The sequence below is a fragment of the Rattus norvegicus genome, chromosome 13, assembly GCF_021556685.1.
Source record: "Rattus norvegicus strain SHRSP/BbbUtx chromosome 13, alternate assembly SHRSP_T2T, whole genome shotgun sequence".
Lineage (NCBI taxonomy): Eukaryota > Metazoa > Chordata > Mammalia > Rodentia > Muridae > Rattus > Rattus norvegicus.
The window spans coordinates 92,110,810-92,182,898 of record NC_141546.1 but is presented as its reverse complement, the minus strand read 5'-3'; the positions used below and the strand labels follow the sequence as shown (position 1 = coordinate 92,182,898).

The following is a 72,089-nucleotide window of genomic DNA, read 5'->3' as shown; positions in this document are numbered from 1 at the left end:
AGGACTGATACATACCAGGGCAATTTTCCTCAGGTGAGGGCTAGAGTTGAGGGGCCGAAGAGCTCAGACCAGAGTTTTCTTCTGCCTGGCTTGGTTGATGACAAAGGGTATTAGTAACGAAGCACACACATGAGGAGCTGCTCAGAGTGGGGCATAGAGGAATATGGAGTTTTCATGCCCTCTCCAGGACCATCACCCTCCATCAGATCCAAATTCAAACCAGAGTGTTCTTGCCATGTGGAAATGTCCCAGGATCCTAGACTCCAGAGACTGGGTGTCTCCCAAGGAGTTGATCACTTTGGAATGTTACTGATCAGCAGACACTGATAGGCAAAGTGAAGTAAACAACCCCCCTAGTAACAGTGTCCCCATGGTTCTGGGTACCACTTGGTAGCCTCTATACCACTTCAATCTCGCTATCACAGTGGGTTTGCGATGCCTTTAAATGTTTTATCTAAGTAATTGCACTTGCAGGTATTGAATGAGACAGTAGTTGAAGGACCTGACAGGTTTCATCTGGAGCATCCAGTCACTTTTCTCAGTGGCATAATAACCTTCACACCCCAGAAAGGCAGATGGCAGAAAAGGCTTCAATAAACAGGTGCTGAACAAAAGACCATGCCACAACACTTCCATGACGGGGAGACCTTGATCAAGGAAGAGCTGACTGCTTGTAGAGGCTGAGGCTGAGGAGACACACAGACAGCTTGGAAGCCTGGACTGAGGCATGCTGTCCCCTGCCTGGATATTCTCACTCATTCCTATTGGATAAGGTAGCAATGACCAATTTCTGCTCATTTTCTTATGACTACAATAGTCTGCTTTCTGTTGTAACTGAATGACACAGGTTGGATGATTTATAAAGAATACAGGTATGTTTAGTTTGTGAGTCTGTGAGGCTGTGCTTCAGGAAGGCTGTCTTGTCTATGAACTTGGTTCTCTCAGACAAGATGAGCATGTTGACTTGGGTACATGTCCCTTTTATCTCTCATAAAGCCACAGCACCATCATAGGGCTCCCACCCTCATGACCTCACAAAGATCCAACCTCTGTCACATATAATGTTGGGGATTAATTCTTAACATGACACCTCTCATCAAGGAAGCTTCTCTTTAGAACAGATGAGGCCCATTAGGGAGAGCCACAAAGCCCCTAAAAATGCAGATGTAGAACTTGGTCCTGACTCCTGACCCGAGGGATCGTTTCAGAAGAGATGGTAGAAAGGTGGTGAGAACCAGAGGCACAGGAAGTTCGCTGTGTCTCTCAGGAGTTGGCTCAGAAAAGCTACACCATGCTTGGGGAAGGCTTTCTTCTTGATGAGCCCTCTTTTCTTATCATATCATAAAGTTTCACCAACATGGCTGCTTAAGCAAACAAAAAAAAGACAACATCAACAGACGCTAATGTGAAAAGGATGAGCTCAGCCCTATACAAAGAACCTATAGGTAACTAAGAAAAGAGAAGTCATGTCCCCCAGGGTAGATGACATTGATCAATTATGTTTTGACTGATTATTTAATAACATTCAGTTATTTAATTCTGAGACTGAGGGATCATTTCAACCCTGAAAACATAAACATGCAAGTAACATTGTATGGACTGAACAGGTTATATTTATATATTTAAACATACACACACATATATATATTATACACACACACACACACACACACACATATGCCATACATATATACAGACAGAAAGACAGACACACCACCACCACCACCACCAACAACAACAATTAAAGAAAAGGGTCATGACTTTGAGAGACAGCAAGGGAGGAGTTGGAGAGAGAAAGTGAGAAAATAATGTAACTATAATCTCAGAAGACAAATTTCAAGAAGTATTTTAAAAGAATCAAATGTTGTGACTATAGCAAGAACCAAAATTGAGACCTCATGTTAAAGGAACATGGAGAACTTTGCCTCTGGATAACAAGTATCAACCTACAATTGGTGTAAATTCTGGGATCCCTCCAGAAGAGATTGTTTTTTCCTCCACTAAGGACAGACACATCACCTGCTCCTGACAGTATTATCCATCATGCGGCCTTTGTATAGCTTTGTGCTGTTCACAGAGCTCTTGCATGGGTGTGACCTTCTTTGATTCCTCCCACAACTTCATGGCCATGGCTATCACTTTGTATGTATTTGTGCAAAAACCAGGAACAGAACAACCTTGTCCTCTTCATGAACACATGGCCTGTGAGATACAGAGCTAAGGACAGCCATCTAGTATTTCCCCTAAGAGATCAACACCAGGGATGGATGGAAAGTCCTGGAGAATGCAGTGTCCTGGAATCTTACAGTCTTACATCGCTGAAACATAATGCCACTCATCCGTGGCAAGAACGTTAACTCCCCATCTTCTTCAGAAGAAAAGAACAGAGGTATTTGGAATAGGAACAGAAGGCTGGGGTTGAGGCTGAGTGATCAAGCACCTGCCTCCCAGGCTGAAAGCCCTGGGTTCCATCCCCAGCACCACGATAAAAACATTCTAAAAATTACAATAATTAAAGATAAGCTGGGGGTATGGCCATCTCTACTCTAGTCAGTAATCAAGACTGAGGGCAAAAGATCTGAGAGGGTGGGTGTGGGACCCACTAAGAAAGAAGAAGTCCTATGAAACTCCAAAACCACACACAACTACTTCATCAGAGTCAAGAAATGGCCCTTATGCTGTGGTCATCCTCCTTAGCCCAAGGGATAGGGTTTCTGTTTTGAGTTTTCTTGACTTTGCTCACAGGTGCTTGAGTTGACCACCCCATCCCCAGTGTCATGGAGGGATGGGGACTAGAGAGAGGTGCTCAGTGAAGCGACTCGACCCTGGTAGCTGAAGGTAAGTTGGCAGGGCTCCTCATGGCCTGAGCTGCTGAGGTAACATGCATGACTGCTCCCGGCAGCGGCCCAGACTCCGAGCAGGGTTTGGCGCCCACAGCCTGGTCTGTTCACAGTCGGGCTTCTAGTTCCGGCTTTTGCTGAAAGCTGTTACTTTTTTTCAGAGTCTTCTCTGCTCATGGTGTCTTTATTGTTCTATAGGAGAGATGAGGCTGAATGTCCCAGGGTCTCTGCTTCCCAACATCCAGTTATGAACTCATCCATAAATCAGTGGAGATCACTCACATGCTTAGGGACTGCTGCTCCCTGACTGTAAGCTCTGCCCATGCTAGGTTCTGTAAATACAGGACACACACCCCTCCCCCACAAGGAGTGCTGAGATTTATCTAGGTCAAAGCAAGTGATGGGCAAAGAATAAAGAAACAAAGTTCTGAGAACCACTGTACCCCTGAGACAAAGACAGCTTTTTGGGCCTGTGGTCTGCATGCCTCTCAGGATAGCTGTGAATGAAGCCAAACTCATAAACATAATTAAAACTTTATGAGTTGGTTTTTGATACAATTTTTTTCCACTTTTTATTAGCATACAAGGTATTGGATATCTTTGTGGTGTTTTTGAACCAGACGATTTTTCTTTTGTAATCTAACTGTGCAATTCTCAAACACAAACCTTGTAAATGAGCACACCACATCGAACTGTTGAAAGGGTAGATCCCTGCAGAGTTAGAATGTCTCCCAAAGGCCATGTGAAAAGGCTCTGGTCACCAGCTTTTGACCCTGTTGGGATAGAATGACACCTTAGGATTTGGAAGGAAGTTAGGTTATTGGGAGCATGTTGTTAGAGTGGATATTGGGACCTCAGCTCCTCTTCTCTCTGTTTCGTGAAGTCATGAGTATGTCTTCTTTGTCATGGACCCCCACCACAAGGTACTGTGTCCTCATAGCCCCAAAGTCACAGAGCCAAGCAACCACAATCTAAAGCCAAAAATTGAAATAAACTTTCCCTCCTGTCTTTAAGTTTCTATTGCTGTGAAGAGACATCATAACCATGGCAATCTGTACAAGGAGAAAACATTTAATTGGGGCTGGCTTACAGTTCAGAGGTTCAGTCCGTTATCCTCATGGTGGGAATCATGGCAGCATCCAGGCAGACATGGTGCTAGAGATGTAGCTGAGAGTTCTACATCTGGATCTTCAGGCAGCAGGAAGAGAGAATCAGCCTCTGGGCCTGGCTTGAGTTTCTGAAACCTCAAAGCCCACATCCCCAGTGACACACTTCCCTCAACCAAGCCATACCTCTTCCAATAAGGCTGTACCTCCAATAATGCGCCTCCCTATGTGTCTACGGGGGCCATTTTCATTCAGACCACCACACCCCATTATAATTTGTTTGTTGCTAGTAATTTGCCACAGTGATGTTATGTAAATGAATGCAATGCCCCATGAGGTGACTTTGTATTTTGTGTCCAGGGAGGTGACACGTGTAACAAACTGGAAGGGGTTTGGTTCCTTAATGTCTAATGACATTTGCTCCAGACTCTCTTGATCTTGCAGTCCCCCTAAGGACCTCACGGAGTAAGGGAGGCCAGCAATCTGCCCAGTAAGGAGACAGACAGGGGAAAGCCTGCGAGATGGGCACCATCATCTCTACTCTGTGCATACAGCAGCGTGAGGCCTGAACAGGAAGGGCAGCCCACAGCTGGCCTCACAGCGAGACACCTGGTAAGTGTTTGAACTCGGTAGCAAAGAGTCTCCAAAAATAGACAGGAAGGGAAGGTATGGCCAGCTGTTGCACTTGACGCCCTATTCCGGGATGCCCCGAGGACTTGGGGAAAGTGACTCAGCAGAGCTACTCTGTAGAGAGACTCAGAAGGAAAAGCAGTGTCAAGGATTGGCTATGCGGAGTCTGTCTGCCTTTCTCCATGCATTTATGGAGTGCTCACAGAGAAGCAAAGCTTTGCATGCTGTCCCTGTGTGGGGAGTGACTTGGGTCTGTCACAGCCTGCACTGGCAGGGTAAGAACTAAAAGAAAGGAGATGGAAACAGGGTAGGGGACCTGTTTGAGATTCACTGCCTCTGAGAGGAGGGACTTGTGGACTAGAGGTGGGGTATGTTCCAATTGAGGATGCACATTGGGAGGCTTTACTGTTAGCTGGAAAAAAGGCAGCAGGATACATCTTACTCATAACTGACTGCATTTTTTTTTGTCTTGAGGGGAAACCCCAGGAACATATAGACTACCTTTCTTGTTTTACAGATGAGCAACCAGAAACATAAAGAAGTAGGAAGACAAAGAAGAGGAGAAGGAAAATGACAAAGAGGGGGAGGAGCAGAAGAAGCAGGATCAGCTAGAGGAGATGGAGCAGAGAGGGGGAGCAGCTGGAGGAGAAGGAGTAACTGGAAAAGGAGGAGCAGCTGGAGGAAGACAAGGAGCTGGAGGAGAAGAAGCAGCTAGAGGAGGAACAGCTAGAGGGGGATCAGGAGGAAGAGAAGAAGGAGCAGGAGGAGGAGCAAGAGGAGCTGGAGGAAGAGGAGCACTTGGGGAGGTGCAGGAGGAGTGGGAGCATCTGGAGGGGGAGAAGCATCTGGAGGAAGAGCAGGAAGAGGAAACCAATAGATCCAGAGCCACAGAGGTAATTAAAGATAGAGCGGGGTCTTGGCTGCTAACTTTTTTCTTCCTATCAAGAGCTGTTTCCACCATATGGTATTCATGAGGTACTGACAGAGGTCAGCGAACTCTTCCTATAAAGGGCCAGATAGACTCAGTAGGCCACACAGCCTGTTGTAACCCATCATAGCCACTGACAGCTCACAGACAAACGTGCATGGCTGTATTCCAGTAAAATGGTATTTGTGAAAGCAGGTGGCAGCCCTCGTTGGTCCACAAGCCATGGCTTGCTGACTCTGGTCTTGGTATTTTTCTTTCAAACATACCTCTGTGTTAGAGCCAGTGGTTGGTATTTTGTCATCCTCCTAACATCAGGGCATCGGAGCAACTAAGGCTCTGGGCTGTGCCCTTCAGAGAGTGAACAGAAGGAGAATGGCAACAGTGTAAATCAGAACAGAAAGAAGTCACCCAAAGAGGACTTGGAGAGGAAAGAAGGGGAGGGGAAGGAATGGGAAGTGAAGAGACCAGAAACAACGCCACCTTTCCAGTGCTGTAACAATCCTCCATGTAGGCTGCTGATACCTCTAGGATGGCTGACTGGGTAAAAGTGTGTGGCAAACCTGATGCACTAAGTTCAACCCTCGGACCCACACTGAAAAAGAGAACTCACTCTCTCAAGTTGTCTTCTGAAACCCACATGTGCACGGTGGCATGAACACACACTCCTTCCCTCTCTCCCCAACTCTCTCTCACATACTAAATAAACGAACAAATAAATGAATGAATGAATAAGATAAAAAGGGAAAAGACTGGTGTGGCCAGTGGTGGTGCGTGTAAACTTTCCAATCTCCACAGTCGACTTCTTCCTAATTTTGAGGGCATCCAGATCATAGCTATTCTAGAACTAAAGTAGTTAGTCACAAGAACTCCCTCCCCAGAGCCTCCCCTTTACCTACTCAGAGGAAAACAGGTATATTTAACCTCAGTTTGCTGCTTAATCCTGTATGTCTGTGTAGCAAGTCAGCAGGAGATGTGGGCAATGAAGGTTCCTGAAGGACAGAGATGGAGGGAGAATTAATAGGAGTCCCCAAAGCCCTTTGCTCAGACAATGCACAATGATGTAAAGAGAAAGGACTTCAAGTCATTCATGGTAGTAGTGCACACCTGGAATCCTAGTACTAGTGAGGCTGAGAGAGGAAGATCATGGGTTGAGGCCAGCCTAGGCTACACACTGTCTCAAGAAACAAAAACCAACAAACACAAACACAAAACCAGCTTAAAGGAACTTAATACCAGTACCGATGGGTTTGCATGGCTTTTCAGGTTAGAATCTAAAGACCTCATCATGATAGAGCTTCAAAGCAGCCACTTCCTTTTAAAGAGGTATTTTAGGTTTGGATTATGTTTAAATGTGTGAGCATGTGCACGAGTTCAGGTGTCCTCCGATCTCCGGGGTTATAGGCATTTGTGAGGTATTCACTGTGCCTGCTGGACTTCTGTCCTCTGTGAAAGGAGCATACACTCTAGCACTGAGCCATTTCTCCAACTTCAAGAGGCCGAGTTCATCAGTGGCATGGTTTTGTCTGTAGACTTTGTGTCTTTCTGGTAGGAGATGCCTCTTCTCTTTCCAAAGAGGCATGGCTTTCAAGATGCCTAAGCCCCAGATTGCCCAATGAAAATACTTCTCAGTCTCGTGATTTTGGGATCACCTGGAAATATATGCAAGAAGAAATAAAGAGCCATGAAGGATATTCTTTAGTGTCCCTTCCAACTCTGAGGTGAGGGTCTCTTCCACCTTTTATTACTCCACCTTGGACAGAAGTGGACATTCTTGGAACCTAGAACTTGCCACAGTTCCCCTTGGGCCTTTCACTACACTCAGGGGCAGGGAGACAAGAGGTAAAAACAACTGACAACAGACACTTTTAATATGCCCAATTAGATGACCCGAATGTAACTTAGAAATAGGTTCAAGACAATTTGCCAGGGTCCCTTTGAGAGCTCAATGTGGCAGGGGTAAGGGATTGGAGGTGTAATTTAGAATGCTACACAAGTGTGTGTCACTGGTCTTGGTGCTGACTTTCTGTGATTCAGTTGGCTTGCTCCAGGTCCCAATTTCAAACACCTAATGCTGTTGCTAGGGAACTTCTGGTACTCACAGTGTCTGGACCCTGCCTTCTTCCTTTTGGGATGGTTTTGACTACTCCTAGAGACAATTGAAATGGTTGCTCATCCCCATGACGTTATCTTAACTTAATTTGGATTCTGTGAAGTGGATTTTGATTGCTAGGAGGCTGATGCTTTTTCGTCTGAGTGGAAAGAATATGGAAACATTTCTGCCTTGCCCTTCACATTTGATTGATACTTTTCACTTTGAAAGCTAATTATAACCGATGTGAAAGAAAAATGGGATTTAGAAATATGGGCTCTTTTCATGAATTTTCACTCTGAAAATTCGGGTCATCTGTTTCGTTTTCTCATACCTCAGTTTACTCACCAGCCAGGAGGCTTGCTGTGGATGTCAGTAATCTTCTCGTGGCTGTGACAAAATACCTGGGGAGATAAACTAAGAGAAGAAAGGTTTATTGGTTCAATACTCCAGGACTCTCAGTCTATTACTCTTGGTGCTGTTTCCCTTGGGCATGGCAGATGGTATCGGGGAGGCAGAGAGGGAACACAGGGATGGAGTTGGGGGGAGGGACAGGGCGTGGATGGGGATGAACAGACACCGAAAGGGGTATGACCTAATGCCTTCCCACTGAGTCCTACCTCCCAAAATGTGTCTTTCCAACAGCTCCAGGGCTGGTGACACATGTCTTTTGGGAGCATCTCATACATAATTCACACATTCATCCTCTAGCTATGGTGTATTCCTTCTGACCTCCAAACACAGCAAGTTATGGGTCTGACTTGCTATCACCCATATTGGTCTAACAGGATCCCAGTCTGTTAAAGACCCCTTTGCTCAAAGCAGGAATGTTCGTGCCATTCCTGGCAAGTGGCAGTCAGCCCCATGTATACTATTCCTAGGACTGTAGACATCTATAGTCAAAGTATTCATTTCATCTCTAGATCCAGGTTGCTGTTGGAATCTTCCTCCCTCTCTCAGCCATCCTCCCATGCCCTCCACCTGCGTGCCCCAGCCACGCTGCCTGAAGCAGAGCGAGGCAGACGGACTCTTTGTGCCATCATGACTCTTCAGGTCTGATTGCTCCTCTATAGGCATTCTTTGCAAGTTGTTCGAGGTACGCAGAGGAAGACTGTCTCGAGAAGGGCAGACGCACCGTTGCATTTGTGGTGGTCCCTCCTGCTATTGGCAAGCTCTCAGTTAAACAAACAAAGATGTGTTCCAGTGAAGTGGGAAACCTGTAGGGTGCACTTGTTCAAAACATTAGGTTTCTGAGATGGAGGTAACCCCATTTCGGATTCACACATCACTACACCCTGCCTGGATGATGATTCTTCTCTCATCTGGAGTGTTTACACAGCTAATGAGATCACTGCATTTTAAAAGTCTGCCCAGGAAGCAAAGGGCCCGAGTCTGTTTAAGATTTCAATAGAGATCCTTTGGCTCCATTTGCAGACATTAACACTTGATATCAAGAATCTAGTTAGGAAGGGTTTCTTGCTGTGTGACTCTTTCTCTCAGTGACTGAAAGAAACACTATTCATTTACTTGCTCAACTCGTGTTTGTTGAGCGGCTATTGTACGTCATGAACTGCTGTAGACATTTATGCTATGTAACAGAGGAAAAAGAAAAGAGAGAAAAGGACACAAAGCCCCTGCTCTTATAATGCCGACATTCTGGGAAGGCAATCTTCTCGGAATGTGTAGCTTGACATTATAACAAGTAAATTACACTGTCGGTTGATGACGTGGCTGAGACGTATCTCAGAGGTAGAGCACTTTGCTTGGTGTATGAAGAAAGGCTCTGGGTTCATCTCTAGCACCAGAAAAAAAGATTAAAAGTAAGGAAGTAGGCAGATCACAGAGGCTGACATGATCAGAGCCTGCAGGTCTGCATTAGCTCCTACATGCTATGATTGTGTGGCTTTGGGGTTTTGTGGAGCTCCTGGCAGTGGGAGTTGGAGGGTGTCTCTGACTCTCTTGCTTGTTCTTGGGACCCCTTTCTCCCTAGTGGGCTCCTTGCTTACCCTTGATGTAAAGCTTTGTGTCTGCTCTCACTGTATCCTGAGATACTATGTTCTGTTGATGTCTCTGGGAGGCCTGCCATTTGGGGCGAAAGATGCGGGGTAGGGAGAGGAGAATAGATCTAGGGGAGATGTGGTGGAACCGGGAAGGGTGGAAGGAGGAGAAGCTGTGGTCAGGGTGTGTTGTATAAGAGAAGAAAAATTAAAAAAAATAGAACAAGAGAGAGCAGGCTGAGCAAGCTATGGGGAGCAAGCCAGGAAGCAGCACCCCGCATGGCCTGTGTATCAACTGTCCTCACTCTCTTTGGTGATGAACAGTGATATGGAAGTGTGAGACAAATGACTGCCCACTGTCAATAAATAAGTAAAAGGTGGTAAGCTCTTTTTAAAGCTTTTAAAGTCATATGTGTGCAGGTGTGCATGTGTACGTGTATCTGTCTGTCAGTCTGTCAGTCTGTCTGTCTGTGTGCTTGTGTGTCTCTGTGTCTGTGCATGTCTCTCTGTGTGTATGTGGTGTGTGTGTGTGTGTGTGTGTGTGTGTGTGTGTGTGTGTGTGTGCCTGTGTGTGGTGCACAAACCCATGCACATACATGTAGGGGTCAGAGGAGGAGGTTGGGTCTCTAACTCAGTTGTTTTAGGTCTTATTCACTCCAGTCAGGGTCTCTTACTGAATCTGGAGCTTATAAGTGCTGGGATAGACTGGTTGGGCAACAAACATGGATGATCCCTGCCTCTCCTTTTGCCTGTCCCCCAGTTCTGGGGTTAACGATGAATGCAGACACATCTGGCTTTTAACACGGGAGCTAGGGGCTGGGACTCAGGTCCTCATGCTTATGCAGGAAGTGCTGTCACCACCGAGCCATCTCTTCAGTCCCCAAATTGTGAGATCTTTAAAGAAGAAAACAACTGAGTCAGTTAGGGGCAGGCATACTGGGATGTAACTAGGGTACATGGCTCGATGGCTGAAGGTGATTTGGAAATGGAGCTTCTAAGACCTGGGCATCAGGGCATCCTGACTTGGTACTGCATCCTTCACAGACCAGAGAGCATTGTAGCTGGCAGTGCTGGGAACTTGGATAAAAAGAAATCACCTGAAGGAAAAGATTGAGGAGAGGGAGGGTGAACTGCACGACTAGGGGTAGGGTGTCCAGATGGTCAATGTGTGTCAGAATGTGACAGTTCAACCAAGGGATACACCAGAAATGACCAGATGGTCAGGAAGAGTCCAAGAGAAACCAAAATACAAAATGGTTGCCTTAAGTATTCTAACAGCCATAGAGGGATCATGATGGGATAGACGCCTTTATCTGATTGTTATTATCGCTGTTATTATTTGGAAGGTTGGTTTGTTTGAGACAGGAACTTTTTCTACAGAGTCCTGGAACTTGTCTCAGTCTCCCAAGTGCTGGGCTTACAGGCATGGGTCACAACATCCAGCAAGGAAGATTGCCTTTACTTACTCTGTGTGTGTGTGTGTGTGTGTGTGTGTGTGTGTGTGTGTGTGTGTGTGTGTGTACATGCATAGATGTAGAAACCAGAGGCTGATGTGTCTTTCTCAGACTCCCTTTAAAATGAATGTGATTTGGTCATGGTGCACCTACTGCTTTGGGTTGGGGATTTGATCCTGGTGGGAATTTGGGTGAGTGATGTTTCTGCTCAGTTAAGAATATATGGTATCCATTGGAGGGGGCAGGAGGAGAGGAGAGGAGAGGAGTGGAGAGGAGAGGGAGAGAGGGAGAGAGGGAGAGAGGGAGGAAGAGCGAGATCGAGAGAGAGAGGGGGGGGGATGTGTGAAACTCTAGAAGATGGAGGCAAAACCTCAGGGTCAAATCATAGCCCGAATGATTTGCCTACGGCGGGAATCATAGCGTTGACACAATATAACACCTCATCAGCACAGAAAGCAAGAAAAGACCTGCCAGGACATCCAAAGACAAGAAAAGGGTCAGGAAAGGGTTCTTACCTCTGTGGATTTTACTTGAGGGTGTAGTTAGCATATCTGTCATGGGTTCTATATTCTGTACTGATCTGAGAGCAAACTAAGCCAGGGAGGCAAGCGAAGGAGATGCTCTCACTACATTCTCCGACTGAGCCTAGAAGGAGGCTGGCACCTTCTCTCAGTTTGTGTTGCAGTTCAATATGTCAGGAAGTGTATGCCTCAGGCCTAAATCCTAAGGAAGCTAATGGCGTGCTGTTTTGAATCTGAAATGTCCCTGTAGGCACAGGTGTCAGTTCCTTGTCCTCTAGTTGCTGGTTGTGCTATTTTAGTAGGCCATAGAACCTTTCGGGGGTATGGGGGGCTGGCTGTTGGAAGCAGGCCACTGAGAATAAGCCTTGGAAGGCTGTATCTACGTCTGGTTCCAGTTGCTCATCTCTTCCCGATCTGCTGGGATGCGGGAGCTGCACAGAGGCACTGCCCTGAACCCTGCCCTGCTTTCCCCAGCACAAGGGGCTGAAACCTCAGAAATCGTGAGCCAAGATAGTCTCCTCCCTTCTGTCGTTTCTGCCCTGTGTTTTGGTCAACAGCAGCTAATACGCTTGAGTAATGGACAGGATGTCGATTCCAAAACTTTCCTGATGGAGGACAGAGCCTTTGTCAGCAGACACCAACCTCTCAAGGATTCAAATCTACTGAAAGAGGGCTCAACCATCAGGGGCACACGCACGGACCTGGAAACGCCTTATCTTTGAGTCCTAGAGGCCACCCTATGCTAGGTTTCCATTGTGGACTGTGGGCTGACTGGATGGCTCCTCTGACACAGGCGGCTTTCTGGGGACCCACATGAGTTCTGGGTGCCTAACTGTGAGGAGATTATAGAGGAACCAGAGAGCTGGTGGGATGTAGTTCCTGGAGAAGCAGAACTGAATGAGTAGGATCCCCACCGCCTCTGTGTGATACTTTTAACTCTTGAGGGTTTATGGTTCAGACACCAGCCTCAGACACAGGTGTTTGGGAATCTATAAAAATGGATGAGAATTGAACACTTTATTGGCCTCCAAAGAAAACTATTAAATTGAATTAATAAAATTTCAATTTGTGGAAATGGCATCCTAATGACTGATTTAATTGCTAAGCTTAGTACAATTGTCCTTTAGTGTCCATGGGGGACCTGCTCCAGGACAATACTCCCACATCTAAATCAGACATTCCTGTGCTGTACAAAATGGTACCACATTTATGTATAAACATACAAAACCCTCAAATAATCTAAATCATCTCTAGATGACTTTATACACGCAGTGTAGAGCAAAATTGCTAATGTTTTTCTGCATTGCTTAAGGGATAATATAAAATAAATAAATTAAAGCCTATATGTGTTCATTATAGACACCCCCCCTTCAGTATTTCCCTCCCAACACAGCATGCAAAACTTCCAGATACGGACAACCGGCTGTTAATTAAATGACACATTTGAAACCAACAAAATCTATAGTTTTCTTTCTTTTTTTTTCCACAAGAATTCCTAAGCAGGCTCAAGAACTGCCAGGAAGCTGCCGCCAGTCATCATTTAAATTACTTGTAGCCAAAACATTTCCAAAGCAAAAAAAAAAATTATCATTTTAAAATGTATTTTTGCGGCAAAAGAAAAAAAATACTCATTAGATTGGATATGAGATGAGGGGTTAGGTCCGGAATTGAGAAGTTGTCAGCAAGGTTCTGACAAGCACCCACCCATTCTGGGCAGCCAGGCAGGCAAAAATGAAGCAGTAGCCCCACTGTGGAGACCCAGGTGAGGAAAGCCTTATGGTTCTATCTTCCTGTGGGCACTCCTGCCTCCGCCTCTGCCAATCACTCCGTGGCCTCCTTCATTTACTTCTGAAACTTTTCTGGAACAAATTCTCCCACAGCAATCCTTTCCAGAATGCCACAGTAGCAAGAGTTCTCAAAGACTTTGATTGATGGGGTTTTGAAACATGCTCTCCTTTTGGTAATATTTATATTTGATCCCTTTTGGACCAACTGCACATAACTAGAGCTTATCACGTTGCGGAAATTACGGGAGGACTCGAAGGCACAGGAGTCCGCCGAGCCCCGGGAGAACAAAGATTAATACCTATCTGTGCCTTGCGGCCCCTGACCTCTGCTATCTGTAAATAATGTTTAGAAAGGATGGGGCACATCATGATCTATGATATGGTGGCGGCCATTCCAGTTGTTCTGTCTTCAGATGTGATTTATCATTCTCTATGGTGACACAAATCATGGCCCTAACTTGATGTGCTGGCATGCCGGATCCCCGAGTTTGCATCCTAACATTTTAAACCTGAGTTAGACTTCACCGCCTGCTTCAATTCAGAAATAGGCTGCAAAAAAAACACACTTTGCGAGCATTTTGGTTCCGCCGCTGGCTGGGAGCAGCAGTTCCTTTCCAGCCCTGAGAAGGGCCAATGAGAAGGCATATGAATAGTGAAATGATTGATTTTTTTAATTTAATTTTTTCCATATTTCTTTTACGGGTCTGAAGAGATGATTTAGCAGTTAAAAGTGCTGCCTGCTCTTTCAGAGGACCTGGGTTTTATTAGCACCCATGGTGGGTGGCTCACGACTGCATGTAACTCCAGCCCCGGCGAATCCAACGTCCTCTTCTGACAACGTTGTGGAGGTGAAATAGCTGTTCTAATACGTGTGTCTGTGTGAGCGTATGTGCGCATGTGTGTGGGGACCTGCGGGTGCCGCAAGAGGGCATTAGATGCTTCAGAACTGGAGCTGTGGAATGTCTAGTTTGTTACGTGGGTGCTGGGGTGGGAACGCTAGTCCTCACGATTTCCTAGCAAGCCCTCTTAACCAGCGTGCCAACCTATTAGCCAAACGAGGTCTAATTGTAGGTGAAAAATTGTCCTCGATTTTCTTTCTTGTCTCACTTCCTTTCAGCATAAATAAGATGCCGAGTGACCAGTGAAACCAGCCTGCATCCAGCTATCTTCAGGAACACTAAAGGAAAGGCGGCCTCGGGAGTGTCCTGTCTAGGGACCTGACCCCAGAAGCATGCACATTAGCTCTCTGTCACACACGGAGGGCCTGCAGGCTTCTGTGGTGAGTGCTAGCCTCTGTGGAGAGATGTTTTTGTCCCAAAAGCAGGGTGTGCAATCATACTATGTCTGCCCCTCAGTGTAACCATGCTCCCTGAAATGGATGGGAATAAGAGGACATGAGGGGGTTCTATGGGAAAACACCCCATTTCTTTGGAAGCTGTTTCTTTCTGTAAAGGGCGATTCCTACAGAAAGTACAGTAACTAATTAAAAAAAAATGACATTGTATCATTTATCTTGGGAATAACCTTTGTATTTAGTGCAAATTATTATTATTTCTTTTATATAAAGAATCCGAGGATGTTGGATTTAAAATTAATTTATGATTTATTTTTTTCCCTTTCGAAACAGAGACTCATTATGTAACCGAGGTTGGCCTAGAACTTGCTATGTAGCCCAGGCTGTCCTCACCCCCACCTCAAGTCCTGAAAATGCTGGGATTTCAGGCGGGTGACAGCACACCCAGTAAAAATAACATTTGACTTGCAACGATTCACAGTTAGATGGTACCTTCCGAAAGGGTGCAACTGTATGTTATGGATGTATGTTTAAATTAAAAAAAAAATAAAACAAAATGTCTTTTCTAGATTCACGTTTTGTTTAGACAGAAATTCAGTGTCTTAGCCTGATGGAGCAACGAGGGGACATTTTCTCCTCTGTGGTCCTACCTCGAGCAAAGCATTACTGTTCCACCCAACCCTGGCTTAACCCGATGTCCTCTCTGTCTCCTTGTTTCGCTCGCAGATTGTCCCCGGGTTTCCAATGCCTGTCAGTGAGCTAAGATGACAGATTTGCCCGTGCTGGTGGGCTGAGGCAGTACGTGTGTGAGCTCACGCCTCTGGAAGCAGTTCCTGTGATGCTGCTGTGCCCAGCGGTGACTTCGAAGGCAGGAGCTGAGGTGAACACAAATCCAGGGGAAACGAGGAAGCAGAGGTCTAAGTGACTCCCAGCATCTCACTGGGCCAGGAAGACACTACCCTGCGTCTTACTCTATAGTTCTCATTTTTAGATGGAGACTTCTGAGCCACTCTGGAGACAATAGAAACATCCCCAGGGATGTCCAAAGTGACATCCATTTGCTCATCCCAACCCCAGACGGTGAGCGGCAGTGAACTTTCGGTGCATAGCAGCATTTTGCCATATAGAGTGGGTTATTAATACTACCCCGGAGCCTTGGCAAACTCCGGCCTCCACCACATTTCACATTCTACTTTTTCGTAAACATCTTATCTCATCCAACCCAACATAGCTCCCTAATTCTTTATATAACCATGGAGCTCAACACTCCACCTTCGTTGGATGGGTCCTTCTCAAACTCGCTTTATATTACAACAACATTAATTGCTATTTTATGCTCATCCGCAGACAGACATCTTCACAACTTCTTGGTAACTTACAAGTGCACTGGTTGACAGCATCCTCAATTAGCAGAGTCATTTCCATATCCTGGACATATACATTGATCAGAAAAGATGACAATTTATTTTTAGACAGACGCAGCCTGCATAATTTAAATATATTTCCCATTTGGCAAAAATGGTGTTGTAGCTAATGTATGTTCAATATTTCCAAAAACATTGGTACTTTCCCATAAATATCTTCCATATTTTTTTTCAGTGAGTAATAAAATAGGTTGAGGTGGGATGTGTTTTAGCCCACCACATTATATCACTCCTATTTTTCCTCTTTGTTGGATGGCAATCAGGGGCCCCGATGCCAAGCTTTGGAAGCAACAGCATCTGGCTCCTTGGCAGAACCCGCAGGCAGACTTGTTGCCAACCTCTAAGCTGTGTCTGGGTCTGTTGCAGGGTTTGGCTGCAGATGGGCGCTCTGGGTTGCCTCGTGCTTCTGGAAGCCAGTCCTGGCTTTCCTTTTATTCTGAGGACTTTACTCATTTTTATTCATTTGTGAAGAAGGGCCCATCCAAATGTTTTATGAAACCAACACAGGAGAACATTAATGGATCAAGTTTTGCCTTTGAAGAGGCAGAGGTCATTGTACATTTAGGCAGGAGACACCACACGCTGGAAGACAAGTCCACGCGTGGGCGAGCTTCGTCCCTTGAGCTTCTTTCTCTTCCACAGGGCTCCGAGGGAGGGTGGATTTGTATTCCTGTCCCTCCCTCCCTCAGGATGGGGCTGTGTGCTTACTGGAAAAACAGAAACAGGGGGAGCTCAGCCATCCTCGGATGGAGAAAGCCTCCTGTTCCTTTGTCTCTTTAATGGAACTAGACCCCGAGGACACAAGGACTGTGGCAGAGGTCCTCTGTGCCCTGCTCTCCCCTTCGGTGTTACTGTTCACCTGAGTGTAGAACCACGCCATGACAAGAACAAAGGGTGCACACTAAGTCTTAATTTAGTCCCAGCTCAGCACATACATCGAAGACAGAGCTTTTGCCATGACTGTGGCCTCTAGTGCAAGAGCTCCTGGTTTTCTTAGAATTTTGAAATGCTGTCTCCAGCTCAGTGGTGCACTCCTATGATACCAGGAATTGGGAAGCAGAAGAAAGGTAGGGAGTTCAAGGCCATCCTGGGCAACATAGCATACTAGATTTCATCTCATAAAAAGCAAAAACCAAAGACACCCAAATTGTTGCAACCCACCGATAAAAGAAACAAATCGTAACAACTCACCAACAAAAGAAACACTCCTATTACTATCCCTGTTATTTATCACCCAGATCTGCTAAAAACAAAACAAAACAAAACAAAAAACCCAACAAACAACAACAACAACAGAAACCCCCAAGTCTGGGGGCTTGAGGAAGAATTAAGAACACTAGCTGTTCTTGCAGAGGACCTGGGGTCAGTCCCCAGCACATACAAGGTGGCTCACAACCACCTGTAACTCCAGTCCTAGGGGAGCTGATGCATTCTTTTGTGAGCACATGGTACATAGATATTAATGCAAACAAATCACCATACCCATAAAATAAAAATAAAAGGAAAAAATCCAACAAATCTCTGTCTTGCACATACACGATACCACTATTTTAATGGACATATATTTTATTCTTGTTCTCAAGATGTAACCATTGTGTGGTGTCTCCTGGGTGCATTCCTCTCATCCACTCTTTCATTGGCAGCTTTTGACTGAGTACCTACTGTTTTGTCAAACACCAAGTCCTGCTCTCACGGTGTTTGTTTTCTGTTAGAGGAAGGATGCTATGAAATCGACTCCCAAGATCACTGTAGACGGCAAGAGTGCTATTAGGGAAATAAAACCGTAACATGCAGAACATTGTAGTGGAGGTGGAGAGCCATTCAAGACGGATTTGGGCCCACTTCTGGGCATCTATCCAAAGGAAATAAAATTACTATCTCACAGAAAGCTGCAGAGGCTGAAGAAATGGCTTGGTTGAGAGTGCTGGCTAGTCTTGCAGAGAGAGGACTCAGTTCCGATCCCAGAAGCTATAGTGCAGGCTTGTAACTCTAGTTCTCCGGGATCTGACCCTCCCTCTGGACTCCACTGACATCTGCACCCACATATGCAAACACACACGCACACAGTAGTTATGGAAGGTGATGTGTTTGTCAATCAGCTTGCTGATACAGTCTCTTAAGTGTATATCCAAACGTCATGGTAAACATCTTTAATCCGTGAACTTCTTTTTGGTTTTGTGTGACTCTGTGTGTGTGTGTCCATGCATGTATATGCATGATCATGTGTATGCATGCAGAGACCAGAGAAGGGTATCAGGTGTCTTCCTCTACCATTCTCTGTCTTACTCCCCTGAGACAGGGTTTCTCATTGCACCAGAAGTGTGGTGTGAGTTTAGATAGGATGATTGGCCAGCAAGCTCCCAGCATCCACTTATCTCCATCCTCTAGCACTAGGGTAATCAATAGTCATATGTGAGTATCCATGGCTCCTTTATGGGAATGCTGGGGGTTCAAACTTGGGTCCTTATGCTTGTGTAGAAAGCATTCTTATTCCCTGAGGCCATCTCACACCCTTGAAAAGTACCATCATCATCATCATCATCATCATCATCATCATCATCATCATCATTATTATTATTAGGAAGTTCTGTCCCTTGTGCTTGAGAGTGGCCTGACCAGGAGAGATTATTTAAGAAAGTAGGATTAGGTCTAAGACCACATCAGCAGAAAGGAGTCAGCCAGTGTTCTTCAAGGGCAGCAGAGCTGCAAGAGATAAAAAGGAGGCAAAGGTATCAATGAAGAATGACCCTGGCACAGCTGAGGGCCAGAAGGGCATGGAGTAATGATCCTGCTGGGTGTCAGACAGGGGCTTATTCACTGAGAACATGGAGTGAGTCATGGAACATATTCTAGTAGCAATGGGAAGCCATTGGTATTTTTCAGTCGTGGAATGACATGGTTAGTTCCTAAGTTTGAAAGGTCACTTTGGCTACAATGTAGGGGAAGGAAAGACACAGAGAAGTAGCAAAGTTACAATGATCCAAGTCCAAGAGATGATGTCTGTTAATAATGCTTATGCTGGCTAATCTTCACAAACAAGCACACACACACACAAGCACACACACACACAAGCACACACACAAACACAAGCACACACACATAAGCACACACACACACAAGCACACACACACAAGCACACACACACAAGCACACACACAAGCACACACACACAAGCACACACACACAAACACACACACAAGCACACACTCAAGCACACACACACAAGCACACACAAGCACACACACACAAGCACACACACAAGCACACACACACACACAAGCACATACACAAGCACACACACAAGCACACACACACACGCACACACACAAGCACACACACAAGCACACACACACACACACACACACACACACACACACACACACGATGCACATGATTTTAGAATAATCTCTTGTACCTAATGGGACAAAACCTAGAATTTGGGAGGACCATGAGACCTTGCACCATGAAACTGAATAGAGGAGAAGAGCGTTTATGGTTCCATTTGCCTTCCAGCAAGAACAAGGTGAAGTTAAGCTCAAGTGTGGAAGTGTATTCCTACCATCCCAGGAATCTGAGAGGAGAAATGGGAGTTTAGGGCTACAAATTGAGAACGTGGGAGGGGAGGGAGGAAGAGAGGGAGATGAGAGGGAGAAGAAACAAGCAATCAAAAGGCTATAGTCAGTGGGGTGTGATGGCACCTTGAATCTCAGTGCTCAGGAGGCAGAGGCTGTGGGTCTCTGTGAGTTAGAGGCCAGCCTGGTCTACACAAAGAGCTCCAGACCTAGCCAGGGCTACGTAGAGAGAGCAGAGAGCTTAATTTCTTTTTAAAGGTTCATTCAAACTGGGTGCTAGTTGTGCATGCCTTTAATCCCAGCATTTGGGAGGCTGAGGCAGGTGGATCTCTGTGTTTGAGGCCAGCCTGGTCTACAAGGTGTGTTCCAGGACAACCAGGGCTACACAGAGAAACTTTGCCTCAAAAAAAAAAAAGAAAGAAAGAAAGAAAGAAAGAAAGAAAATATTTATATCAAAACTTTATATGACAAGAAAATGAATCAAGCAATCGGGGGTGGGGGAGGGTTGAAAACACAGCTTGGCAGATTGCTCAGAAAACAAGAACAAATTAAGGTGGCTGGGCCAAGGTATCTGGAATGCCTTTCTGTGTGTGCTCAGGGTGGGAGCATAAACCTGCTCTCTCCTAGGAGAACTAACTTCAGCTTCTCCCTCACCCCAAGTTCAAGTGCTCCCCAGATGCTCTCACTCTTTGAATGTGAACACGGGACACAGAAGACCATCTTTCCCCTTGGGCTCATATGTTCTAGGCTCTCACCCTCCCAGAGCCGAAAATTCCCACTAACTCCAAGGAACCTGAGTTTCAGCAGACTGAAAAGGAGGAACCGTCTGCTCGCTAGCATAGGGAGTCATTCTTGTTCACTATTGCACAAGTGTCAGAGGAAAAAAAAACCCACAAAAGACTGTAGGATGCAGTCACTAACTGGTGACTACTGTGGGGAAATACAAGGCACACTCGTGGCATCTGTTGGACTCTTTGGTGTCTACGGCTATGGTAACCTGACGAGACTCAGATCTCACATCCCCAGCTCCTTTCCCCTGTTAAAAATCACCACGAATGTCAAACGCTGTTGCTTCTCTATTGCTCCCCAAGAGCTGGCGTGCTAACGTTTTCTATGTTAGCTGAAGAGTTGTTGGTTTTCTTTCTCCATTTTTAGAAAACTGTTATTAAACATTGCCAAACCTCTTCAATTAGGCTAAATCAGTGTAATCTACTTAATGTAAATTGAAGTGGTCCATCCCTTTTAAGTGAGCAAATGCCTCCACCGTGATGCTACGTCCATGTGGACAGCAACTTTTTTTAAAGTCAAATATTGGACTGAATTGACCGATCATTTGCCTGAATGTATCCATCAATTTATAAGAATATATATATATGCACATATGTACATATATAAACATATATGCATTGGTGTATATATGTGCATGGATATGTGTGTGTTTTTGTGTATTTGTGTATATGTGTATGTATATATGTGATCACAGTATTGAACTCACTTTCCTTTAAAGTTACTTCTGACTTATATCATATTGGGTAAACTGTTGTACATTTCCCCTTTTATGCAAAAATTTTATATGTTCTTCCTCTATATTCTGTCCCTTAGATTCTATCCGTCCTTGGAAACGTGATGCCAGTTGAAAGTGTATGGATTTGTCACTACAAGTTATGACTAAATATGGCTAGTTTCTCATCCTTATCATCGAAGACTTTCAGGATGTTGACGGTGACCTTGAGATTCCTCATTTAGACTGAGCAAAATCACTGTTGCTTCTGACAAGGAAACAGAAGAGCCAGGCTGACGAACAGTGTCTCCTTGGCTAGATGGGTTCAGGACCTTCCTAAAACATTAAAGTGTTGTCTGGCCTCAAAACTAACAACTTTTGGGCTCCTTCTTTTTCCTGTGGAGTTCTCTGAAAGCACAGTGCTTGAGTAACAGTGACTGGGGTCAGTTCCAGGAACAGAGCCTGGCCAGAGCCAGCTGCCAGGACCTGAAGCATCTATGGGGTCTTCCCTTCCTTGGCAGTGAATTCGAGTGGGTACCAGTGTACCTAGTCCATGTGATAATAGCATCTCACAGGCCGCCTGGCAGTGGTTCCAGTGGCAGAATTTTCAGAACCATTTGCTCTCCTGATACTCTTGAGTGTGTTGAGAGGTGTAGTGCAGATAATTCCTAGCCACAGCATTCGTCTAGCACGAATTAGATAAAGTCTGAAGTGTGTACCAGTGGGGAGGGAGATGGTTCAGTTGTACTTGTCATCCCAGCATCAGGACCAGAGTTCAGATCTCCAGCACCCGTGTAGAAAAACTAGCTGCATGTACCTGCAAGCCCAGTGCTGTTTTGACAGAGACAGGCAGATCCTGGAAGTTCATTGACTAGCCAGTCTAGACAAATCATGAACTTCAGGTTCAGTGAGAGTCCTTAATTTAAAAAAAATTAAATTATAAATAAATAAATAAATAAATAAATAAATAAATAAATAAATAAATAAGTGATTTGGGATGTACTCAGTGGAAAAGCACCTGCCTCACATGTATGAGGCCCTGATTTCAACCTGCAGTATTGTCAAATAAAGGCGTTAAATTAAATCAATCAATCAAGTGAAAATCAACTAAGGAAGTCAACTGTCTTGAGCTCTGATTGCCATATGCACACGAGTGCACATGCCCACACTGACAAGTACACACACACACACACACACACACACACACACACACACACACACATGCCCACACTGACAAGTACACACACACACACACACATGCCCACACTGACAAGTACACACACACACACACACACACACACACACACACACACACACTATGCATGCACACAGAAATTTTGAGTCTGTGGAATATATGGAGGTTTCGCCCTCCAGGCAAACATCCCTGGTGTGACTGGAGTAAAAGCTGAGCATGTTCAGGTATCCCACGCAGCTGTCCTTAAAAATATTGACAAAACTCAATTATCTCTTTTTGCTGTCTGAAAGTCTACTTTACTACTCAAGTGTGTTCCTGATGTTCTGAGGACCCAGTTTTCCCTGCAACTCCACATCTGTGTGTCACACCCTTGGAGGCTGGCTACCCCGGCCTCTCTGCTGACATCTTGTTCCTCCTTCCATCCACCCTGTGAAGCAGATGAGCTCATCCAGCTCGCACCCTGGCCTCTGGCTCCTGAACTCCTTTGTTCATGAGTACTTTCCCTGAACTGCGATGGCCAAATCCAAGATGTCATCATTCACAAGCATCTCCACTCAGACCATGCCTCGGCTTGTGTGCTTCCCATAAGAGGAAAGTCTCCAAGTTGAGGATCTTATTCATCATTGCCATTTCTTCATCCCACAGACTCTCCTTAAAACTGTCTAATCTAACTTCCATTTCCTTTACTGAACCAGCAGAGCTCTGTTCCCTGCTACCAGCACAAATGCCTGCATCAGCTCTCTGCCTTCTCCTCTCAGACATCTCAGCATTGCTGGGCACAGGCGAAGCTCCCTCTGGAATCCTCTATTCCTGGGGCTTTCAGGGTGCTGTACCGCCTGGCTCTTTTGCTGTGCTCCTCAACTGTGGACTCTGTCCTTCCCTTTCTGGCCACTTGCATTCCCCCAAGGCAGCTCGCACACATCTCCATAGATTCAGGACGAGCTAATCTTCCTGACTGTCATATCAGCTTATGCAGCGCTGACACTCCTCAAGCTCAAGTCAATACACAACTGCCTTCTCCTGACCCTCTCTCAGATGACTAGCAGGCTCCTTACAATTGGCTGTGTCTACACTGAACCTTGGGTGTTTTTTTTTTCCTTCCTCAATATAACTGAGCTTTCTCTCCTCCTCTTAGCAATTACCCACCCAACTGCTCAGACTAAGAGCCTTGGGTTCATTACTTACTCTTCTCCTTCCCTTGGACTCTACATCCAACCCATGAATATATCCTAGTGATTCTGCTAGTGATGCTGCTTTCAAACCACATCCCCACACTGACCTCAACCCAGTATCACCACCTCTATAGCCAGGGTATCAGGCCCCATCATCCAGTCCTTTGCTTCCTTCCTGCCCCCCTGCCTCTATCAACCTGCCTATTGCTCGGCTTGCACAGGGCAGATTTCCCTGAAGCATAAATCAGGTTATGCCTCCCATGCTCAGTGTTCTCCGTGCCTTTGAAGTAGGCTTCAAGTCATCCAAAATGGCTGCCCGGCTCTGCTCCTGTCATCCCCTTTTCGATGTTTCTCTGTATACTCCAGCTTTTCTGTCCTCAGCCACATTCATTCCCATCTTAAGACCATTGTACTTGCTACACAGATGGTCTGAAGCTTTCTTCCCTCGGGTCTGTGTGGGCCTCCTACTCTCCTTCAGGCCTCGGCACACACAGCTCCTCCTCGCAGACTCCCCTGCTCAAGCAGTGCCCTGTTTCCACCTCAGCCCACAGCCTCTCCCTCTGACAATGCTTATTTCATCTGTTAGGGTGCACAAAAAAGCTCAAAGCTGTCACATTGGTTTGTCTACTACATCTGCTCCTTATCTCTATCACACTATAAAATTGTTATAGCCCATGGATTCAAGATAAGATGGTATTTCTTTCCATCAGTCAAGGGACAATGTCAAAGATGAATGTGTCTCTTGTAATCATCACAAGTACTCACAGAAATGTATATACATATACATACATATATATGCACACATATGCACGTATGCATATATAAACACATACATATCTATATGTATGCCTATATATGTTCCAGAGTGCTACTCAAGGTGAAATATTAGGAGATCATTGACCTGTTAATGTACACACGACTTCTCTTCCTTGTAGTTCATGTTGATTAATTGTCCAAAACAGGTGTCTGGAGCAGAGTGGCGATTTCTTTGACTGGGTTTAGTGACTCTAAGGTTTCCCCAAGAATTGCTCATGTGCCAGCACTAGATCAAAGTACATGATGGGTCAGGGGAGAGCCCCATGAGACCCGTAAACTTGGCTGACTCCTATCCAAAGGGAAGCTTTTGTTTGGTTAACACTAGGGGTCATGGGTTGCCTTCACTGATTTGGAGGGTGCATCCAGGACTACCTGGGGTGTAGGCGTAAGATTTGAGGAAGCATTCTGATGATGGATCTCCTACAGGCACAGACTACAACTATCTGAAGTGCCGGGTGATGCTCCCCTGGACCCGTCCAGCATGGAGGCCATTTTAGGTAGTGCCAAGTGCTGTAAAGATGGTGTTGTGTGGTTAGAACCCTTCAGTGAAGCCTGAGAACACAGAGGCGGTCAAACTGGAGGAAGGTGGATAACTGCAAAGGCATCCCAAGAATCTCACTGCATTAGGAGTTCACATGGAGGAAATCCTATCCAAGGGGGGAAGTGAGTCAGAGTTTGCTTACAGCACTGCCAGAGGACAATGGACTTCAAAAGAGATTTGAGATTTTACACTCTTAAGTTTTAAACGTCCTACCAAGTATTTTCACATGCCACTGTTGAATCCTTCAAAAGGTGTCTCAGGAAGGGTCTTCAGATGAGGCCATCTATGACAGAGCAAGTTCAGAGCACAGTCAGTCAGGTCATAGCATTAAGAAGGCACCAAAAGGGTTTGCATTTCCCATGTTCCCATAGCCTTCTTGAGCAGTTGACAAACACTCAAGTACTTACCTTATCCCATCTTGTGAGAATGTGAAACCAGTACTGGGTATAGGCGGTGCATGGAGACAGGTGGTCTGCCTGTAGCTTATATGCTACTTAAAATTCCCCAAGCCACCTACAGTAAGTGCTTGAAATAAATGGTGGGAATTCATTAGAAGAATCTTGCAAGCATCCATGTAACCCTTAAAGGCCATCCAAAGACAGAGAGAGGTTTCCAGCCTGTTGTACCTAGTACCCCAAGGAGCAGTATGGGGAAGACACAGGAACTCACCCATTTGAGAATCAAGAAACCTGCCCATTCTCCCCCCTCTCTTGCCAGAATATTTCACCCGGCCAAATATCAGGCTCTCACCCAGAGGCTGGGCAAGAGAGCATGCTTTCATATTTAATAGGCAGCCAATAAAAATACCACCCTGAGCACTAGGAGGGTCTATTTCAAGGGTAACAGTTTGAGTATACCCGTAATTTTCCTGCTTCCTGGGGCCTCCTTGGGACTCATTCTACTGTTTGGTATAAAACTCTTCTTGGGACTCTTGGTGGCCTTGGAGGGGGGAAGGATTTTAATGCCACCACTCATCTCTGTACAAGGGAAATGGTAAATGAACTATAAAAGCAAACAAACTAACCTGTGCCCAGGCAAACGGTGGCCAGCATGTCATGCCACAGGCAATTGGAAGCAGCCATGAGCCCGCTCTCTGTCATTTCACAACTGCTGGGTCATTCCATGTCTCAGAGCTCCCTGGCTCCAGTGGCATCTGCTTGTCATATCCTTCCAAGGGCTGATGAAAACCTATTCATTACCCTGTTGGGTTGAGACTCGACATCTACGATCACCTGGAAGGATTCCTTCGGGTATGATTTACTCATATTGATCACCAACGTCTTCCTCATTCTCCATAGATCAGCCTTGTGGAATCTCTAGAGAGCCAGAGAAAGAAGAGAGGCAATCCCTGCTCTCCAGGGACTGGTGCGTAATGGGAAATGCAGTTTACAGGTCGTGAGGTATGGGAAGGGCCATGTTGGGATACTGGAGGGATATCCTATTCAATGTCAGAGGCCTCCTAAAGGAATGCTTTGGGAGGGGAAGAACTTTCACGTCTCCAGATTTCAAGGAGGAATAGAAGCTCAAAGAAATGAAAGACAAAGAGAATCTGAGGTGTGGTCCAGATAAGTGAGTGAGCTAACCTTTCAGGTTAGAGAAAACAGGGTGTGCCCATCTGAAGGAAGATAAGGCAGAGGCTAAGCAGTGGAGACTCTCCTAGACTACTCTGTGAACGCTGCTATTTATTGTGGAGGCTGCGGGAAAGCTGGCCTGATTGTTGCTAAAAGCTCATCCTGTCAGTAAGGACAGAATGCGGAGCAGCAAGGCCAGAGCACAGTGAGATGAAGGTGAGGGGTCGAAACTAAGCAAAATCCACGACCCAGCAAATGTAAGGAGTCTGGTGTGGTGTCCAGCCTTCTGATACAGACATATATAATTTATCTACTATACACACATACCTAATATATACTAATATAATAATATACAATATATACTTATATAATAATATACAATTATATACTATACACATATTGTAATGGCTACAAAATTTGCTCCATTTCCACAGGAAACCCCCTCTTTCTAAGGTCAAACTCAAAATTCTTTCAACTGAAGGAGTTTACTCTAGGCCACACTTTGACTCTGAGAATCACAAGTCAGAGTGTGAACCCCCCAGGGGAATCTGGATCACAGAGCTGAGTTATGACGGCTTGGTGTTCTCAGGGTATATTACAATTCTTGCTTAAATGGGGTGTGACCTCGGAGACACAAAGGATGGGGATCCCAAGAATAGAGGTCGGGCTGCCATGCAAGCGAGATATATAAATACGAGTGTCAAGCCCCTCGAATGCATGAAAGGCTTTTAACATACCAGAGAGTTCCAAAGTGCAGCAGGCCTCGCAGCCACAATGAGATGATAATGGGAGAGACCAGCGGCAGGGACCACCCACCAGCGGCTTCATTGCTGTGACTAGGAATGAAGGGTCTCCCTGGAACTATTGACGCTGGATGGCATTGTCATTTTTAGCACATGCTAACTCTGTGTCTGTGAAAGAAATTGTCTCTGTTAAGCCGGAGCCAGACTATTTATGGACAACCAGGCTCCCACCACATTCCGGTGCCATGGCCATAGGTAAGAAAAAATGGAAAATGTCTGCCTGGTTTCCACACACTGACCCATAAATTCCCTGTCTGCGCTTAATTAACCGAGGAAGAATTATGCTTCGGGGCTCTCTTTTCTTTCTTTCTTTTTCTCTTCATTTTTTGGGGGGTGGGGGCCTCAAGCTTAAGTTCAGCACAAACCCTTACCTTCTTATTCATTCCCTTTTCTTGGGCCAACCTTGGGTCACAGTGGACACTGGGGCCACCCACAAAGCAATAGGTCAAAGGCCCACACTTAACCCTTTCTTAAGCCACGGAAAGAGACAGAAATCACTTGCGTTCCTTTGTGGAATTCAAAGATCAGACAATAATTAGTCCATTGCCCTTGCTTTAGAAATATACACAATGCATACATACGTGAGTACACACACTCACAGAAGTACATACACACACACACGCACATACATACACACAGATACACACACACATACACACACATACATACACACACATTCACACACATACATACACACACATACACACACATACACACACACATACACACATACACACACATACACACAGATACACACACACATACACACACATACACACAGATACACACACACATACACACACACATGTGTGCGCTCTTGCCATCTGTGCTGTAAGAAGGGAATGTGAAACAAGTCTTGCAGCAGATTTTTCTATTCCACCATAGTTCCATAGTTAAGGCCATTCAGTGTATGAGGAGTCGGGAGACTTTTGTGATTTCTCTGTCTTATTGGATGTTCAGCTCTACACTCCACCTTTGTAATGGGGCAAGGCAGGAGCTGAGAGGTGACAGTAGACAGTTGGTGGCATCTAAATGGGTGGCACAGTCTTGAGGGTAGACCAAAGAAAATAAAATTGTGGTGCAGTCTATAGACGTTAGATAATAGGTATTAAGTGTGGTTTAGGGGGAAGCAAATAGCCTTCATATTGTACTGTACGGCAGGTGACTGGAGGTGACAACAGCATGTTGTATGTTCTAAGAATAATGAGAAAGGGGAGCTTGAAGGCTTCAAACACAAAGAAACAAAAGGAAAATGTCATTACCTTAACTCAGTCATTATATATTTTATATATGAACTTTACACTTTACCTTGTATGTTGCATACATGAATGGATAATATTACATTACCCGTAAATAAGTACAAGTTCTGAAGTAGGAGTTAGGCTCCCCTGGTACAGTAACAGTAGGGGGTTCGTGTTGGACCCCCTGATAGTCAGGTAGTATACAGGGCCCATCCCCTGAATGGATGAGTTGTGAGGTCTCTACATTGGCTTGGCCCTTGGGTGCTCAAAAATGTGCAGTGTCAGCAAAGCGACTCAACCAGAAAGAGAAACTTGCTCTTTCTGTAAGATCCATAGAAGACCACTGGGCAGGGTTTCACGGCCTTATTTTCTTCATGGAGACTCCTTCTACTCTTAGGAGTTCTTTCTCACTTTTATTTAAAGTTTAATTAATTTAGTGTGTGTGTGTGTGTGTGTGTGTGTGTGTGTGTGTGTGTGTGTGTGTGTGTGAACTCAGAAGCTGCAGGTTGGAGGTGGCTCTGGTGAGCTTGATTATTCAGCATTAGATCCTTGAGTTAAACTCATCAAGAGCTGAGAAGGCCTTGGCAGCACTCACAAGAACTCACAGGAATGTTATATACTCGTGGAAAATCATCAAGACAGGGATGTCAGTATAGCAGTGTGCTTAGCATGTGAAAGGCCCTGGAATCTACCCTTAGCAACAACAACAACAACAAAGGAAGGAAGAGAAAAAGAGAAAGAAAAAAGAAAACAGAAAAGTTTAAGGAAATCATTAAATATTTCTGCTTTGATCATTTCATACTATGTCCATATATCAAATTGTGACACTACTCCCCAAATTTGTACTATTAAAATAAAAATAAATAAATAAATTAAAGGAGGGGAAAGAATATGTTTTCTTATCCCAAGTGGCCCGTTTCACTGGGCACCTGACTTATTCTTAGTTTATGTTTACCACTTGGCTGTTAGAGTAGGGGAATTTTTTTTTTTTTAAAGAGGTGAGGTCTAGGCCCTGGGGAGAGTGAGGGCTGGTACAGTGAGGATTTCTACTCTCCGTAAGGAGATTGGGGCTCACATCGTAGGATATCTGGCAGGCTGACAGACCCATAGGAAACCATGAAGACCAAAACAGACTCCACAGAAGGAGAACTGAGTTATGGTGAGTCCTGGTGTAAAAGATGATCAGAGTCACTTTACCGAGACTGTGACAGGAGGGGTGGAGTGTGAGGGGCAGACAAGGAAACACAGAGGCCTCCCTCAGAGCATTGTGCAGTTCCTCGGACACTCAGAGAGCCATTAATAATGACCCCCAAGAAGTTGGAGGCTGAGCTAGCTTAGATTTTTTTTTTATACCTAGCTTGGATTTTTTTTTTTTTTTAATTTACCCCTCTAGCTTGGATCTCACTGTTGCCCTTCATGAGCTGGGTAACCACAGAAAGGTCAACTTTGTCAAGCTTCAGTTTTTTCATCACTAAAACTGGGTGTGGATAGAATTCCTTTGTAATTTTGGTGGGATTGGGTAAAATGTTTAGAGTACCCCAGCATTTGGTAATATGAGTCACTAGGGTGGCCCTACAGGACTGGGGAGAGCAGGGTATTGATACACAGCAGCTCTGTCAGGGAACTCTGACTAGTGACTCTTGTGACTTCCAAATAAGGAGTAAGGAGTCTGTTATAGAGATCTTTGTTCTTATTTTTCTCCAATCCCTACCACACGGCATTATACACCAGGATGCAACGCCAAACCACCAGAGAGGCTCCTGCTATCAGGGGACATAGATATGCAGCCTTGTCTTCCAGTACCCAGACAAACAATTCAAGTACATGGTTAGGAAACCACCACCCTTATGCCAGTTACAGTCAAGAGAATGTTATTACGCCCCGCCCCTGCACGCCCCGCCCCTGCACGCCCCGCCCCTGCACGCCCCGCCCCCTGCATTCCCTGCCCCTGTACCCAAGGGCCCAAGGTTCCAGGCTGTTAAAGGTCTCCGTTCACAGGTGAGTAAGAGAACCTGCTTTCCATTTGCTAGGGACACGGGGCTGGCAGAGAAGGGAAGGGGACTCAGAGGAGCTGTAAGGCAAGGAAGTAGAGAGAAACAAAGTAGGCAGCTGGGAATATCTTAGCATTACCCACCCGCTTACTGCTTTCAAGAAGAAAAGTCCTCCATTGAGAAAACAGCTCAGTGGGGTTGGAGGTATGGTGGGGCTTGAAGACAATCCGATGACTTCAGCTGAGCGATCACTGCTGAGTAGATGAGACTTCTCGGTGCTTATGATTTAGAAGAAAAAGGACTAGATTTCCACCCATGAGGTACCGTTTTAGTCACAAAATGCAAAATTAGGGGGCATTGCAGGACGAATTATGTAATTCATGCAGAAAATTGTATATTTGTACTAAAACAATGGCTTCCTCCTGTCTCCCATCACGAAAAAACTCTCGGGGCCCCGAGGCTAATGTTTGGATGTTGTTTCTTGCGATATTGACTGCCTCTAATAGACATGAAATTGTAGCTAATGCCTCTTCATATAAATTCTCTCCACTATGTTCTGATTTTTTAATAGCATTTGAAACTTAATGCCAGAAAGAGAAAAGCTACTTGCATAGACCTAAAGACTGTACACACACTGTGAGTTTAGTTGAATTTTTCCAAGAAGCCTCATCCTAAAGACATACCTCTGTTGCAAGTAAGATTTAAGCTGTTTTCCCTCAAAAGGCACCTGACTTGGCAGCTCTCACACAGAAGCAGAGGGTCAGCACCATGGTTTGCACGTGGAATATCCCCCAAAGGACTCCCGTACATTTTTTCCCAGATCACAATGTGGCTTTGGGGTATTGGGGTATTGTAATACCTTTACAGGCTAACTTTAGCGTAACTGGAGGAAGCTGGTTATTGAGAGAATGAGCCTCCCTTGCAGCCCAAGCTGTCTGCTTCCTGCTCCAGCCAGCTGAAACAAGCTGTGCTCCCAGACATAATGCCTTCCCTGACACAATGGATCTCCTAAATCTTCAGTGCAAATAAAGCTCTCCTCCTTTAAGGTGTTTCTGCCAGGCACTTTGTCACGGCAAGGAGGAACGTGGCTAATACGGATGGAAACATCCCCACACACGAGGTAAGTGGGTGAACTCTGTGGCATACCACACTGTGGAATATTACTTAGCCACTCAAAGTGAGAAATCCTGACACAAGCTCCAACCTGGGATGAACCTTGTAAACCTTATGCTGAGAGAAACAAGACACTCCCAGAAGGACAGATTCAGTGTAACAACTTAGAGGAGAGACTTGACCTGTTACAAAGACACAATGAAGAGTCTCCAGGGCTAGGGGAGGATGTAACTTCGTGGTTACAGTTTCTACTTAGGGCTGGGGATGGAGTTCAGTGGCTGCCGCACTTACTTCTCTAGGGCCACAACAAGCAAAGCCCAGAGCTTCCATTTAGAATGTTGAAAACCCTCCAGATATATAGAAAGTCATGGTGACCGGGTATCATGACTAGACTTAATGCCACATGGCTGTATGCTTAAACATGGTGACAATGTTAAGCTTAGCCTTAGCATAATCATCAGGAAGCAATCAATCAAGCAACCAAGCAAGCAAGAAAGCAAGCAAACAGAGCAGTCCCATTTTGCCCTCTGCTCTTCCTCATCTAAAACCAGCAAAGAACAGAACTGTGTTTGCTGTCTCTGGATTCTAATGATAAACTCCTAAATTCCTGCTCCTTAAATGCCCTGGGGATTCTGAGGAGAGCAAACCCAGAGTTGGCATTGAGGTAAGTTGTTTCTGAGACTCTCAGGTAGCTGCATAATGAATGAGCAGGGGAGGTGTGGTGGGGTTAAAATATATACAGTAGAAAGAAAAGAAAAAAAAATCAGTTTCAAAACAAAGAATGACTGACAAAACCACGCATAAGGAACTTGATGATATCAGAAATTCTGTGTATAGGGATAGTGTTTCCTGCCTGTGTATTTCTTCTTAGACTCTTGAAAAGAGAAGTTGAACATATTTTTCCTTTCAAGTGCCCAGAGCTGTGTTTTCGGCTTTGATTACAATATGAGATTAATTTGTATTGTCTTCTCCTGAGTGCTGACTGGCCAAGTGACTGCAATATGAAGAAAAAAAATGGCCCAACCTTTTCCTGTTGTTGATTGTAGTGTGTGGGGGGTGGGGGGACTCCCACACTTGGGACACACTGCCACAAAGTCCATCAGCTTGGTCCAACAATATGGACAAACTAAACAATAACAAACCCCCCTGCCTCCTCAACTGGAGCTGTTCTCAGGTATCCTCAGAGGCATCAAGGAAGTGCATAGATGGAAAGGCTGACAAAAAATGTCTGAGGGGCTTTCAAACTACAGTGACCCTGGCACCACACATTTGGTATGGATGGCATGGTGCCGAGGGCTTACAGCAATAACAGGGCAGTGATGGAGAACGGGGGCCGACACCTTCTTAGCGATATCCAAGTAAGTCACATCAAAGTGATCTTTCAGTGGTGGAGTCCCTGGGTACCTTATTCCTGCAAGTTTTCATTGCTCCCCACAAGAGTTCAGAGTGGCAGGTACGGATCTACCAAGAAGTCTCATTTCTCCTGGGGTGCAGCTTTGGGGAAGACACAATTGCATCCTAGTAAGTGAAGTGGACAGAACAGAGCAGTGGCTCTCAGCCTTCCTAGAGCTATGAGCCTTTAATACAGATCCTCACGTTGTGGCGACCCCAACCATAAAGTTATTTTGTTGCTCCTTCATGAGTGTAATTTTGCTATGGTTATGAACCATGATGTAAGTAGCTTTTGGAGCTAGAGGGTTCCCAAAGGGGTTGAGAACAGTGTTCGTACCTGGCTCTGTTTATTTACGTAGGCTGACAGCCACAGAGCTGGAGTCTTGGACTCTCTCTCTCTCTCTCTCTCTCTCTCTCTCTCTCTCTCTCTCTTCCTCTCCCCTTCCCCTCTCAGTGTGTGTATATGTAAGCATACATTTGTGCATGTATGTATACATGAAGGCCAGAGGCAGATGTCAAATGTCTTCCTCTATGACCTTTCACCTTATATTTTTGAGATAGGGTCTCTCATTGATCCCAGAGCCAGTAGCCTTCAGGGATCCTCTTATCTCTGCCTTCCTCATAAGGTCACAGACCTTTACATGGGTGCTGGAGATTGAACTCAGAGCCATGTGATTGGATGATAAGCACCTTACTGACTGAGCCATTTCTCTGGAACTGGAGTCTTGGCTACAGTCATCACCAGCAAAACAAGGGGGCAGGTGCAGATTTGCACAGGATTGTCCAGAAATCAGGCAGAAGAGGGACATAGCAAAACCGTCTAGCTCGTTCTTCCAGACACCAGTTAATATGATTCCAGAGCTGTCGGTTTCCCTGTCTGAGCTGAGGAAACATTCCTGTGACCTGTGACCAGAACCCCATCCAGGCCATTCACATGTAAAAATCTCTCTGAGCTGTGCAGCTGCCCAGAAAGGAGATTCCGCACAATAGAGTCACCCCACCCTCCCAGCCAGGGTACTGGGGGTCCATTTGTTGTCCTTGCTGCCGCTGCTGCTGCTGCTGCTGCTCTTCAGCTGTCTGCGTGAGGCTGTATGTTTGAAGTTGGGCACAGTGTGCCTTTGAGGTGGCTCTTTGGCCTGTCCACTGCAGCTGTCCCACTTGCTCTGGCACCGACTGAGCAGCTGCCCAGGGGCCCCCTGCACACATCCGGCCCACAAAGCCCAGCATGAGCTGTGCACTCACTCTCTCATTCTAAGAGCTCGCTCAAGCCACGCCTTGCCAGTCACAAGTGACCTTGTCCCATGCCCAGTGCTGGCTGCTGTTGTTTTAGTTACCTGGCTAAGCAGCGAGTCTGATGTCCACAGGGTCTGGCTCAGTGCACACTTTCTTTGCGAGGCCAGACTAACCCCGAACCTTGTAAAGATAGAGCTTTGATTACCAGCAAAGGAGACTGGACAAGAAAGTGGGGGCTGAACCCATAAAAAGTCATGATGAAGTCTGATTCTACTTACTTTGTTTTTCATTTTAATTTGATTTTATTTTATTTAATTAATATTTTGCACAGGGCCTCATGTCTGATAAGCAAGCCCTAACTCCAGGCCCCGACCCTGGAAAGTTGAGTGTAATTGTATCTTAATTAAAGGTTCTTAGTCGAGTTTTCTTGTTAAGTGACCTGCCTGACTTATTAAGTCTAGATTATTTGTGATTTGCGAAAACTGCAAGTTCTGTCGGGCATATTATTAGGGAGGACTAGATAATAAGCTCAATTATTTTGGCCCTCCAGCATAGGGTGCTGAACTTACAAAGTAGACAAAAATATGCTCACAGTTGCTATGTCCACAACAGGCCTCAGAGTCTACCTTGTCTTCAAATGGCGGTCTCAAGAAGTAAGAACTGTGCTCAAGATGTCTTGATTTGAAAGAGTTTCCCACAAGTTCTGAGACAGGTCTGTCTTTCTGATTTCAGTTACTTAATTTTTTACCTTAAATTTATTTATGCTTATTTTTTAATTGAATGTTTTAAGAATTTTATATATGAGTATTATAGTTCTATCATTTCTGTCCTTCTCTTTCCACTAACTCTTTTTGTGTCCCCTACCTCTCAAATTCAATTATTATTGTTTTACATACACACAGACACAGACACACACACACACACACACACACACACACACACACACACACACACCTGGTGAGTCTGTTTAGTCTTGCTCATATGCACACATGTTTAGGGCTGACAAGCTGGCCACTTGGGACTTGATAACCTATCTAGAGACTTGTCCTTGGAAGAGATTGACTCTCTCTCTTAGCAGCTATTAATCAGCTTAGCTCTTCATCTAGGTGGAGGACCTTGTGGGATTCCTCCTCTCAAGGGTCTGAGCCAACGTCTTCAAGAAACAAGGTTCCAGGCTACACGTGCCTCGCCTTTCTCAAATATGAAAACAAGCGATGGCAGCTCAGTATTTAATTCTCCTTTTTATAAATGCAGGGCAAGGATGTAGATCGCTCCTGAGAGACACAGCCAGAATACAGCAAACACAGAGGCGAATGCCAGCAGCAAACCACTGAACTGAGAATAGGACCCCCGTTGAAGGAATCAGAGAAAGAACTGGAAGAGCTTGAAGGGGCTCGAGACCCCATATGAACAACAATGCCAAGCAACCAGAGCTTCCAGGGACTAAGCCACTACCTAAAGACTATACATGGACTGACCTTGGACTCTGACCTCATAGGTAGCAATGAATATCTTAGTAAGAGCACCAGTGGAAGGGGAAGCCCTGGGTCCTGCTAAGACTGAACCCCCAGTGAACTAGACTGGTGGGGGGAGGGCGGCAATGGGGGGAGGGTTGGGAGGGGAACACCCATAAGGAAGGGGAGGGGGGAGGGGGATGTTTGCCTGGATACCGGGAAAGGGAATAACACTTGAAATGTATATAAGAAATACTCAAGTTAATAAAAAAAAAAAAAAAGAACTGACAAAAAAAAAATAAATGCAGGGCAAAGTAGGAAGTCACTCGGCAGAAGAAAAATGTAAAATAGTTGATGGAAACACCTTTTAATAATAATTTTTAAAAAAGCACAAATAACACTTTGGTGAGACTTGACCCCTGGCCTCCCACAGCACTCATAGCGTAAGGAAGATTGACAGATCACTCATCAATACAGCTCTCAATGAGAATATCTTTCTGGCTCTTGTGGAGGTCTGAGAAAGGAATACTTGATCTATCAAAATTGAAACATTTTACAAAATTCACAGCATAGTTTTTCAAGCCCTTAGGTTTAACAAAGGCATCCTGTTACTCTATTTCTACATTGTATAGATTTTTACCAGCTGCATTCAAGATTTTTTCACTTCCGAACTAAACTGCCTTAAATATTTAAAGGTATTTATAATGATGCGTTTTAAAAATGTTTCAATCGTCTGAGAGAAAAAACTTTCTCATATATCCTTAAATGTAATGAAGAAGGAGCTTACACATTAGTGGATCTCAATCTGGCTCGGTGGGTACAGGCGCGTGCCGCAAAGCCTGATTTAGTTTGAAGCACAAGACCCGCCTAGTCTGAAGGGAGAGCTGTCCCCTAGAAGTGGCCCTCCACTTTCTGCATGTTCACAGCGGCATGAGTGCTCCCCCTGTAAACATTTGTTAATACCATAAAGATTAAATGACTGCATTGTTTATAAGCTTCGTAGCTTTTATTGTAGCTTTCCATTTATAATCATAAATCAAATTAGCTAAGTTACATTAAAATGAATTGTGAAATTGGATTGAGTTTTTTAAAGTATATACTGGAATGTGCCCATTTTTCTAAATATTCCAAATATTTGATATAGCAAATATATACATATTATTTCTAAAGTAGTTTAAAATCTTACAGTTTTGTTTTTGTTCATCTTTCAGGCTTTTACCCTTTATTTATTTTTATTTCACATTTATTGGGGTTTTGCTTGCCTGTGTGTCTGTGTGAAAGTGCTGCATCTTCTGGGACTGGAGTTACAGACAGTTGTGAGCTGCCATGTGGGTGCTGGGAATTGAACCCAGGTCTTCTGGGAGAGCCAGCAGCCGTTGCCCTTGACAGCTGAACCATCTCTCCAGTCCTCATCTTCAGGTCTTAATGTTTAATGCTATGTATTCTGGGCTTAAGACCTTAAGAAAAGTTTAACATTTACCCATTAATAAATGAACTTGGGACTGGTGAGACAGCTTACTGAGCAAAAGGGCTTGCTGTTCAAGCCCACCAACTTGAGCTTGATCCTCGGAACCAACAAGAATAGAGAGAGTCAACTCTCTGGTCTTCACACACACACACACACACACACACACACACACAGAGAGAGAGAGAGAGAGAGAGAGAGAGAGAGAGAGAGATCTTATGTAATATATATATATATATATATATATATATATATATATATATATATATATATGGTGTCAGTGTGTTACCCTGAAGGCAGCCCAGGAGAGAGGTTGAGGTCCTGTGCTTGAAGGGACCTAACCAAGCCTAAGAGATAGATAGGGGCGACCAGAGGAAGAATGAAAACTGCTCTGGCAGTGCCACGCTGTGCCGAGAGCAGGCGACAGCACTGGCACAGTTTTTGCCAATCCTAAAAGCAGGGAAGTGGTCACAGAAGCCCTACTAAGAGATGTAATTGGCCGGTACTGGTGTAGATAAATGACAGGGACAGAAGATGACAGATCGGGAAAAGGAAAGAAATCCAGTGCCTTGAGCAACTCCAGAAGCAATTGACTTCTGTCTGAATTTTTAACCAAGCATCTTTAGGTAGCGACTCCATGTTGTCACTCTTAAAGTGAGAACTGGGTAGGAGGACCAAGCTCTCATCTAGTTATGAACGTTCAGGAGTCAGATGTGTTCACACTGATCTTAAAGGTCATCTCCCTCAGCTTTACAGTCCTTCTCTAAGACTCACATCCCTCCACTCCCTAGCCTTTTCTCTTAATGCCTTCAAATTGTGATTCAGGAATTATTTGTGTGATTTCTTGAACAATATCTGTCTCCCCTACTCTCTGAGAACTAAGGCGAGGTCTGTTTTTGCTTCCTAATAATTTCCTCAGCATCCAGATCAGAATCTCCAACCTAAAAGGTTCTCATTGGCTCTTTATTGGAGGAAGAAGAGTGACTGATTGGATTAATTAGACAATTGATTTGTTTATTTGTTTTTGTGTTTTATTGGGACACTGTTTTTCCATGTAGCCCTGGCTGTCCTGGAGCTCACTCTGTACACCAAGCTGACCTCAAACTCAGAGATCCACCTGCCTTTGCCTTCTGGGTGCTGCGATTAAAGGTGCACACCACCACTGCCTGACTGAAAATTAGTTACTTAAGGTACTAGATGGTAGTCCGTGGTGGTAGGCACAAATTTAATGTATTTTTTTTAAGTGGTGCTTAGGATTTATCCAAATACACATGGATCACCAGAGTGGTTAAGCCACATTGGCTTTGCTCTAAGATTTACACACACACACACACACACACACACACACACACACACACACACACACACACCCCTTGAGAAGGAAAGGATTTGTTAGGCTTACACTTCTATATCATCAGGAACCTGGAGGCAGGAGCTGATGCAGAGGCTATGGAGGGATGTTACTTACTGTCTTGCTTCCCCTGGCTTGCTCAGCCTGATTTCTTATAGAACCCAAGACCACCAGCCCAGGGATGGCACCACCCACAATGGTCTGGGCTCTCTCCCATCAACCACTTATTAAGAAAATGCCTTACAGCTTTGCCTACTGGTCAATTTTTTGGAGGCATTTTCTTAATTGAGTCTCCCTTCTCTCAGATGATTCTAGTTGACATAAAACTATTGGATACAACTGACCCCTGTCAACTGGACACACAAACACATCACCATTAAGCCACAACCTTTCCCCAACCCCCGTTCATCCCTAAGATCTTTACATTAAAAATGTAAATAACTTTAAGAAATCCCACAATCTTTACAAGTTCGAACACACTAAAAGTTCAGTCTCTTTAAAATAGCCAATCTCTTTTAAAAATCCAAAGTCATTTAAATTCAAATTCTCTCATCTGTGGGCTCCTGTAAAATCAAAAATAAACTAAATACTTTCTTACTTCCAAAGGAAGAACCAGTTCACAGTCCCAATCAAATCAAATCCAAACCAAACTCCAATATATAGAACTCAATGCCTAATATCTGGGATTCACTGACCAGGACTCACTATCTTCTGGGTTCTTCCAAGTGGCTTGGGTCATTTTCTGTCTCTGCCCTCTTCAGCACACATAGCTTGCCTTCTAGGCTCTGGGTTGGCCCCACTGTTCTTGGCTGTCATCCCGTGGCAATGGCATCTCCAAAATGCTCATCTTTTCTGCAACAACTGGGCTGCACTTTCACCAGTAGCCTCTCCTAGGCTTTCGTCACCGTGCCAAGTCTCAACTGCTCTCCATGACCCCTTCAATCCTGGGCCTTCAACTGCCAGTGAAGCTGCACTTCACCAATGGCCTCTCCAGAGCTCTCTCAGTGCCAAGCCTCAGTTGCTCTCCACGACCCCTCCATGCCTTCAGAACCATCTGGGCAACTCTTACACTACCGAGGTCAGCTGCCAGCAGGAGGTACGGCCTTGGCTGCCTCTGCAACACAGCTACTGTGTGCTGACTCTCGGGAAACACTTCCCACAAGAGTTCACCTCAGTGATGCTGGTCTCTTTTGAAATCATAGCTGATCCTTCAGCCCCAGCCGACCAGCATGGATTGTCCCAGCAAAGCAAAGGTTTTACTTTAGTGGTTCTGGTCTTTTGTTAATCACAGCTGATTCTTCAGCTCCAGCTAACCAGAAACACAGACACTTTGCACAGAAAAACCTGATAGGGACTTTTGCTTCACCCTAAGACTTCACAGGCCAGGCCTTTATCATCTACTCTGCTCTCAACACTCTTCTCCCTCCCAACACGATATCTTTATTAATTATTTAGCAATTTCATTCAATGCTACTGATCACACTTGCTTCCCATTCCACCTGGGTTCACCCTCTCTTGCCCCCCAATTGTGTTGACCACATACTCATTGGAACATGGTCAAGCTCTCAGTGGCACACCCCTAATATGAAGCTGAGTTTCCCCTTTGACTTCCACCCCCTGCCAGAAGCCATCACCTGTGAAGAACCTATACTTCAGCATCTTTAGCACAGCTTTAAAGGACTCTCCTCAACTGCTTCCTGTCTGGGCTGTTTCTTTTTTTGTGGGGAGGGGGATTAGGGGCTTTTCACAGAAGCCTTCAATGTCCCATCAGCTATAAACCTGTAATCATGAATACCATTGAAAAAGAAGCTTCCTTGTCCATAGCAGCCATTGGCAGCATGGATCCTGGACCTCCACATAGTCTCCAGTGTTGATGTCTGTTGTCTGTCTGCCACCAGAGGCCATGTTGATGTCCATGACCTGTGTTGCAAAATTATGTTGGTGTCCATGGTGCAACCTGCCACTGGAGGATCTGTGTTTTTGTCTTCCAAGATCCTATGGAGCAGCTCACTGAGCTCTCAACATTTGCTGTCTTTTCTAGCCCAAAGTTTCAAAGTTCCTTCACAGTCCTCCCCCAAAACAACATGGTCAGGTCTGTCACGGTAACACCCCACTATCTTGGTACCTACTTGTCTTAGTTAGGGTTTCTATCACTGTAATAAAATACTAAGACCAAAGGAAAGGGTTTGTTTGGCTTACCCTTCCATATCACTGTTCATCATCAAAGGATGTCAGGGCAGGAACTCAGTCAGGAACCTGGAGGCAGGAACTGATGCAGAGGTCAGGGAGGAGTGATGCTCACGGGCTTGTTTCCCATGACTTGGTCAACTTACTTTCTTATACCACCCAGGGCTGGCACCACAACACAATGGGCTTGGCCTTCCCACATCAATCACTAATTAAGAAAATTCCTTAAAGGCTTGTCTACAGGTTGATCTATAAAGGCAATTTTTTTTAAAGTTGAGGCTCCCTCCTCTCAGATGACTCTAGCTGTGTCAAATTGACATAAAATTATCTAGCACAATATACATATATGTACACACATAGATATATATATTTATATACCTGTACATACATATACATATATCTCTATATATGTTGGGTAATCACAAACAATTCACTTAAGCTCTGGGGTTACAGTTTTTCTCATTTGTAAAATGGGAATAATTATGGTCTAGGGTGTGGGGGGTGGTTTTAGATAGGGGATTATCTATGAAATAATTTTCTGCAAAGCCAATGTCTTAAATCAGATATCATGTACTCTTCCTGCTCTCCGTTTGCCTTGTGTAGAAAGGTGTAGAAGTCTATTCTAGAGTCGGGCAAGCAAGTCCATTTTAGGAGCTATATATAGAAAAGGGTGGATCAGAGGAGGGCTGGTGGTGGATCTGAGGTCTCAGGAAACTCTTGAAACCTTGTATGCAGTTTCAAAGAATACAAAGTGAAACAAGATCTCTGTGAACTGCATTAACCAAAAATTGAAATGAACAATGTGTTTGAAAGGTTTTAAAGGCTGCGATGTTCTAGCACCTGGGGGCTGTCTGACTAGATAGCTTCATTGACACTTTTGTCACTCATTCCGAATTGCGAGTATTTTGGATTATTGAAAGGTATTTTGAGTCTACTTTAGACTTCATAGGGAGATCCTATATTAGAAAAAATTAATGTAAATTATAGAGTCTTGTCACTGGGGAATTCTGACTTAAGCCAAAAATTTGTATCCTACATAAAAGATGGCTTCTCAAATCTGTTTGCTGATTTATGATCCTTTGGTCAAAACAAACAAACAAACAAACAAATTGTAGACCTGTTTGATTGCCCAAAGCTTCTGACTCCTAGTCTGAGAGTGAATGTTGTCTCTCAAGCCCATTGCCAGATTTACAGTCTGATGGTGATGTTGTATAAGTGCATAAAGTTACCACAAGACACTTTTGTTTCTTAAACCACAATAACCATAAAATTGTGGCTTGATGTTTTTACTCTCTGACAAGTTCATGACCCACAGAGTAAGAATCCACTGAGCATCTGCTCTGCCAATAACCCTTCCCTTCTAAAAGTAAGCAGCCCCATTAAGAGTTCACAATCACAGAAAACACACATGGTATGCACTCACTGATAAATGGATAATAGCCCAAAAGCTCAGATTACCCCAGATACAATCCACAGACCACATGAAGCTCAAGAAGAAGGATGGCCAAAGTGCGGATGCATCAGTCCTTCTTAGAAGGGGGAACAAAAATACTCAAAGGAGGAAATATGGAGACAAAGTATAGAGCAGAGACTGAAGGAAAGGCCATCCAGAGACTGCCCCACCTGGGATCCAGCCCATATATAGCCACTAAACCCAGACACTATTGCTGATGCCAAGAAGTGCATGCTGACAGGAGCCTGATATAGCTGTCTCCTGAGAGGCTCTGTCAGAGCCTGACAAATACAGAGGCAGTTGTCCGCAGCCAACCATTGAACTGAGAATGGGATCCCCATTGGAGGAGTTAGAGAAAGGTTTGAAGGAGCTGAAGGGGTCTGCAACCCCATAAGAACAACAATGCCAACAATCAGAGCTCCCAGGGACTAAACCACCATCCAAAGACTACACATGGACAGACCCATGGCTCCAGCTGCATATGTAGCAGAGAATGGCCTTGTTGGGCACCAATGGGAGGAGAAGCCTTTGGTCCTGCCAAGACTTGACCTCTGGTGGGGAGGTGGAAAGGGGTGGGTACATGAGTGGGGGAACACCCTCATAGAAGAAGGGGGAAGGAGTATGGGATAGGGAGTTTATGGATAGGAAACCGGGAAGGGATAACATTTGAAATGTAAATATATAAAAAAAATCCAATAAAAAAGAATATGAAAAAAAAAAGTTTACTGAAACGTTCCTGTTACATGATCCAGTATGGATGGGCTCAGGGCTTTTAAAAATGAAGTATTCCATGAAGGTGAGTTCAGATAGTCACATAACTATTAAGAGTAAGATTGAGTCTGAAGTTACGATGGCTGTGTCTGTTCCAAGACTCTAGTATTTCAGCGCTTCCTTTTACCAACGGGAAGTTTCCAGACCGATAGGGTGCACGAGGGATTCCAGGAGCCTTCAGACCTTCAGTCTGGTGGGTGAGGGAGCTATGCCTACTCCAGGTCAAACTGTCCACACGAAGGACGAGGGAGCTTGACTACTGGGTAGTTCCCACCGTGTGTGAGAGTTCTAGAAGGTACTGCAGGAATCTACCTAGAGGAAATACTAGCTTAGGGCAAGATGTAAACTCAAACCCATGAGCATTCCCTCTTGCTCTGTGGAAAAGCAAACAAAAGTTAGAATGTGTGATGTTGCCCAGATCCCCGCATCCTCGGCTAAAGGAGAAAGGAGGCCTATTTACCATTTTCTCAGAAGTGTGGGCTTTCCAAAGATATGGCAATCACTTTACTTTCACATATATATATCTTGGTTTAGTCATAGTGAAGAGGAGTTGGTTTTGAAATGTCAAAGCGCTGGCCTCCAGCAAGTGGGCGCAGTTCCATTCCTACCAGCAGAGTGTGGAAGCAGGCTTAGAGAGGAGGCGGGGGCACTGAGCTAGATTCCTACCTGTGGGCTCGCCCTCTACTGAGTGGCGCTATGCATGCTTTGCAATGTAAGCAAAGCTCAGAACACCAACCCAGTCAGCCCGCTGTGTCTGCCTTGATCTTGGAGTCAGCTTCTGGAGTTTGCTTCCTCCGTATGATGGTTTCCACCGTGTTCCATGGGGGCGAGTGCACACAGTTCAAACGCTGTACAATGTGGCCTCAGCATGGCGAGCCAGAAGCACGTGATGGACGCGTCAAAAGAGACAGCTAGCCCTCCCTTCATGCCTGCGCAAGAGGCTTGAATGGCAGCCTAAGCAATCCTTGAGGCATTCCAAGCCTGTGACTTTTCATCCCCGCTGTGCTGCGTGTGACCCTCAGAAACCCCCTTAGTGTTTCATTCTGCATTGGTGTCCACATCTGTAGGAGTGGAGGCCGAGTCGCACAGCTGGTAAAGATTAGCAGCATGTTGCTGTTGAACTGATGGATGAGAGCTACTCTGCTACCTTCTCCTTAGAGAATGGGGAAGGTTTCTAGGACAAGGATTTGTTCAGGGCTTTTCAGCAGTCGCCATTGGACGGCAGGGCGGGGCAGAAACCACAGCAAGGGAGAGGATGAAGCATGAAGAAAATGGAGAGGTTCGCCGAACTGAATGTGGTGGCCCATAGCTCTAATCTCAGCATTTGGGAGTCTGAGGAAGATCACGAGTTTGAGGCCAACCTGGACTATAGAGCAGGCTATGTCTTAAAACAACAAAAGCGAAAACAAGGAATCTGGCAATGGAAAATAAGCGCTTGCCAAGGAAGAGAGGATCAATAGGTGTCTTAGGGACACCACGGGTCGAGTGGAGAGACCTGGGCTCATGTGCCCCATGAAGCGGTAACATAGTTGGTCTCCCCTCAGCCGATGGAGGTGAGCATAGGTTATTGTAGATGAGGTCTATATGCATGCAGAACCCCTTATACGGAGTTGGCGCCATTAAAATCCATGCTGTGTCCAATCTCTCACATGGTGTCATGGACACCTGTTTGTACCCCTCTGAGTGACTCAGAGGCAGAGATCCTACTTCCCAGGGCATTTAAGGAGGCAATGTGTGCAGGACACTTGGCCCAGTGATCAGGATATAATTCTAACTGGTCAGGGTTTAGGAGACACAGTATTTTTTTTAACCTAACACTGGTGAGCATTTAAAGTTTGTGCCTGGACTGCCAAGGTAGCTTGGCATCCTTAAGGGTGCAAACTAAAGAACGACATGAAAAACGTTATATTTTGTGTGAAACTCCAGGTAATGCTGTGGCTAGAGTATTTTATACTATATCTAGTATATTTAGAGTATTTTCTATCATTATAGGCTAGGGGGTAACTCACAGGTAAGTTCTCATAACTGTCCCTGAGTCGTTACGTGTCCAAAACATCCCAGAGAATTTGTTCTCAGCCAAGTGAAAAGGGAACTGGTTTACTTCCTGAAGAACCTTGTTCTTCTCCTTCCGCTAATGTTTCATTGAACCACTTAGATATTCCCTCTTTGCTGTAGGTCGAAGATAGTTGGACATTGACGTCATAATAACAGAAGGGACCGGCACAGATATTTATTTCGTGGACATAAACGGAGGGATTGATTGTCTACGACCAATGCTTTTAATGGCCATTTTCTTAGATGAGAACAGGAGGTCAATAGCTCTCATTCTGACTCCTGAGGGTTATGATCCAAATGAACCACACACTGCTAGCTCTTCAAAGACCCTTTGTGTGTGTGTGTGTGTGTGTGTGTGTGTGTGTGTGTTCCTGTGTTATATGAAAGATACCATTCCTCAGACACTGTCCATCATTTGTTTGCTTCTTTGTCTATTTCCACATGCTTCTCCTTTCCACATGCTTCTCCTTTCCACATGCTTCTCCTTTCCACGTGCTTCTCCTTTCCACGTGCTTCTGCCTTCCCCAGTGCTGGGATCACAAACACGAGCCACTGTACAGGGCTTTTTAAAATTCGGGTTTTGTGGATCAAACTCTGCAAGCATTTTTTAACTGAGCTATCTCTACAGCTATTTTTGTTGTTGTTGTTGTTGTTGTTGTTATAAAAAACAAAAAAACCAAAAACCCAGATGAGTTCATTATACGCCAGGCATTGTTCTGAGCACTTTAGATCCATTGACTTGCATTAGCCACTTGGTTCTAATTTTAGTATATGTGCTGCTGGAGTGAGCATCAGCCTCTTAATTCCAACGAGATAGGTACAATTAGTGTTCATGTTTTGCAAACAAGGAAAGTGGGGTGTATAAGGGTTAAAGAAGCTTCTATAAACTCACACAGCTCTGCCACAGAGGAGCACTAAAGAATGGCTAAAAATGGCACAGCCTTTCTCTTAACTTTTTGTATTTATTTATTGTGCATGTGGATGTGCATTAGCTTGCCAGTGCCACGGGGTACATGTGGGGGACTGAGGGCCACTTGCAGGAGTGGGTTCTCTCATCTAACTCTGAGAACTCTGGTTCCTAGGCTTAACAGCATGTGCTTTTACCCACTAAGCTATCTTGCCGGTCCTTCATGAACTTCTTAATCATCCTTTATTTTGGTTAAAGGTCTGGAACATTGTTATACACAAGCTTTTATTACTAGTATCTGAAACTGCTCCTTATCTTGGAGATATGCATGTATACAAATGTCTTAGTTACAGTTTCTATTGCCAGGATAAAGGCCATGATCAAAAGCAAGTGGGAGAGAAAATGTATATTTCATCTCACAATTATTGTCTATGATGAAGGGAAGTCAGGGCAGCAGGAACCTGGAGGCAGGAGCTGATGCAGAGGCCATGGAGGAGTGCTGCTTACTGACTTGCTCTCCATGGTTTGCTCAGTTTGCTTTCTTATATCACCCAGAGCCTCCTGCCTAGAAATGGCACTGCCTACAATGACTGGGCCCTTTCACAACAATTCTAAATCCAGAAAGTGCCTGCTGACCATTTTCTTAATTGAGTTTCCCTCTTCCCAAATGGCCCTAAGTTGTATCAAGTTGACAGACAGCAAGAGCAAAAACAAAACAAAACGAAAAGCCAACCAACCAACCGCACAGCAACAACACAGCACCTACCAGAACCATAAGTAAATTAAATAACGATTTCAATGCCTTATGTAGCCAAGCCTAGAGAACATGATAGTTAGGACTTCATATTTATTCATTTGCTTTCTTGCTCCTTCGAGAGCATTCTGAGTGTGACCATTGAGAATGAGGGGTTCACCACACGCTACTCAGCTGACTGAACATCTTATAGTCACTGGTTTCTGCTTGCATCAGTACATCTGGATCTCTCTCTCTCTCTCTCTCTCTCTCTCTCTCTCTCTCTCTCTCTCTCTCTCTCCCTCCCTCCCTCCTTCCCCCACCTCTGGTGGTGATATTGAGCATTTAAATGAGTTCTGTTAGATATATTCCCATTTGTAACTAATTTAGACAAAAATTAGCATTTGGAAGGTTGCGTTTTAGCCTGTGCTGAACTCATAATGAACAACCCCAATAACACGAAAGAACATCTTCCAACTCTCTGTACAGGCAGCAAATGCTGCAGACATAAGAGACAAGACAGTGGTCATCAGAATGCTTCCTGGGGCTCCATCTAAAACCCCAGTCTAGGGCACAGTAAAGAGTGTCTTGAATCGTGGTCAAGAAGCTTTCCAGAGAACTGGAACTGGCTCCATCTAACAAGACAGCGATTTCCGAACGGCTTAATTGGATTGATGGGAAGACTATTGTCTTGGCAGGATAGTGAGTGTGTAGTGGTGGGTGGTAGCTGTTGGGAGCAGAGCAGACTGAGTCAGCGACACCTTGGTCACTTCGGTCGGCTTAATCGGTAGCATAGATCCCGCCTCGAAGATTTCAGCCTACCGTTTGGTGTTAAGCAAGCATCAGTCATCCTGGGTCTCTTTGGCTGAGTGTTAACTCCTCTGACATGGTGGCTTTCTCTCTCCTGTATAGTCATTTCTTCTTCCTATAAGGAGTACCTGGTAGGGTACTGTCGGAATATGGCACAGTGGGACTCTCAAACGGGAGAGGAGCATGAGGCTGTCTACTAAACATGGTTTCCTTTATGTACTTCTCATCCTTCACGGATGATCTGAGGTTTTCCTTTGAAGAGGCATGAATAGCCACTCCCTACTGTGCTGATGGTAGAATCTTAGGATTTGAACCTTGGCTTCAACCTCTGGTTTGTGGCATTTAAAGTTACATTTCCCTTAAAAGGCTGAGAGTTGTGGGATTTTTGTTCTTGTTTCGTTTTCTGGTTGCTTTAATTTTCTTCCTTTTATTGAAAATATTTTTCCATATAATGTATCCTGATTACAGTTTCCCCTCCCTCTACTCCTCCCAGTTCCTCTCTACCTTTCCTCTCATCCAGACTCACCCCCTTTCTGTGTCTCATTAGGAAACAATGTCCCTTCTAAGGGATAATAATAAGATAAAATATAACAAGACAGAACAAAAACTAACACACTGGAGTAGGACAAAACACAACAAACAGAAGAAAAAAGAGCCCAAGAAAAGGCACAAGAAAAGGATATAGATGCAGAGACCCACTTGTTAACACACTTGGGAATCCCATAAAAATACTAAATGGAAATCAATTCTATATATAAAATTGAGAGGGGGGGACATATAGAATGAAAAAAGAGAGGACTAAATAAGTAAATAAAATAAAAATTTAAAAGCTCTGAAAGGACAGGATGAGACAAGAAACTTCCAAAAAGGCCGTTGACTTTGTTTTCTGTTGGCCATCTCCAGCTGGGCACGCAGCCAATCCTTAAAAGTCATTTTTCCCCCGTGAAACCCTTGGAGAAAACTAAATTTCCAATCGAAAGTGGTTATCAATTGCAAATTGCTTCTGAGTTATGGACTGGGGCATTCGCCCACTTCCTTAAGCTCTAGGTTCCCAGCTGTTATGGATCCGTGCGGGCCCTGTGCACGCCATCACTTCCGTCTCTGTGAGTCAATGAGCTTTGATCATGTGATTTAGATGGTCTTGTTTCCTTGGCTTCCTCTAGTTCTTACACTCAGTTTCTGCTTCCTCTTGTGCAAGGTTCCCTGCGCCCTGAAGGGAGAGATATGATAGAGCATCCCGTTTAGGAGTGAGTGTTCCAAGGTCTCTCACTGTCTGCATGCTCTCCGACTGGGGGTCTCTCTATTTGTTCCCATTTGCTGCAGAAGGAAGGAAGCTTTTCCAATGATGATTGGGCAAGGCACTAGCAGAATGTCAGTAGTAGTAATTTTACTCTGCTTAGGTCTCTGGGCTATTTAGCCTCAGGTCCTTGATCATCCAATCTCTTTCATATATGGGTTCCACCTCATTAGTCAAATCAGGTATTGGCTGGTTATTCCCATAACCTTTGTGCTACTGTTGAACTTATACATCCTGAAGATAAGACACTATTATAGATCTTAGTTTGTTGCTGGGTTAAGTGTTTACATTTATCCTTTGGTAGAATGTGGTGTACTTACCTTCCTGTGCCAAAGGTGCTAGGCAGTATGGGTAAAGGTTCTATGTAAGCCTTAGGTTGACTTTTCCATGTTCAGTGAGCTGTTCAGGTGATGTCTTCATCAACAGGGTTTTGTCATCAGTTTGTGGAGAGCAGTCTATCATCTTGGCACCAGCTCAGGTTGTTTGAAGGGTTCCCATGGGACCCCTTTAGTCTGGTTGCTTTTTAATGCAGTCAGTGACAAAACTGGGAGTTTCCACCAGGGTCGTCCCACAGTGGAGGCTGGCCTCATGAGATGCCGAGTCCATCTATCTGATTGTCCCCATTCCTTGGCTTTCACCTGATATTCTCCACCAGCATCATAATTCTGGATCACAGAGGCCAAGATGGTAGCAGAAATCTCCTCTTGAATATAGGATCTATAGGCCAGGACTGAAGATATAGCTCAGGGTAGAGACTTACACAGACAGAAAGATTGGGATCTGGCATGGGTATGAAAGGGGAACCAGGAGTGGGGAGGAGTCGCAGGAACTGGTAGAGGCATCTGGGACAGATGCAACATAACAACCACCTTGTCTGCATGGAGTCCCCCATCCAGAGATACCGAGAGAGCACAGAATAAAGGTGTGTAGTGGACCTTTCCTTTTGTAAAAGATGGGGCTTTCTTTTCTGACATTGGCAAGGCATTTGAGGGTCATACCACCCCCTGAGTGAAGAGCCTCCTCTCTGGTTAGCTTCAACAACCAACTTGACCCAGTCCTGAGTTATCTGAGAGGGTCTCAATTTGGAGATTTCACGAATCAGATTGTCTTGTGAACATATCTGTGGAGCATTTGCTTGATTCTGATTGATGTGGGAGAGCCCAGCCCCCTCACTATAGGTGGTGGGTATTTCTGAGCAGGTGGGACAGAGCAGTGTAAGAAACATATCTCAACATGAGCCTGAGAGCAAGTTAATAAGTAGCATCCTTCCATCATTTTTGTTTCAAGTTCTCGCTGTGCTGGAGTTCGTGCCCTAACTTCCCTCAGTGAGTGACTTTAAGACGAAACAAAGTCTTTTCTCTCCAAGTCGCTTTTGATCATGGTGTTTATCAGTTACAGAGAAGCTCACTAGGGCACCCTCTGAAGACTTGTTATTTCATAACCATCGCTCCATAATCACGGGCTCCAGAAATGGTCCTTCTTCTTAGGTGGGAAACTGAGTTTGTTTATCTCTGAAGCCCTCCCCTGGGATGCTGTCAGATTAGCTTCAAAGAAGAAGACTGGCAAGGGGGCTATGGCATAGGCTCATAAACTCAAATGCTTTGTCCCAGCCTGGTGGTACTCTTTGGGGAGGTTGTAGAGCCGATAGGACGTGGAACCTTGCTGGAGGATGTGAATCACTGGGTGTGGCCTTTGAGGATTTATAGCCTCAACCCACTTCCAGTTCAGTCTGTCTGCTTTCTGCATGACCTTGAAGATGTGATCTCTCAGTTTCCTGTGCTGGCCCCCTATTCCCACAACTCCTCATCATTATGAAGTCTTTCCCTCTGGTACTGTAAGCTAACGAAAACTCTTCCCTCTATAAATTGCTTTAGTCACAGCAACTGAAGGGTGACTGATACAGGGGCTTGTGGACATTCTTTAGCATAGGGAACACACACGCACACGCACACACACGCACACACATGCACACGCACTCACCAGGTATAGAGCTAGCCTCACTAACCTCTCTGTAAACCAAGGCATGAAACTTTGAAGCCTAAAGTTCTTTCAAGGACACTCCAGTACCCTCTAGCCACCTGCAAACACAATTCCACGATGCCCTCTAGGAAGGAGTCCCGTCAGGTGCTGCTTCATAATTTTGGTGTTGTCAGTCTCTAAGTTCTCGGATTTAATGGCTCCGCACTAAGATGCACATCTTTATTTACATAGCAACTGATGAGGGTAATTTGCTTCAAATAGAAGTTATGACTTACAGGACCATCTATGTGCTTAAAGCACTCTAGAAATGTCACAATTAAGCTGTTACAAAGATGTCAGCTGGGAGACTGTCTAATATGCATTGTATTAGTCATGTATATTCATTCAACTTTAAAATGTTTTAAGTTTTAATCAGGTAAGTGATTTCTCCAATGTTGTCACTCTCTTGAACATAGCACTATGGTTTAGGACTTGACCATTACCTAAGGGCGCATGTGTCCACAACTTAGTGTTTTGGAAGGTGATGGAGTATTTAAGGGTTAGGGCCTGGTATGGGAGTTAGGAGGCTTTATACCATTGACATACAGCCTCAAAGAATGTTGAACCCGGATCTCTCTCTCTCTCTCTCTCTCTCTCTCTCTCTCTCTCTCTCTCTCTCTCTCTCTCTCTCTCTTTCTCTCTCTCCATTCATCCATCCTCAGCCATGATGTGTTATAGACCCAAAACAATGGGCATCAACCAATCGCAGATTGAAATTTCTGAAACCATGAGCCAAAATACACTTCCTTTGTATAAGTTGATTCTCTTGGGTGTTTTCTGATTATAGAAAGCTTGGCTTTTACTTGATATTTTCCACTAGCATCGTAAGGTGATCTGGTTACCTATTACTATTCAAGACCCCGCCTACAGTCATTCACCTCTCATTATGGTCTGTCCTGGGCTTGGGAGTGGCACATCTCAGGTCCTCAGCTCTTGTTGAGTCTGTATCCCGACTACGGTAGCTGAGGCTTCCATCCCTGAAAGGCTTCCTCGGTGACATACCTGATAGTTACCTCTGATTGTCAGCATGTTTTATTCCGAAGCTGAGATACTTGGGGCTTTGCTGAGACTGAAGGAACAGTCCTAGGGCTGGTAGTTCCTTCACACAGTACAGAACTGTCAGATGTAAAACAACCATTTAGAGCCCTTACTGTAAGCAACCTCTTTATTCAGGTCTTTCGGACTGGACCACTGTCCACCCACCATAATCACATGGGGGCAGGTGCCACACAACCAAAGTAGCCCCTATTTTCTAGAGCTACTTAAGTGACACAAAGAAACCAAACCTAAGACTCTAAGTCCAAGCCTCTCATGATGCTTCTAGAGGAAACCTTGTCAAATGTCTTTTCTCCATCCCTGTCCCATGGATTCCTGGCCCATGCCAATGGTGACCCCCATGGTGTGTCATGCCTTCTATCTCTGCAGATCTGTCAACAGAAAACTGTCCTTCTTTCCCAGAGTCCTTTCTGTGTCTGGGCGTCTGTGTGCCATGTTTCATGTAGTTCAAAGTTAGGAAGGACCTCAAGTCTCCAGTCGCTACCTACACGGAGCATCTTTGTGCCAGCTGGCCTTCCTCACATCATGGCTGCAGCTGGGCTTCCTCACATCATGGCTACAGCTGGGCTTCCTCACATCATGGCTGCAGTTGGGCTTCCTCACATCATGGCTGCAGTTGGGCTTCCTCACATCATGGCTGCAGTTGGGCTTCCTCACATCATGGCTGCAGTTGGGCTTCCTCACATCATGGCTGCAGTTGGGCTTCCTCACATCATGGCTGCAGTTGGGCTTCCTCACATCATGGCTGCAGTTGACCTTCCTCACATCATGGCTGCAGTTGGGCTTCCTCACATCATGGCTGCAGTTGGGCTTCCTCACATCATGGCTGCAGTTGGGCTTCCTCACATCATGGCTGCAGTTGGGCTTCCTCACATCATGGCTGCAGTTGGGCTTCCTCACATCATGGCTGCAGTTGGGCTTCCTCACATCATGGCTGCAGTTGGGCTTCCTCACATCATGGCTGCAGTTGGGCTTCCTCACATCATGGCTGCAGTTGACCTTCCTCACATCATGGCTGCAGTTGGGCTTCCTCACATCATGGCTGCAGTTGGGCTTCCTCACATCATGGCTGCAGTTGGGCTTCCTCACATCATGGCTGCAGTTGGGCTTCCTCACATCATGGCTGCAGTTGGGCTTCCTCACATCATGGCTGCAGTTGGGCTTCCTCACATCATGGCTGCAGTTGGGCTTCCTCACATCATGGCTGCAGTTGGGCTTCCTCACATCATGGCTGCAGTTGGGCTTCCTCACATCATGGCTGCAGTTGGGCTTCCTCACATCATGGCTGCAGTTGGGCTTCCTCACATCATGGCTGCTGACTTCCCAGGATATTTATCCCTGAAGAGAGAGCTAGATAGAAGCTGCATGGCCTTTCTCACTGCTCATTGGAAGCTACAGAGTGTGTCATTGTGGAGTCCAGGCTGATCCTTGATCTGTGACGGTCCTTCCTCAGCCTTCTGAGTGCCAGGAGGCACTATGCACAGATATAGTCTCATTCTTGTTGGTAGAATTTAGTTGTTAAGGCAAACCCAAGGCTGTTAGAAGGGAAGGCTGTTAGACTGCATCTCGAAGGAAAAGTAATAAAAGAATTGGAGCCTTATCGACTTGTGGGTCTCCAACAAGCTACTTTATGAACAGTTCTGCTCAGTTCCGATGCCCCATTTCTCACAGCTATTTTTTGCCACTTTCCCTTCGATATTTCATGGTGGCAATCTGCATATTCAAAACTGTATTTCTTTCAATATTTTATGGCTCCTGCATAGTAATCTTTAACGCCTCAAATTTCTGGGTTAAATTGTTTGAAATATTTTAAATTCGAATTTGAAACTTAAGTTTGTCTTCCTGTCAAGTCATTTCCTTAACACAAACTTGAGGAATAATATACACCCAAAGAACTGAATTGTGGTCCAAAATTAAAATTAAAAATAGACGTTCAAAAACCAATCTATTAAAATGTAAAAATTAGGCTCTGTGAATCTGGAAAGTTGTTACTAGGATTTTAGCTATGGTATTACTTAGATGACAGGAATCTATATTTTTCTGATTTAAATGTTAGTTTGATTTTCATTAATTTAAAAAGAGAATATATTGAAGAAAATGGTAGATGGAGCATTCAATTTCCTAAGTGACGTATCTCAATTAGTTCAAAGTTCTGTTTTTTATTGGATCTTTTTTATTTGTTTACATTTCAAATGTTATCCCCTTTCCCAGTTTCCTGTTCATAAACCCCTTATCCCATTCCTCTTCCCCATTCTTCTATGAGAGTATTCCCTCACCCATCCACCCACCCCTTCCTGCCTTCCTGACCTGACATTCTCCTACACTGAGGAGTGCAGCCTTGGTAGGGCCGAGGTCTTCCTATTGGTGCCCAATAAGGCCATCCTCTGCTACATATGTGGCTGGAGCCATGGGTCTGTCCATGTGTACTCTTGGATGGTGGTTTAGTCCCTGGGAGCTCTGGTTGGTTGGTATTGTTTTTCTTATGGACGTGCAAACCTCTTCAGCTCCTTCAATCCTTTCTCTAACTCCTCCAATGGGAACCCCGTTCTAGGTTCAATGGTTAGCTGTGAGCATCCACCTCTGTATTTGTCATGCTCTGGCAGAGCCTCTCAGGAGACAGCTATATCAGACTCCTGTCAGCATGCACTTCTTGGCATCAGCAATATTGTCTGGGTTTGGTGGTTATGTATATATGGGCTGGATCCCCAGGTGGGGCTGACCATTCCTTCAGTCTCTGCTCTGCACTTTGTCTCCATATTTCCTCCTGTGAATATTCTTGCTCCCTGCTTTAAGAAGGACTAAAGCATCCTCACTTTTGTTGTTCTTTGGTTGTCCTTCTTCTTGAGCTTCATGTGGCCTGTGGATTGTATCTTGGGTAATCTGAACTTTTGGGCTAATATCCACTTATTAGTGAATGCATACCATTTTTGTTTTGTTTGTGATTGGGTTACCTCACTCGGGATGATATTTTCTAGTTCAATCCATTTGCCTATGAATTGCATGAGTCATTGTTTTTGATAGCTGAGTAATACTCCATTGTGTAGATGTACCACATTTTCTGTATCCATTCCTCTGTTGAGGGACATCTTGATTCTTGCAGCTTCTGGCTATTATAAATAAGGCTGCTATGAACATAGTGGAGTGTGTGTCCTTGTTATATGTTGGAGCTTCTTTTGGGTATATGCCTAGGAATGGTATATAGCTGGGTCCTCAAGTAGTACTATGTTCAATTTTCTGAGGAACTGCCAGACTGATTTTCAGAGTGGTTGTACGAGCTTGCAATCCCACCAACAATGGAGGAGTGTTCTTATTGCTCCACATCCTTTGCCAGCATCTGTTGTTACCTGAGTTTTGGATCTTAGCCATTCTGACTGGTGTGAGGTGGAATCTCAGAGTTGTTTTGATTTTTTGATTTGCATTTCCCTGATGTATAGGATGTTGAACATTTCTCTATGTGCTTTGTTGTCATTTGATATTCCTAAGTTGAGAATTCATTGTTTAGCTCTGTACCCATTTTTAATAGAGTTATTTGATTCTCTGGAGTCCAACTTCTTGAGTTCTTTGTATATTTTGGATATTAGCCCTCTATTGGATGTAGGGTTGGTAAAGATCTTTTCCCAATCTGTTGGTTGCCATTTTGTCAAAGTTCTTGATAGCCATTTTTAAAACAGAAGGATGGAGAAGGAGGGAGTAAAGGAGGGAGGGAGAGAGAGGAAGTGTGAGGGGATGAGGGACGGAAGGAGGGAGAGGAAAGGAGAGGGAGAGGAAGCGGCAGAGGGAGAGATTAGGTTTCACTGGCAAACATGAACAGTGAAGCTGAGGCTTCTACATACCAACTTCATAAAGGCATCTTGAATGGGCTAACCTCAGCATCAGGAAAGGGCAAACCTCGGCAATATAGAGAAGATGAACTCTTTAAACATAAACAAAGTTAAACGAGGGCTCTGTCTTGGAATGCAGGAGTAGTACGCAGACATAAAGATGTCAAGTGGGATAATAAAACCAAAGCCGTCAGCAAAGTGCAGGATAAAGGCAGAGAAACAGGAAATACTCTCGGAGGAAGGATGCTTGAGGAATGATCCCCCAGCCCCTCCCATTTTTATAGACGGGCCCCATGCTGGGAAACCACACAGGAGGCGGGGTCAAGCAGCAGTAACTGGGACTCAAAGGCTAATCTTTGAATTTACAGGTTCTGAAGTTTCCGTCCCTTGGGGGACTTTTCAGTTCCTTGTGGAAGTCATGGCTTTGTACCGGGATGAAATCAGTTACAGAGGGATCCACACCACGTACGATAAACAGAAGACTCCTGAATACTCCTGTCTCTAGAAAGGACTGAGTAGTCAGCTAAGCACTCACTACCTGGAAAGCTACAGGACTGCACCAAGAGTGGGTACCAGGACCAAGTTCACCCAAGCCAGCCCTGTGGCCTGCAGTAGTGAAGGACTGGTCAATGGCCCTGAAGGACTGGTCAATAGCCCGTTGCTGAAACAATCTGTTCCATCTGCCTTTCTTTATCAGGGACTCTCTCTTTGTTGTCATTTATAAAATGAAACATCTTTATTTTCTCCTACTTTCCGACCCTCATTCAGACTATGCTAATTCCCCTACTGGAATCACAGCCATTTAAACTTTAGGGCCCCTTGATGCTTATTACATAACTTATGGGGCACTCTGACCCTAGACTCTTGTTCTGTTCCATTCACAATAACAATAACCACTTCTAGGATTTTCCCCCCTTGAATTAGACACTGGCATCTGCCCCCAATTTTAAGATGCTGTAAATTACAGCATAATTCAGAGCATAAATGGCACATTATTTTTTTGCATTAGAAATATTCATTCTATGTGTGTTTTATCTCTCCTCTTCCTTTAATTTCCTAAAAGGTAAGACAATTTCTTACTTATGATTTTATGTTTTGAAGTGTTTAATCAAGAACCCCCAGAAACCTTCATCAACTATGTATTAATATGTATATTTTGTGTCCCTCATACCTAGTATAATCTTCTTTTGTACTGTTGCACTTCCATAGTCAGACCGTGTTTCACACAGTTTTCTATATTCAACAATGGACATTTAAGATTCATGCAAAAATGTTGTTTGAAAGAGGTGTTGGTTGAATAAAGACTTGTTGACTAGTTAGTTGGGTGGGTGGATGGACAGATATATGGGGAGATAAGTGATGGATGGATGAGGAAGGATGGATGGATGGATGGATGGATGGATGGATAGATGGATGGATGGATGGATGAGCAGGTGAGTAGATCAGTCAGTGAATGGGGCAGAGCACCAACTCCTAAAACTAACCAAAATCTGTTTCAAAATAAGCTTGGATTTACACAAGTCTACTCTTCCTGCCTTCCTTTTAGGACATTTTTAATATGATTAGTTAGTTATCCTAAATTAACTTCCAAAAGTTATTTAAGTATTTTCCATTTGCAAATGATTCAAGAGGTTGGGCAACAGGGATGTGCTGTGTGACCCTGACCCTGAGCACTCCTGCATCCTACACAGTGCCCCCTGTCCCACACAGTACCCCCCAATCCCACAAGATCCCCCCCAACCACACATTGCAGATCTCTGAACACTAAGAGATCCACCGGAGCAGTAGAGAGGGGAAGAAGAGGAAAGCCCAGAAAGGAGAACCCAGCTTCCTGCCACCATCTTGGCCATGCTGTGGCCCCTGCCGGAGCCTCGGTTCCCCCATTAGGAAAATTAGGGCACTGAGCTGCTTTGCTTCAGGAGTTTCTCCCCTCTCTAAAGTGTCCTGATTCTAGGTGATTCTAGGTGTGCCAAAATAAACAGAAATCCTATTGCTTTGTACCAGTTCTGCACAGGAAGCCAGAAGCCTGTGTCCCTTGGCTGATTTCGGGATACTAAACCAAAATCTCGCACTCATCTCAGGAACTCTGTTTGGAATCCTACTCTGACCACAGGACTTACCATTTCCACCTCTAGACCATTCATAAAACATGACATTGGGTAACTTGATAATTTGTAAGCCTTTATAACATTTTAAATTCAAGTGTTTCTAAAACATACTTTTCCTAATTTCTGGCTTGTTTGTTTGTTTGTTTGTTTTTAACTGAAGGACCAGGCTGGGAGTATAGCTCAAGGAAGATTACATGTGCTTTAGTTAGGGTCTCTAGTGTTGTGATAAAACACCATGACCAGAAGGGATTTGGGGAGGCAAGGGCTTCACCTTCCACATCACAGTTCATCACTGAAGAACGGCAAGAACTCAAGGAAGGAACTTGGGGAGAGAAACTGAGGCAGAGGCCATGGCAGAGCACTGCTTACTGACTTGCTCCTGGTAGCTTGTTAAATTTGTTTTCTCGTACACCCAGGACCTCTTGTTTAGAGACAGCACCACTCACAGGGAGCTGGGCCTTTCCACATCAATCATTAATCAAGAAAATATTCTCACAGGCGTGTCTACAGCCTAATCTTAAGGAGGCATTTTCTCATGTGAGGCTCCCTTCTCTCTGATGACTATAGATTATGTCGTTGATAAAAATCTATATCCAGTACAACACACTAAGCCTTCATGAGGCCTTGGGTTCTCTCCTCATCAGTAGAAGAATCCTTGCACCTATGTCACATCCTACTAAGTTTCTCCTTTTTCCCTCCTCCCCTTCCTTCCCTTCTTCCTGTTCCTCTCCTTCCTCCCCTTCTTCTTCCTCCTCCTCTTCCCCCTCCTTCTCTTGTCTTCTCCCCCCAGCCCCCGTCTCTCTCTCTCTCATCTCATGCTGTCCGAGAGATGTGTGCATTTTGTTTCAGTTGTCTTCTTTGATTTTGAATGATCATAAGTATGAGCAGAGAAAAGGCAATCCACAGATTCGGAAAGAGGAAGGGCAGCATTTCAGTTGCTTTTCAGGGTCACTCACAAGCATGGAATAGGCATTGTGTCATTTGCCTGGGAAAGAGAGCAATGGAGAGACAGATGTTTCTCTCATCATTTTTGTTCACAGTCACCCCTGCCTTTGCACATGTCACCACATAAGAGGCCAACCAGCACAGAGCAGGACAGCTGTAGCTGTAGCTGTAGCTTCCCCAGGCATAGCTTGGGTTGTTTGATTCTTACTTTAGAGACATAGATTTTAGTGTACATATATTGAGCAATCATTTGTTCCCAACTTCATGAGACAGCACTCAACTATTCCCTGCCCACATGGCATCTTATTAAGTGGCTTTTGGTAGGTGGACTTTTGGTAAGAGACTGAAAACTAGACTACCCAAAAAATGGGTGAGAAATTTCAAGTGTTCTTTTCCCTTCTAGTTTACCTTAATACATGTGCAATAAAGTTGTGTGGTTTTGCTGCATATAAGCACCTTTGGACCTGGTAATAAGTTTCCAGCTCTTCCTCTCCCTCCCCTCTCTCTTGTTGTGTGTGTGTGTGTGTGTGTGTGTGTGATTGTGTATGTTATTTGGGTATTGTATTTCGTGACACATGTATGTCTACATGTTTGTGGTGATGTGCACATGCATATGTACATGTGTGGAGGGCAAAGGTCAACATTGGGTGCCTTTCTCCATTACTCTTCACCTTAGTTTTTGGGGCAGGCTCTTTTACTGAACCGAGAGCTCATTAACTAAGTTAGGCTGCCTGGCCAATGATTTCTGGGGATCCACCTGTCTCCAAGCTTCCCAGCTCTGAGGTTATAGACCCTGAGCCCTGTGCCCAGCTTTAAGTGGGTGCTAGGGACCTGAACTTCGCACTTGTACAGTAAACATTTTTCCCAATTGAGCCCTCTCTCCAGCCCTCTTGCTTTCTTGTTCAGGGAATGTGAGTATCTTTTCTGGGTTAACTCAAAGTCACCCTTGCAAACACACAGAGCTCCCGGAAGTCCAGGAAATGCTGCATTCTTGTCTGTGTTGGGCAGGATTTCCTGCAAAGGGTCAAGAAAACATACTTTCCCAATGGCTTTTGTTTAAATTGCAAAGTCCTTGTCTCCAACTGGAGAAGTTGTTAGTCGCTGCCAAGGCAACAAAGGAAGATGGGCAGACCACTCCTTGGCACTGTTCACAATCCCCTCATGGTCACCTTCTCAACTAAAGCAATGGGGAGACTGATGTGTTTATGAATCTTCCCCATGGCTTGCTGTACTGCTGCACTTTACCTCATTGGTAAAACAGTACAACTTGAACCAGGAGAAGAGAGAAGAGATGATCTGACATACTGGAAGTCTAGTCTGCTCACTAGTGTTCCTGCTCAAGGTATCCTCACCATCTGTCTCCTTGTGAATGATGGGAAGGAGTACCTGAATCCAGCAAAAGCATTGGGCAGAGTCAGAAATAACCCCGTAAATCTCAGAGTGACAGTCTTGCCTGTCATAAAGTCCTAAATGGGTCAGTAGGGGAGAGCTACCAGGTAGATAACTGCCCTAGAATGTGGGATGTCCGCTTCAGGGTCTAACACTAACCTGGCAACAGTGAAAGTAATAATTGGAGAAGAGGATTTTGGCTGTGACTCCAAAGTTCCAAAGAGCCCAAGTTCTGTCCCCTACAACTAGAAGCTGCTGGGCTCCTGGCTGCAGGTGTTAGTGAGTTTATGATCGTTAGGCTTACCTATAGGCCCTTTAAGGAGCTTGTCCTGTGGTAATGTCATAAGGCTTGTTTGTGGCTATTTGGAGGAGGAAGTCCACAGTAAACACCTAGGGCCATTTCCCCCGTCAATGTTTCCCAGAATGGCCCCATTAAGAAGCTGTCATTCAAAGCCTTCTTTCCCTGTGTCCTCAGAACAATCCATTTGCTGTGTAGCCGAGTCCAGACTGAAGGTCAATGCCAACCAGAATACCAGGGATGAAGAAGGCTTCTAACAAGGCTAAAAGCAAAGATAAGTGATGTGGAAAAGTAAACTCAGAAAAGGGGAATGCCACTGGCCTGGCTTTTAGAAAGAGTTAATAGTAGTCATCTCTTGAAAAAAAAAAAAAAGAGGTGCAGTCAGTCATAGGCAAAAGAATCTTTGAATTGTGGTATGGTAGCTCAGAATTTTTTAGGCTTGGGGAGGAAGGGAAACTTCCTGCCATATGGCCACTGATAGGACCCTTTGATCAAACTGATAGGATCTCCTATCAATCAATGAGGTCACCAGAAAGAAGCTTTGTGGTTAGTTTCTTTGAAGGGAAACAGTATGTCAACTCCAGTCTGGAGTAGCTGCATTAATATAATTAATATGGGGGCTAATATTTTCATTCGTATACAGTTTCAGAAATCCTTGTTAATTTAGATATTAATAAGTTGGCATAGAAAATTTTCACACACACACACACACACACACACACACACACACACACACACACACACACTTCAGAATGTTAACTAAAGTAGAAAGTGGAATCTTCATTTCAGTCAAGATCATTGTAAGGTCTTAAAGCCACATCCTCCTGGGCTCAGGTCAACTGATTGATCCAAGCACATCAAGTATAATGTATTTGGTCCCAGGTACTGTTCCAGAGTCCACTTTCTTCTGCCAGGAAGTTAATTAGGGAATTCAGTTTTCAGTTTGGGTTTCTGAAGACACACAAAACTTATAAAAGACAACAACCCACGTTATATAAATGCCTAAAGATAAAAGCAATGTGATTCACTTTACATAAATGGGAGGCAGTTAAAGCTATGCTGACAAAAGGCAAGTTGGTAGTGACCGTTCTAGGGAGGTGAGAGCTAGTGTTCTAAGAGACTTCTGGGGTGCTGGCTGGTAGCATTCGCTTATTGGTCTGGGTACTGGTTACAACAGAGCATTCAGTTGTAATCATGTGAATTTGTGCACAGAGTTTGTTGTTTACAAGTTACATGCCAATAACATGTGAGCTGGTAGGTGATGCAGAACTGAGGTCAGAGGTACCCCCACATCAGGATATAGCCTGCTTTACGAAGTGAAGTTTATGCCGGGTTGAGATTGATGGGAGCCCCGTGAATCAGTGGTGCCCACTCATTCCTAAAACCTAGAACAATTCTTGGCACATACCAGGCTCTCAATAAACAGTTGTCAAGAAAGTGAATGGATTGATGAGTTAAATATGCACATTTTCCAAACAAAGGATTCAATAGCACAGTTGTGTGGATCAGACAGCCGGGTGACGTTTCCATCTTGCCATGTCCTGAGCTTACCTCTCAGGAAGCATGTTATAGCAAGTCAGCCTTGTGCTGAGATGAATTTGTCCAGGACTTTAAAAGCCTCATGATGTGTATATTCGAATATGTCTGTGGGTGCGTCTTAGGTCTCAAACCTGTGTTAGATATTCAGTCACCAGGCTACTGGGAGGTGACAGGCCTTTAAGAGCTGTGACCTAATGAGAGGAGGTTAGCCCATTGGGGCGAGCCCTCAAAGGGGATTGTGGGACCATAGATCCTTGTGCTCACTGGTTTCCTTTACAGCCATAGTTTTGTTTCACCACCCACTCTTGACATGAGGTTCCACATCACCAGGCGCCAAAGTAATGGAGCTAACTGACTATGGCCTGAGACCTCCGAAACTAAGAGAATACACATCTTTCCTTCTTTAAATCGATGACCTCAGGTAGTCACAGTGGCAGGAAAGTTGACTGATTCATCTACACATCCATCAGTACCCACGGTCTCTCACTTTGGATCCACTTTTGTTTGGTGGATTCCATAAAGGCTATAATATAAATAAATGAAGCAGAGACCTAGTGGCTTCATCAAATGGTTACAACCTCAGCTTCTTCGAGTCCATGCTGGAGTGTGAACTCTTCCAGGGCATTTCCCATTTTTACAAGGACCTAACACAGAGGTTGGCATGCGATTGACAATCCGTGGTGTTGGATGAGTGAGTAAGTGAGTCCAAGATGGTCATTGCATGGCTTACTCACTCTTGCTGCGTCTACTTTGTGCTTTTGAACACTGCAGTAAAGTTCTAATCTGCTTTTTCAGGGGCCCAGAGGAAGAGCACTGCCTGATGGGTTGAGTGTGCACCTCCAAGAGGCATATACTTTTGATACGGTCATCATAAGGGCAGGCCTGGTCTTCCTGGGTCGAGAGAACAGCTTATGTTATATTGGTTCATGTGGAAATGATGGTCTATGGAAAATGACTTATAAGGATCAAATGGTACGCCTGTGCACACACTTAAAAATGACTTTTGGTTGCTTAGAAGCAGGTGATACTTGTCTACTTCTCAGACCTGTCTTCGGTCTGCTATTTTCACTCCAACCTCCACTATCAGGGTGACCCACGTCTTACAAAGTACCTACCTCTGGCTCCAGGGTCTCCAACCCCTACAAGAGTGTGCAGGGCAAACTTGTCAGCTTCTGGAGGATCATTGGCATGGGTCTGGACAACAGCCAGGTCAAGGCCAGTGTCAGGGGAGGTCATAGTGAACCAGAAGCTGCCTTGGAACTAGAGGTGGATTCCAAATTTCAGGCTATGCACACTGAGAAGGAAGAGAATAAGACCCTCAACAGGAAGTTCATCTCCTTCACCCTCAAGGTGTGTTTCTCTTAGCAGCAGAACAAGGTACTAGAAAGCAGTTGAGTGCCTCCTGCAGCAGCATAAAGTGGTTTGAAGCAATATAAATAAATGTAGAAGTCACATCCCCGTCTGAGGTGGCAGTTAGACTCCTTAGGCCAGAAGAAGCTGTAGATGGTTGTGGAACTTGGCAACATGCTGGCCTGGTACAAAACTGAAGAAGTAGAAGGATGTGATCAACAGGGACAGAGAACGAATTTGTCTCCTTCATGAAAGATGAGGATGATGCTCACACGAACTAAACGGAGCTGGAAGCTACCCTGGAAACCCAATGAGGTCAACTTCCTCAGGCAGGTTCCCAAAGATGAGATTCATGTGCTGCAGCTTTAGATCTTGGACATGGCTGTGGTTCTGCTCACGGCCAACAGCTGCTACCTGAACATGGATGGCATCCTGGTCAAAGTCCACACCCAGTGTGAGATCCTAAGTCCCTGGGCGGAGGCTGAGAACAGGTATTGGGTCAAGTATGATCACTGGCTGGGAAGCACAAGGGTGACCTACTCTGATGAAGAGTTCTCCAAGATGATTCACCAGCCACTTGCAGGCAGAGATCAAGGCCCCTAAAGGCCACATCTACAGACTTCCATTACTGATGCTAAACACTGTGTGGGGATCTGGTATTTAAGGACAACAAGGCTATCTGACCAAGCTAGAGGCTACCCTGCAACAGGCCAAGCAGGTCATTGCCTAGAAGCTGCATGAATACTGGAGCTGACAAGCTGCTTACAGACACCGAGACCACCACCCGCTGCAAGTTGCTGGAGGCCAAGAGAACTGACGGAGTCTCAGATGGAGAACTTGGACTTCTACATGGCGACTCTTAATGATCACTCAGGAAGGTCAAGCTCTGTCTACGGGGGCCTCAGGCATACCATGGCCATGGTATGAAGAAGACCGAGAATCACATCAGTTTCCCAATCTTTGATATCCTCTCCAACCCTTTGATATCCTGTGGTATATAAGGAATTCCAGATGGGCTTGGGCTAGTGAGGCTCAAACAAGAAAACAAACAAACAAACAGTGAATCTTTTAAGGATGTTCATTTTATTTTGTTTATTTTTGTATGTGAATGTGTAATGGGTGCATATTTGTGTCTGCCACAGCACAGGTGTAAAGGTTGGAGGAGAATCTCACATCTGTCGTCCTGGGTATCCTTGTTGTTTCCTCCTGAACGTGATGGTCCTGCTAGCTCCAGAGAGTCTGGGGACTCTCCTATCTCTATCTCTCACTTCCCCATAGGAGGGCTTAGATTTCAAATGTCTCTCTCCGTGCCCAGCTTTCTCTATGGATTCTGGGGAACCCAAGTCAGGCTCTCACTGCTTGTACAGTAAATCTCATACCTACTGAGCCATCTGCCCCAGGCCAAAACACGATATTTAAAGATATGTGTTGACCAAAATGAGGACAGTACCTCAATTCCATCTTCTTTTTAAAAAATTTCTAATTACAATTTTCTGGAAGAATTAGCATGAGGTTGTTGACTGATGAATATAGTCAGAGTGAAGGGAGCTAGATGATCTTGAATATGCATTTAAATTTTATCAGCAGCTTCTTTATAGAACAACTTGATACAACCTAGATAGCTTCTGACCTCTGGTATTTGTGGTTATTTTGTAAAATTTATATTAATTTTTTATGTTGCAGATGATTTAAGTAAGATACAGAGGGGATAACAGACGACCCTAACAACATGGATGGGAATAAATACACAAGTAACCAGTGCTTGATTGGATCAATGTATAAGTTATTAGTCACATAGAATATGAGGTCAGGCACCCTGGTTCCAAGTTCCTCAGTCTGGAGTTTCGGTGTGATAGCTGTGCATTATGGGCAACATGAAGATTTATTCAGCAGGTAAACTGGAATAGCTTTGTCAAGGAGTCTTCCCTGGACTGTGTAGAAATACACAGACAAGTTGATTTTCCCATGCATGCACTCATCCCTTTTGTCAACAAATTTTAATAACTGTATTGCGGAACTGGTGCTTCTTGTTAAGTACTCTGAGATTTAGGCCGGTGGTAAGCAAGGCAGAATGAGGAATTTCTACCTTACATGGTTATGAAGAGAAGCTGCTAACTCTGGTAGGGACACAGGAATTTAGTGTAGGGAGAAAGGATAAGAAAACAAATGACTGCTGCAGGATTGCATGGGAATTCATGGGCAAGCCTTAGAAAAATATCATTTTTTTAAAAAAAATCACCTTTCAGTTAACTTTAATAAGTATTTTCCTTTTAAAATGGTTTTCAGGGGGCAGAGAGTATGCCTCAGTTGCTTGTTATTATGCAAGTGTAAGTTTCTGAGTTCCCTACATAAGGAGTCTGGGCGTGGAGGTGACCCTCTGTAACCACTGTGTACTGGGTGTGGGAGGAAGCAGAGGCAGGAGGCTCTCTGGGGCTCACTGGCTAGTCAGTGTGCTCTATCTATGAGCCAGGTTCTGTGAGAAACTGAAAGAATAAAGTAGATTGACTGAAGATCACATGTACACACCCACACAAACACATGCACATGCGCACACATACACCACATACGACCAGAGATTAAAAAAATAAAACAAGTGTCATTTTACTTCAAACATGTGCAGGTGGCAAAGGGACGAAGTTCTACAGGGTCCTGGAAGAGAAACCCAATCAACATGACCATGGCTTGGCCAAAGATTCCTTCCCTGCAGACAGTGGCGAAGGGAAATGAAGCTTGACATCTACTCTCTGTAGGCCATTACTCATCTGGGAAACTGTCAGGAAAAAGAAAACCTAAGGCATCTATGCCTTTGTCTCTGAGTTCACAAGCATCGTCAGCTTCAAAGCCTCAGTGCCGTCCTGTGGCCCAGACCCTCCCAGTAGAAACGCAGATCCAGCAAGACCAGCATGATAGGCAAGGTAGATATTCTCAGTTGGAACATTACCAAAACACAGCTTAGCTTCCGCGCACACACACACACACACACACACACACACACACACACACACACAAACTTTGTTTTTGTACATCTCTCAAAGCCGCTTACAATATTCATCAGGAAAGGGATCCACGCACAATGTTGAAACCACATGTCTTGGAAAGGAGTCAAAAGATTTATAGCTTGGAGTGGAGAAGTATTAAAATAGCATCTCTATCAACCATAGCCATCCACTGCAAGATCACAAATGCTTTTTCAGTCCACGGGTGAAGGTCGTGCAGGGGTCGGCAAACAAGCCGTTTTCCTTAAAGATAATTGTGGACACCTTCCCCTGGGTCTAGGCTTTGTCTTTTATCTGTGCACATTGATACTATCAGAAATTCCTACTTCACAAATTCCTTTGGGAAAGCTCAAAGGCCATGGCCATCTCCAAACCTGTGGTACACTTTACTAATCAGTCAGTTAGCATTTGTGTGAGACCTTAATACTCGACGCTGTGTGAAGTCCGTGCTACAGTTGGCCTTGATGTATCCAGCTGATTTCCTTGTAAACAAAGCAGTACAGCACACCACCATTCTTCAGTGCCCTTGACACCAGCCTGTGCTCATCTCCGAGACTTGACCAACAATTTTGAAATCCTGTCCATCGCTGCCTAATATCTGTTAATCTCATCAGCCTCAGAGCCTTGAATTATCCATTTACCAGCCAAGACACCTCTTATTAAGGGCACAAAAGAGCGTATGGCATTCTCTCTTCACCCATGCAAATATAATGACTTTCTATATGGCGAGTTTAGAGAGTTCATTTGAACTTCAGACAGAAAGCATTTGGGGATGGGGAGATGGCTCAGCTGGTAAGGTGATTGCTTGAGGGCCCGAGTTCAATCTTCAGGACACAAGTAAAAAGCTGGGCACAGTGGGACCGGCTTGTTATACCAGTGTCAGGGAGGTAGAGCCAGCTGGGTCCTTGGTACTCATTAGCTAGCTGGTCTAGCCTATTTGGTGAGTTCTAGGTCCTTAAGAAACCCTGTCTCGGTAAAATGTGGACACCATCTGAGGAATTTCACCGGAAGATGTTTTTTGACCTCCATAAGCATGCCCACACATGTGCACACTCACTCACACATGAACATGTGTACAAACACATATACACCCATACTCACAAAAGAAAACATTTTGTTGTCATTTGCGAAAGGCACTGATTTGAAAAAGAACGACTTTCCCCAGAACTCGGCTCTATGCTAAGCACAGCTTTCTGCTGTGACAGAATGCCTGAGACATTGGCTTGAGAGGAAGAAAGGTCTATTTTGATTCATAGTTTCAGAGGTTTGGTACTGATGCTAGCAGAAAATGCCTGCTTCATCAATTCCTTCTAGAAACCTCAAAGGCCTTGGGCATCCCTCGTCACAGTAGACCCTACCAGTTGGACATCAGAGGTGAGCACAGTATTTTGTGCTATTATAACATCAGCCTTTCCATTAAAAGTCTAAATGCCCTGATCATCGGTGATGTCGCTCTGAAAGAAGAGGGAGGCCAACAGAGTAAATGCTCTATTTAGAAGGTTGAAGTTAAAAGTGCCAAACCTGATTTAAATCTTCAAAGGAAAGCAGTCTCTTGCTTGGTTGGCGACAGCTGATCCTCTAATATCCCTATATAATCATATCATAGATATTTAATTCAGCATATAGCCATATTCATTTATGTCGACCTATACGATTTTTGTATGTTTGTGGGAATGTTCACATGGCTGTTGATGCACACGTATTATGTGCATGCATGTGTGGGGAGAGTAGAGGTCAGCCTTGGGTGTCATTCTCTAGAAAAAGTCTCCCTTTTAAAATGTTTTTTTACATCTGTTTGTGTGTGTGTGTGTGTGTGTGTGTGTGTGTGTGTGTGTGTGTGTGTGTGCGTGCATGCATGCATGCATGTGTCATGATGTGAGTAAGGAAGGTCAGAGGACAGTTTGTAGGAATCAGTTCTCTTCATCCATTATGTGGGCTCTAACAATTGAACTGGAAGTCATCCGGCTTGGCAGCAAGTCCCCTTACCTCCTGAGCGAGCTCATTGACCCAGCTCTTACCTTTTGAGACAGGGTATCCTGGTGTGCTTTCTGCTGCTGTGGTAAGACACAGACAAAACAACCCGGGGAGGAAAAGGCCTAAGCTTACAGTTTACAGTCCATCATCAGAGGAAGCCAAGGCAGGAACCAAAATAGAAACCACAGGGAAACACACTTGCTGGCTTGCTTCCTCGGCTCAGGCTCACCCAGTTTTCTTATACAATCTGAGATCACCGGCTCAGGGGTAGCACTGCCCGTAGTAAGCTGGGCCCTCCCACACCCATCGTTAATTAAGAAAGTGCCCCACAGACACACCCACAGGTCAGTCTGATGGAGGCACTTCCTTGACTGGGGCTTCCTCTTCACAGGTGTGTCAAGTTGACCACCAAGACTAGCTTTCCTAGCCCACAGCTCCCAAGTCATCTTCTATCTTCTTTCCACAAAACAGTCCAAACCACAAAAGCCACATGGTCAGCCTCTTCACAGCAATGCCCCACTCCTACCAAAAGCAATTTATGGATAAAAAGTTAATCTGGGCTCATGGTTCTGGAGAGAGAGTTTATGAGCTGCGGGGGTGGGGGTCACGACAGCAGATGGCCACAGCAGGAAGCTGAGGTCAAGTCTTCAACTCAAACAGGAGGGAGAGAGAGAGAGAGAGAGAGAGAGAGAGAGAGAGAGAGAGAGAGAGAGAGAGAGAAGACAAGCAGGACCACCTCATCCAGGCCCCACTTTCTAAAGGCTCCATGATCCCCTCCAAACAGCTCCACCAATGGGGAACCAAGGGCTGGAATTAATGTGACATTTCTTATCAAAGCACCATACAAAGTCTCTCACTGGCCTAGAAGTGGCCAATAGGCCCAGTTGGTTATCCAATGAGCTCCAGAGAATCAACTTGTCTCAGCACCTCTGACAGGGACACCAAGTGTTTGCTACCACACCCAGCTTTTCATGTGGATGCTGGTGTCCTGATTCATCGTCTTGTGCTTTAAAGACGCCCACCTCACACCCATTTCCACTACTTTCCATTCCAACTGTGCTCTATAAAGTTATATCCCCATCAGAGAGGAATGCCACTTCTAAGGTCCCAACACTATACTGGAAAATAGAGTTACATGCCAAGGTACTGGAGCAAACAAGAGATAGCACCCTTGACCAGATATAGTAAAATAGAGGTACTTTTGATAGTACATTGATAGTAAAATTCAGATGTTTGTATTACCTTTGGCTAAGTTACTAGATGAGAGGGAATATTATCATACTCCCTAAATTCTGAAGAAAACCAAAAGTTAATAATAAAAACATGAAGCAGAATACTTTTCCTTTTGAGACAAGTTTGTGTTTTGCAGCCTAGAACTCAGGCCCCTTCTGCTTCATGTTTTCACTGCTTGACATGAGAAACGAGGGTCTCTTAGAGAGCAAGACTGAAGTGCTAAGTGGTCCGTTTCACTTCCTCTTTGAGGCTGTACCTTCATTTTTCCACAGCCATGTTCTTCTCTGCCTTGCTTTGAATTTGGGGGACATTTTCCCATCATCTGTGTGCCCTAGAGTCAGTTACTGGTTCCAAATAGAATTCTTAGATATGAGAAATAAAAGGAACCCAAGTGGACATCTCTTACTGCTTCCATAACAAATGACCATTGACTTAGCCACTTAAAACATGTTTATTATCTTACTGCTGTGAAAGACTGGAGCTTGGGGTGGGGCCTCGATGGGCTAAGATCTCAGTATCCAGGCGGCTGCAATTCTTCCTGGAGTCCTTGGGGGAGAGATTCTCTCCTGGCCTTTTATGGTTTCTAGATGTCTTGTCTCTGCATCCCTTGTTGCAGACTCCCTTCCCTCATTTTCAAAGCCAAGAAGTTGAGCTGGGAGCCTCTCGTGTTACATGGCTCTCCCTATTGCTCCCCCCTTCCTCTTGCTCCTCCTCAGCCACTCTCTTCAGTCCTGAGAGGTCTCATGATCATTCTAACAGGCCACCTTAAGAAGTCAGAGTCATTTATTTGTCCGTTACAAGATACTTAGTCACACCTTCAGAGTCTCTCTTACCACATAAGGTCATGTGTCCACAGGAGTTTAGGATGCAGACAGACATTGGTTCTGTTCCTTGGGACTGTGTAAGAAGTAAGGTTCTGAGGCTTGGGATGGTAGAAAACTTAGCCAGCAGATGTGGGTCCTCAGTTTGATCCCCGTTATCCCAAAAGAGTAACAATGTTCTTCAGGACCCACACATAGTGGATTCTTCCTGCTGAACATGGTGTCTTGTCAGTTATAGGAAGCAAATGAATTTCTCCAAAACTATACCCAGAATACTGAGTAGACAGACACGGCAAAGAATAGTACAAGCATCTACGTCCCTGGTATGACCTGACAACTAAAAGCACAGGGGGAACCCACAGCCAATGAGCTAGCTCGGTCAAGCAGAGACCCCGTGTTTCCCAGAGCCCCCAACTGCTGTTTTAAGGCTCCATGAGGCATTCCGCATTGGTCCTCTAAGAGTTACTGTTACATTTGGAAAGCCTTACTTTTAAGCTTTATTTTTTAAGAATATTTGATCCTTAGGGAAGAAATGTATGTCCTAAATTTGCTACACTTGAAAGGAACCAAAAGGGCAGCCAAGATTTCTTTCCATTTGACATTATTCTAGTTTCTCCTCCCAAGAGGCAGACACTTCATGGATCTGCATTTTGGATTTTGTTAACCATTTTCTCGACAATGATCAATGGTTTTGGATTTCAGCAAGCCGTGCATTTTAAAGTCATGCTTTAAACACAAAACAAAACAAAACAAAACAACCCTCTAAAACTTATAATACATTTTCTTATCCAAATCTTTCCTTTCTCCTTTCCATTCTTCTCTCTTTCCTTCCCCTCCTTCCTTCTTTCCTTCTCTTTTTGGGAGTGGGGAGCAGTTATGAGGGCTTAAACCTAGGGCGTTGTGCATGTTAGGTACCCACTCTGTCACTGAGCAGTACCCCCAGCCTGGACTTCCTGTTTTCTTATTTTCATAATTTAGGACTGGTCTTATGTAGAATTAGGATGGTTGCAATACTCTGACAGCGTGGGCTGGGCTCCATAATTTAATACCTTCATGAGATCCACCCTGCTTTGATCAGAGGGAAAACTATATGCAAGCAGAAGGGCTACAATCAGAAAGTGTGCGTGTTTAATTGGTCAGAAGTTTCTGCTAAACCAGGGGCATTCCACACGTAAATTTACTATGCCTGGAAATGCTACCTGGCATTCCAAACTTGAAATGAAGGGAACCGGTGTCCTTTCGGGCTTCTTAGATAGGAGTCAAGACTCAAGTGAGCAAAGGAAGATTTATTTCTCTGCTGGGCAAATGGCACAGAATTCCCTTTGATGGTAGACCTATTGCCAGCACAGAAGAGACGCAGTGTCCGCAAACTCTGCCCTTGATCATGGCTGCATTCAAAGTCACAGTAAGGATAAGTGTAAGACATGTGCAGCCCACATTTTCCTTCCTACTAAAGCATCTTGGACAAATACGCAGGTGGTTTTAGTTATCCAATATGTATGTCTAATTGCTCAGATGTTACCTGCGCAGTCTTTTGTAAAGTCTCTCCGTCCCTGAAGGTTGCCCGCACCTTCTTCTTTGGCACAAGCCCCCTTTTCTGCATGCAAAGGCTGAAGCCTGATGTGTTCCTGTCTCACCCTGTGCCATGCAGCCTCAGGAAGCTGGGGCTGACAAGCACATCCGTGAAGGGGTGGGGGAGGGGTCTGCCACCAGCTGTTGCTAATAAAACAACTGCAGCCCCTGCCTCAGTAGCCTCCTCTGACTTCACATCCCTCTGGTGTCGGCAGTAATTGGGAAGGGAGTTAAGGGAGCATTCCTCTCTTCAGGGAGACAGTAAGAATATTAA

The 72,089-nt window shown here is 44.8% G+C and overlaps 2 long non-coding RNA genes across 9 annotated transcripts; both read left to right on the top strand.

The window, feature by feature from the left end:
• The first annotated feature begins 14,370 nt into the window (after positions 1 to 14,370).
• On the top strand, positions 14,371 to 21,515 carry LOC103692343 (uncharacterized). Of its 3 annotated transcripts, none has more exons than XR_015636369.1 (3): positions 14,371 to 14,419; positions 15,373 to 15,726; positions 21,245 to 21,510. It is a non-coding gene; the product is annotated as an uncharacterized LOC103692343 (long non-coding RNA). The 3 variants fall into 3 exon arrangements; XR_015636370.1 differs by having other exon boundaries at positions 14,400 to 14,631; positions 15,373 to 15,526; positions 21,245 to 21,515; XR_015636368.1 differs by lacking the exon at positions 14,371 to 14,419 and adding an exon at positions 14,508 to 14,631 and having other exon boundaries at positions 21,245 to 21,515.
• Positions 21,516 to 30,406: 8,891 nt separating this feature from the next.
• LOC102549965 (uncharacterized) lies at positions 30,407 to 64,253 on the top strand. Of its 6 annotated transcripts, XR_015635681.1 has the most exons (5): positions 32,065 to 32,250; positions 34,824 to 34,923; positions 35,466 to 35,709; positions 55,959 to 56,215; positions 62,665 to 64,253. It is a non-coding gene; the product is annotated as an uncharacterized LOC102549965 (long non-coding RNA). The 6 variants fall into 6 exon arrangements; XR_015635680.1 differs by lacking the exons at positions 32,065 to 32,250; positions 55,959 to 56,215; positions 62,665 to 64,253 and adding exons at positions 30,407 to 30,480; positions 31,520 to 31,593 and having other exon boundaries at positions 35,466 to 35,979; XR_015635679.1 differs by lacking the exon at positions 62,665 to 64,253 and having other exon boundaries at positions 32,057 to 32,250; positions 55,959 to 59,089.
• Positions 64,254 to 72,089: the final 7,836 nt, after the last annotated feature.